We start from the raw sequence: 72,089 nt of genomic DNA on the forward strand, positions 1-72,089 counted from the left end.
TAATTTCAGAGATGATGTGGAGAGGAGAGGCCAGCCCTTCCTCAAAGAATGGTTGTAATTAGTGTGTTCATTCTATGTATGGCAGGTGTTGTTAGATTGGGGAAACATAAATATAGAGCAAACTCAGTTAAGGGATGGGTGCACTGACCCTGGAGACCTGATTTCTGGTCATGGCTTGACAGAAACTAGCCATGTGGCTTCTGGCAAGTCCCTCAAAGGTGTTAACCTCTAAACCTCAGCTTTCTGAGAGTGAGATAAGGGAATTGGAAAGGTGGCTTCTAAGGTTTTTTTTCATTTTGTTTGTTGCTGTTTTTTTTTTTTTCCAGATTATACCTCTCCTCTGAAATTCATGTATCCCCTGGAAGTCTCCATCTGGATGAACCATAACCACTTCAACTGAACATATCCTGAGCAAACAGAGTAATTCATGCTCTTGATCCAAATTTTGTCCAAAAGTTATTTCCACCTCCTATATTTCCTATCTCAGAGAATGACATTGTTCTATATGCTTAGAAACTACACCATAAGTCTAAAGGCCACTTTAGAGGCCCTTCTCCTTTACACCCCACATCCTATCAGTTGCCAAACCCTACCAAATCCAGCTTTAAAATAATTCTCCAATGGACCTCCTTCTCCCCTACCTCATTGCCACTTCTTAGTGGAGACCATTATTTCTTCTAATCATCTCCCAGCCTCTAGTTTTACCTAAATTTCTCCCACACTATGGCCAAAGTAATCTTTCTAAACAGTAATATGACCTGGTCACTCACCAACTTAAAATTTTTGGTGCTTCCCACCAAGAGGATGAAAGACTTTCCAAGCATGTATTTACCAGGCTCCTCAGTCCATGGAATTTTCCAGGCAAGAGTACTGGAGTGGATTGCCATTTCCTTCTCCAATGTGAAAAGGAGTTTTGATCAGGTTGGAAAGCCTAGGTTCCCTAGATCAAGTATCACTAGGAATAAATGAAAGAACAGAAAAATAAGAAGAGGAGGGAAGTAGCAAACACTGAGTATCCATGCTATATCAAATACTGTGCTTTATATACCCTATGTTGTTTCAACATTCAAAAAATATATGAGATATCTTAGGTCAGGTCTTCCCAGCATAGACTGAGATGGAGATGTGTGTGCAGGAAGTTTACTGGGGGTACTTGTGGAATCTACACCTGTGGAAAGCAAGGAATGCAGAACTGAGCAGACAGAGAAGTTGAACTCTCGATGCACTTATTGCATAAAGCCTCAGCTGACTCTGTGAGGAGCTCTGGAGCTGGGATGCTCCTCAAGGGCTGCTCTACATTGAGGCAAAGAGATGGGACTTCTATATTCATTGACCAACTGACCAGTTAGATGTGGGTGGCCCTCAGGGAAGGAACTTGCTAAAGGTAGTGCCTAGAGAGGGACTCATCTGAGCGCTGTCAACAACTAATGCTTCCAGCAATTGGGGACTGACTGCTTTGATTCTGAGGAGATCTGAGCAGCATATCACGGTATCCACTGGGTAAGTTGTGGTGCATTATTTTATAGGTAGAAAATCTACATTCCATCAATAATGTGACTTATCCTAGAGGTTATACAAGTTGTAAGTGAAACTTCTGTGGCTCAAGTTTGTATTTTTCTGATTCCATCCTCCTTTGACTACCTATACTTTTCTAATTTGGAAAAAAATTTCGTTAGTGTAAAGTCAAACTTGAACCCTCAGATACCTGAATGGTAGTATAAGCTGTCACACACATTAATCCTTTGAGGAAAAATTAGAGAAATAGTGAAGTCAGGTATTGAAAGTCTTAGATACAAATATCATTTGACATCATTTATATGTGGAACCTAAAAAAAAAAAATGATACAAATGAACTTATTTACAAAACAGAAACAGACTCACAGACTTTGAAAACAAGTGTATGGTTACCAAAGGGGAAACTTGGGGTGACAGGATAAATTAGGAGTTCAGGACTGCTATACACACACTAGTATACATAGGATAGAAAATCAACAAGGGACTATTGTATAGCACAGGGAACTCTACTCAATATTCTGCACTAACCTATATGGGAAAGAATCTGAAAAATAATAGATATATGTGTATGTGTAACTGAATTGCTTCGCTGTATACTTGAAACTAGCACATTGTAAATCAACTATAGTAAGTTCCCTACATACCAAAGAGTTCCATCCCAAGAGTGCATTCATAAGTTCAACTCATTATTAAGGCCAACAAAGTTAGCCTAGGTATCCAACTAACACAATCAGCTATATAGAACTGTACAGTAATAGGTTTATATCACTTTCCACACAAATATTACATTTTAAAAAAACACAAAAAATTAGCATTTTTAATCTTACAGTAAAATACCTTGAAAAGTACAGTACACAGTACAACAGCCGGCATACAGGGACATTTTCACATCTTTGAAAGTTTACAACTTGAAGGTTTGTATGTAGAGGGACTTATTGTATACCCCAATATAAAGTAAAAATTAAACTGAAAAAAAAAAGGAAGTCCTAGAGATTACTGAGAAAAGACAGAGTAAGACTCAGGACCTATGGAGCCTCAATGTGAAATTGAGGACAAGGCAAGCAGGATCATGCTTATGGCAGGACCAGAATGGGTCTGTAGAAAACTGGCAGCTGAAAAATCCAGCAAAGCAGCAATCACAAACCTGGACCAGTGGCCAGAAACGTCCTGAGAGCTAGAGAGCTCAGAGCGCTAATAGGAGAGGGACAGAGGGAGGGGGAGAAAGAGGGAGCCTAGGGTCAAAAAGGGGGCAGTTCTGAAGAAGAGGACAGGAAATGCTAAGGAAGTCAAGAGTCATAGATACTTGCAGATATATACATAGAATACAGGGTGCAGAGCCCAGAAAGAATGCGATAGAATGAGGGCACCGGGGTCATAGCTGTTCTCCCCTGATCTCTCATTACATGGCCTTCTTGTCCCTAGACATTAACGGGATTTGATAATGGCTTTGATAGGAAGCATGTATTCCAGGCCAGTAGGAGCAGGAGGTAGGAGAACTTATCATTCAAGTGCTGTGCTTGCTACTTATTTACTGTGTGACCTCGGGCAAATTATTTAACTCTCTAAGCTTCATTTCTTCATGTGTAAACTGGGGATAATAACTGTCATGTCCAGGCCTGGTGCAGAGTTCATGAGAGAAATAAGCTGTTTCTATTTTAGAATTCTCATATTCTTCCACGCCCATGACCTAACACACCTGTGTGGACAAACCAAATTTAGAACCCAGGCTCTTAAGGTAGATTCTTATATTTTAGAGAGTTTAGTAAATAACACGGGAAGCAACATGATTGCCTGCCTTTCTCCCAGCTTTCTGCCCTCGTGTGGAAGTCTCCCAGGAGGAAGAGTGGACACTCTGAGATTTAGGGGGAAGATCTGCAGACACCCTTGCTGGAGGCTCTAGCTGGTGGGAGATTTGAGGACAGCTGGGGCTCAGGTTGCCTGAGCAAGTAGGACTTAATATTCCAGCCACTTGGGGCCCAATGAGACCAAGATTCAGCATTTAATGTCCTGCTTCTGTCATCAGAGCTATGAAGCATCCTTCTTAAAGATGAACAGTGAATAGTGAAGTCACTCAGTCATGTCCGACTCTTTGCGACCCCCTGGACTGTAACCCACCAGGCTCCTCCATCCATGGAATTCTCCAGGCAAGAATACTGGAGTGGGTAGCCATTCCATTCTCCAGGGGATCTTCCTGACCCAGGGGTCGAACCCTGGTCTCCCGCATTGCAGGCAGACGCTTTAACCTCTGAGCCACCAGGGAAGCCCCTAGGACAACGTAAATAGAGGCTTCCTCTTTGCAAGAGATGTAAGAGACGCAAGTTTGATCCCTGGATCAGAAAGAGTTCCTGAAGGAGGAAATGGTAACTCACTCCAGTATTCTTGCCTAGAGATTCCCATGAACAGAGGAGCCTGGTGGGCTACAGTCCGTAGGATCGCAAGGAGCTGGACATGACTGAAGTCACTTAGCACACTTTTTTTAGAGGCCTCCTCTCAGTTGATTTATTTATGCCCAGGAAAATGTCATACGATGGGAACTGCTCCTTATTGTTTTAATTCTGTTGTCTTGCTAAACAACACAAAGTTTAGAAACAGCAAAACTAAACAAGGAAATCTCTTTCTCTGGTTACAGTCTATAATTCTTTTACCTCATAGAATACCTTCTAAAACTTAGCAATTTAAACAGTCTCATGATCTTCCTTTGCTCTCTTTTCAAGGCAAGATGATTAACATAATATTCTTTTTTTTTCATCCTAATATTTCTTTTCTATGCATGTGGGACCTCAGTTCCCTGACCAGGGATGGAACCCATGCTCCCTGTAGTGGAGCTCTGTGACAACCTAGACGGGTGGGATGGGGATGGGTGGGAGGGAGGCTTAAGAGGGATGGGATATATAGACACAGCTGATTCTCACTGTTGTATAGCAGAAACCAGCACAACTTTACCAAGCAATTATCCACCAATTATTTTTAAAAAAAGAATACATTATCTTCACACAGAGGAAATAAAGAAGCCTGTGTTCATAAACTAAGCAACAGATAGAGCAATACATTTTTATGTATTATGTTAAATTTTAAAAAGCAAAAGTGTGTGCATACCTGTCATTTTAGTTACATGTGTGCTTATAGAATGAGCAGCCCACTGCAGCAAGACAATACTTCACTTAAGCCACTGCACAGTAAGGAGTATTGCTTCCATTGTCTGCATACTGTGCATCTGCATCCTGATTGAATTTATTTGGAAGTAGCCCAACTATCAGAGCTTCCCAAGAGGAGCTAGTGGTAACGAACCCACCTGCCAATGCAGGATACATAAGAGATGTGGGTTCGATCCCTGGGTCTGAAAGATCCCCTGGAAGAAGGCATGGCAACCCAGTCCAGTAGCCTTGCCTAGACAATCCCATGGACAGAGGAGCCTGGAGGGCTACAGCCCATAGGGTCACAAAGTGTTGGGCATGACTGAAGTGACTTAGCACACATGCACACAGCCCAACTATCAGATGTTTACTTACGATGATACCCAAAGGCATTTTTAATTGAAATCTCATAATACAGCAAAAGAATGAGTTGAGGTGACCAAACCCACACTACAGGATGAGAATAAGACCCCTATAGGTATTTTATACAGTTACAGTAAATAATAAATGCAGTTATTATACTGTGTGATTTTGATATTGGCTTCAAATCCTCTCACACTCGAGTTTTGCAAAACTGTATCAGGTGTAGCTAAGGGTTCAGTTCATATTTTCATCCTGTAAATTTTCCGTTCTGATTCATATTTTATTTTATTGTTCCTGTTCTGTTTTATACACTGATATTTTTCTTGATCAAATGTGATAGTCTGTTCTGAGAATTTTTGATTGCCTTATAACAGGGCTTTTAAATATTGATTGCAGAAGATTTATCTTTCTGTCTTCAATTGCTAAACGTTCTTAATGGTTCATCACGTGCTTTGTCTCTAACTTATGCTGGAAATTTACCATCGGTCTTATAAAGAAGCCCAGGAATGATGTTCCTTTCCCGAGGGCGTGAAGCAGTCTGTCCCAGGTCTCTGAGGATGGTCCCTGGTCTTGACCACAGGTCATACTCACTGTGCCTCACCTGCTGCAGCTATTTGAGGTTCATCATTTAATCACTTACACCTACTTTCAAGAAATAATGAAAATGACAGACGCCAAATGCAAAACGCCCACCAAATACTGAGCTGGACACCTTACTTGAATTAGGTCTTTTTCTCCCAACAACCCCATGAGATGGTGGCTCATCTTAACACTGCTACTGATGAAGAAAGAAAGGCTTAGAGAGATTAAATAACTTGCCAAAGTCACATGATTTATAAATAACAGACTAGGGACTTAACCTCAGGTTTGTCTGACTACAGAACTGAGCTTTTTCTTTTAACTTTCTAAAACTTTTTATTTTGTATTGGGGTTTAGCCTACAAATGTGATAATTTCCGGTGACTAGCAAAGGGACTCAGCTATACAAATACATGTATCCATTCTTCCCCAAACTCCCCTCCTATCCAGGTTGCCAAATAACATTGAGCAGAGTTCCATGTGCTATACAGTTGGTCCTCACTGCTTATCCATTTTAAATATAGTAGTGTGTACATGTTCATCCCAAAGTGAAAGTGTGAAAGTGCAAGTCTCTCAGTCATGTCAGACTCTTCACAACCCCATGGACTATATAGTCCATGGAATTCTCTAGCTCAGAATATTGGAGTGGGTAGCCTTTCCCTTCTCTAGGGGATCTTCCCAACCCAGGGATCAAACCCAGGTCTCCTGCATTGCAGGCAGATTTTTTACCAGCAGAGTCACAATCGAACTCCCTAGTTATTCCTTCCCCCCAACCTTCCCCAACTCCTTGGCAACCATAAGTTCATTCTCGAAGTCTGTGAGTCTGTTTCTGTTTTGTGAGTAAACTCATTTGTTTCATTTCTTTTTAGATTCCACATATAAGGATATCATACAAAATTTCTCCTTCTCTGACTTATTTCACTCAGTATGACAACTATGTTACTGCAAATGCCAAGCCAAAATTCTGAACCAGTCACTCTAGCACCTTATAAACAAAGATTTAGAGGAGATTTGCAAACTTGAAAAGTTGTGACAAGGCTAGAAAACTATAGAAGATTTTATTTTCTTTCTTTAAAAATTTTCTTCAATATTGTGCTATATTTGCAATTTTTAAAAGAGGAGACGGAATCCTAATATTTAAAAACTCCACTTCCTAAATATTCTGCTTTTAACTAGTAGTGATATCTGATAAAATAATTCAAGCAAGTAGTTGATAATTAAATGTGTTAGTCCTCATACAATCACGTGAAAAAAGAACGTTTGGCATCATTATATTTTAACCCAGTGGAATGGTTTTCTCAGGGTTAGGATTGGAGCAAGCAAGTGGATGGAGAAGAGGAAGCTACTAAACTTCCTCTACCATCCTTCATCTGGGGCCGTCCACATAATTCATTGCGCTCTCCAGTGGCCCCAGCTAGAGTCTTCACCGAAGCTTTCTAGTCTATAGCTCATTGTTGGTTTTTTGTTTTGTTTGCTGCCTCTAAGAGCCCTTCTTTTATTGGGAAATAAATACAGTCAAACAGGTGGGTCAGCCAACATATGTAGTTCTAGGGGCTACATATGTAAGAGGAAAGAAACTGACTTTCTCAGAACTCAGCTAGTATCCTAACTTCTCCCTTCTCCCTGGACTCGCTTCAAGTCAGTCCATTTCACTGGCGTGACGACACAGGATTCCCTGTTCTGGGCTGCATACATGGCCCATTAGCATCTCAGACAATCATTAAATGACCTCACAGAAGGTGCAGTGCTCCTTCCCCAGCTCTGTCTCTCAGGGAAGCCACGGTGGTTGGAGACTGGATCTATTCAGAGAGAAAGGAGCATTTTGCTCCTTGCCAACCTTTGCAGGAGAAGTGCTCAGTAAATGTACCAAAGAGCCTTCCAGAATGACTGAAATGAGGCCTTGGATTGAGCTTTGTATAGAGGGAAGAATAAGGCTGACAGTGATTATTCAGGGTTTCTAGAGTACTTCACAAATTATAGTCATATTTATCTCTCTTGTCTAAGAAGGTAGATCAGGGACTTCCCTGGTGGTCCAGTGGTTAAGAATTCACCTTCCAATGAAGGGGATGTGGGTTCAACCCCTGATCAGGGAGCCAAGATCCCACATGCTGCAGGGCAACTAAGCCTGCATGCCATAACTACTGAGCTGTGTGCTTGCCCATGAGCTGCAACGAAGAGCAGAGTGTCACAAGGAAGGCCCAGTGCAGCAAAAGATAGAGAGAGAAGGTGGATCAGAGTTATGGGAGGCAGTTTTTGGTGCACAAGAAAAGGTTTGAGGTTGGTGCCTCAACAGCCACTGTTACTGGTTCCTGAGGCTTGTTCCTTCCTAGAAGGTGTGGGCTGATAAGGGCATTTCCCTCTTTTTGGTGGCTTATGCCTGTAGAAAGCAAGCTAGCAAACTACATGGCTGCCATGTAGGGCAATTTGGGGGACATTAAAGAGTACACCCACCCTACCAAGAATGCTTCTCAAAGAGCTGCGGAGACTTCAGGGACATGAGAAGTTCAGGGTCAAGTTCCAAAAAGGTCTCAGAAAAGGAGAGATCTCCACGCATTGGCTCTGAGGTCTGGAAGGATGGCTAAAGCATCAGGGAAGTGAGAAGAGTTCGGAGAGAAAATCTTCAGGTTACATATGCTCATAGATCTCTCTTCTCAACATCCAGGCTCCAGTGATCTGAACCAGATCTGAACTCTACAGAAGGCAGTGATGTGGGAAATCTGGTAAAAACCCTTGAAGTGGGCAATCTGAGTAGCACAGATCAGGTAAGGGTCAGAAGGCGCTGCTAGTGGGCATCATCACAGGCTGTTCTGGGCTACGTACCCAGCTTCCCCTCCTTGAGCCTGGGCACATCAATCTGCTCAGGAAGGTAACTTCCTGAGTTCTCAGGGGAAAGATGCTGGATAAAACCTAGGTCTAGATCTGAGTGACAGCCACCTCATAGTCTCGTTTTCGCCCCCGTCTCCCCTCAACCCTACACCCCCAGGCTGTGGCAGGGCTGTTTGGTACACTGGTCTGCTCAGCCTCCATATCAGACACCTGTCCCCATTGAGCTTCCTCATCTCACCCCACAGGGCGGACCCCAGGGTGTTTTTCCCAGTGCTTTCCCCAGGCCAGTTTTAGACTCTGCAATCAGGTCTCCTAGGAGATGTTTCAGAGTTTGGGGGAATTTCATACTTTCATTTTGCTTTTGTGGGGTTTTTGTTTATTTGTTTTTTTTTTTTTTTTTACTTATCCAGATAAATTAACTCATCATGGGCTCCGAGTGGCCAGGTGGTCTGGACTGCTTCGCAGTGACCCTTCCTGCGGGGCTGGCTTATATTATAGGGACCTCTGATCAGAGACCAGAGAATGGTCATTGGCTGGGAAGTTGGAATGCTCAGGGGCAGTCCAGAGCCAGGAACCTTCAGGCAGGTCACTTTGCCGTCTCTCACCTTAAAGTGTCAGAAGAGAGAGTAGCAAGTCTCAGGGGGATATTTACACTGTCCTGATTAAGAGCAGGAGATGACCTCATGTGCAGCCCACCTGAGATTGTTTGCAGAGGGTTTTTTTTTTTTCCACAGACACATGGTCCCCCTTGCTCTCAGGGAGGGGCTCCACTTAGGCAAAGGGAAGGAAGTAGTGCTTTGTGACAAGAGATGAATGTGTGGGGCAGAAATTGTACTCATCCAGATGCTCCTGTTGCCTATGCTTGTCTCTGGGCCAAATGGAATGTTCCATGGATAATGGGCTATTGATCAACACAAGCATGGAGATTGATTAGGATCCTTGTCCAGTGCAATGTGAAGGCTTTTGAATATGACTCTGTAAATACAAGGCATTATCACCGGTCTATCTTTTGTTGTTGATCTGTCAGAGTCTGTTCTTTATAGCTGACGAAGCAGCTTGGTGTACCAAGTTAATAACTGCAAACCTCAGGTTAGTCACCTTGCCCCTTAGGTTTTAAAATAGTTTCCTGTGACAGCTGTAACAAAGCAGCTATAACAAATTACCACAAACTTGATGGCTTAACTATAGGATTTTGTGGATATTCTTTATCAAATTGGGAAATTCCCCTTCCCCCATTTCTAGCTGGTCGAGAATTTTTATCATGAAAACCTGTTCAATTTTGTCAAATGTTTTTCCATTAATGTGATCATGTGAGTCTTTTCCTTTAGCCTGTTGATGTGATGGATTAATTGATTTTCACATGTTAAACCAGTCTTGCATACCTGGGATAAATCCTATTTTGTTGGAAGTATATAGGTTTTTTTTTTTCCTCCTTGTAGTTCTAACAGTTTTTGCTCATTATTTGAGCTCTGTTGTTAGGTGCATACATGTTAAGGATTGTTATGCCTTTGTGGAGACTTCTTTGTCATTATGTAATGCTCCTCTATTCCTCATAGCTTTCCTTACTTTGATGGCTTGCCTGTCAGAAATTAATGTAGTCACATGTGCTTTCTTTTGATTAGTATTAACTTGTTTTCTTTTTCCATTCATTTACTTTTAATTTTTTTATGTGTTTGTATTTAAAGTAGGTTTCTTGAAGACATATAGTTAAGTCTTACTTTGGGATGCACTCTGACAATCTCTGCCTCTTAATTGGTTCATTTAGACTATTAACATTCAAAGTGTTTACTGATATTGTTGGGGTAATATCTACCATGTTTGTTACTATTTTCTATTTGTTAACCTCATTCTTTGTTGCGCTTTTTGTCTTCAACTCTTTTTCTGCCTTTTATGGCTTTGATTGAGCTTTTGTAAGATTTCATTTTTTCTCCTTTCTTAGTATGTCAGTTATACTTCTTTTTTTAACTTCTTTTAGTGATTGCCCTAGATTTTGCAATATACATTTATAACTAATCCAAGCACAGTTTTAAATAATGCTATACTGCTTCATGGGTAGTATGAGTATTTAATAGTAGCAAAATAATCCCAATTCCTCCCTCCCGTGACTTGTGCATCATTGCTGTCTTTCATTTCAGTTATATATAAGCATATATGCACAAGACATATGCAGAAGCATACACAATTTGGTATATTGTTTATATATTGTTGCTATTATTATTTTTAACAATGTGTTATCTGTTAGATCAATTAAGAATAAAAGGAATAAAAGCTTCTATTTTTACCTTCACTTATCCCATCTCTGATTCTCTTCCTCAGGAGATTTGAGTTTCTGACCTTTATTATTTTCCTTCTCTCTAAAGAAATTCTTGTAACATTCCTTACAAGTCAGAACTATGGCAACAAATTCCCTCCATCTTTGTTCGTCTGAACATATCTTTATTTCTTCTTCACTTTTGAAGAATAATTTCACAGGATACAGAAAATTATAAGTTGGTGGTTATAATTATATAATTATAATTATATTTATATAATTATAAGTTTTTCCCTCAACACTTTTAAGTGTTTTATTCCATTCTCAATTGTTGCTTGCAGTTAATTCTTTTTAAGTTAAAGAAATGTGAAGATATATAGAAGATATATATTGTGACACTAGTGACTTTATGCCGAATAAAATAAAAGTTTTTAAATACTAGAAAATATTTCCTCAACTTTTTATGCATTTCACAATTAAAACTACAGTCATGACACACTTTTAAGTTTAATCTTTTTCTCACTGTCTTACATCTAGATAATTAACAAAACAATAAATCAAGGGACTTCCCTCATGGTCTGGTGGTTAAGAATGCACCTTGCAATTCAGGAGATGTGGGCTGGATCTCTGGTCAGAATGCTAAGACCCTGCTTGCCACAGAGCGACTAACTCCAAGCAACGCAACTACTGCGAGTCCCTACACCACAAGAAAGACCCCGAATGGCGCAACTAAGACCTGATGCAGCCAAATAAATAAATATTCTAAAAACCCAGTGAATCAAAACTCTGATTTATATAGTTTTCCTCTTTTCATGGTATATATGATGTCATTGAATGCAAAGCTGGGAAAAGCCGTGTAGCAGCACCCATGATCAGATATTTTGTTCCCATGACAGAGGTACAATAGATGTAATGTTCTCAAGAGCATAGAGAATAGTAAAATGTAAAATAAAGAAGAAGTAATGAGTTTTGAGTTTTCAATTCCCTCAGTTTTGGATGTAATTTATTTAATTGTAAATTTATATAATTCCATTTTTAATAATATAATGTTTATCAATAACCAGCTCACAAGATTTCTGAAACTTTAACAACCGGCTCTCGGAGAGTTGATATGTGCTGACTTCAGCATATCGCTGGGTAGTGTGGGCAGGATAGCTGGGTGTCAGGCGTTTATGTATGTGGAGAGGGGAATGATGAGAATAAAGAGCACTTTCACTATGTCACCAGCTCTTATTACCCTTATCCTCTTAGGGAGGCCCATTGGAAAGCGACTTTGACCTGTTATGTGGACTTTAAAAATACCTGTTACAGGGGCTTCCCTGGTGGTCCAGGAAGAACCCACCGTGTGGTGCGGGGAACGAGTATGGGGCGATCTCACACGCCAGGGGGCAACTCAGCCCGTGCCCCACAGTGGCCGCGCCCACACACTTAGAGCACGCCAGCCGCAGCTGCTGAAGCCGGTGCTGCGCGACCAGAGAGGCCGGCACAGCGAGAAGCCGGAGCACCAAGGTTCAGAAGCCCCAGCTCCCGCAGCCAGAGAAAGCGGGAGCCCAGCAATGAAGACCCAGCACAGCCCAAAACATACCTGTTGCAATTGCATTTCAAAGTTTCCTTGTGAGCCAATAACAGTGTGTTTCATATTTATTGCTTAACTTATGGAAAAGCACAAGACTTTCTGTCAGCTTTAGTCCCCTCTCCTCAACAAAAAGATTAGTTGCAAAAAAAAAAATAAAAAGATTAGTTGCAAGATCTAAAATAAGGTAGCCCCTCCAAACACAGCATACGGCTCATTAAATTCTACCTCAATGTACCCAGCAGGGAAATTGGGTTTCTGCCAGCTGACCCACCCTTGCCCACCTCCATCTCTCTGTGATTTTGGCACCAGGACCTGACTGCATGGAGAGATGTTCTCTGAAATTATGGAACAAATCAGAAGTAAAATGTCCATCATCCTTGCACAGGGGTCACGCTAATCTTCTCTGTATCATTCCAATTTTATTTACAGGGGAACAGTGGGGAAACAGATGCAGAGAATAGACATATGGACATGAGGAGAGGGGAGGAGAGGATGAGATATATGGAAAGAGAAACATGGAAACTTCCATTACCATATGTAAAATAGATAGCCAGTGGGAATTTGCTGTGTGGCTCAGGAAACTCAAACAGGGGCTCTGTACCAACCTAGAGGGGTGGGGTGGGGAGGGAGACGGGAGGGAGGTTCAAAAGGGAGCGGGTATATGTATACCTATGGCTGATTCATGTTGAGGTTTGATAGAAAACAACACAATTCTGTAAAGCAATTATCTTTCAACAAAAATAAATTAATTTTTTTAAAAAGTCAATCATCCAAGTACAACTTGAACGAACCCATCCAAATTTGGGGTAGCCCGACACAACTACATCTTTTCTTTGCACTGTAATAAGAGTTACCAGACAGAACCACTCAGAGAGGCTTGACATCCCTTTCCCGGAGACAGCTGAGAAAGGGAGGGGGTGGGGGGTGGGGGCGGGGGGACATCTCTGCCAAGGCTAGGGGTTTGACCGAGGTGATTACACAGATCCCTTCCCGGCTCTTGCAGTGTAAGCACCTGACTCTGACTTCTTGGGAAGAGCAGAGTGACTTCAGGCTTGAGAGAGATGACCAATCCTCGAGGCACAGGCAGAAAAAGCCCCAGTGAGACAGGAAGCCTGCTGGTTTCTGATGCATAAACTAGACAGTAGAGGCAGCACTTGGCTGACGCGGAGCTCTCTCTGCTCCGGCTGGTGTCTGAGAGCAGCGGCCCGGCTCTCACCACACTCCCTTCCTTATCCTCACTGGCTGATGGATCCCAAAGGGCGCCTCTCCTTGAATGTCCTGCTGTTTTTCTCTCTGATTTTTGAGCTGAGCTGCAGAACAGGTAAGTGTTCATCTGTTTGAGGGCCTGGGTCCTAGGATTACCTACCAGGAATCAGCTATAGCCACCTAGACAAAGAGAGAACTCAGCGGCCAGGGGTTGTTATTTGGCTGTGGGTAGGAGGCAGGGGGGTAGGGGGAGGGCTGTGATCTGCTGCCTCTTCCTCAGAGACTGAGTTCCTCCTGCCTCTGTCGAAGAGGAAGGAAGATTTTGAGTTACTGGGCTCCTGGGTCCGAGGCTCAGCCCCGCCAATCCTAGTTTCCAAGGAAACCAGGAGTTCCAGTCCAAGACACCGGTCACATTCTAGACCGGCCTCTCTGGGCGAGAGGCTGCAGTCAAAGTCCTGGCTGAGTGGTTGGTTTTGTGTGAGTATCCTTCTGGCAAAGACCCAGGCTAAGGGAATGAGCTGGAGGGAGGGAGCTCTGGGAGAACATTACTCCTACAACCCTGTCCTGGATGGGGATCTTATCCTTCTGGCAAAGACCCAGGCTAAGGGAATGAGCTGAAGGGAGGGAGCTCTGGGGGAAAATTACTCCTACAACTCTGTCCTGGATGGGATCTTCACACACACAAGCAGACAAACCAAAAACATAGTCCACCTACAAGAAAGGGCTGTAGCGGGAAGACAGGGTCAAAGTGAAAACCCCAGGCAATGGTTGGGAACCGATAGTGGCCAGTGTGGTTGTGCTGCTGGCTACTTTCCTGGAAGTAGCGTTCCAAGGCAGCAAGAGGGGAAGAGGCCAGGATTTTTGGAGCCCAGGGCTGGTTACAGTTAGTGAGAAATGCAAAGCGGGAATGCTCAGAGTCAGGGTAGCTCCAGTGTAGAGCCGAAGTGTTTGGAAACGGACTCTGCTACTATCTGTCTGGTTTGCTGGCATTCTCTGTTTAGTAGTTTTGTGAACTACTCTGTTTAGAGATTTGAGAAAAGGTGTTTGGGAAAGAAAAAGCCAAGCAAGGAGCAAACTTTGGGCTCACTAAGGAGTGGATGAGCATCTCCTTTCTGCTTAAATGCCTTCAGACTTTGTTTAGACTGTGGGAGGCAGCCTAAAGTGGAAGCGGCATTAGGGAAAGAGGGAAAATCCTGAGGCTCTGGATGTTTTGTTCTTGGGGTTTTCAAGACCGCAAATCCATTGTGGACTTCTCCAGGAGAAGCCCAGAGATACGCTGAGGTTATCTGAGGGGCTGCACTTGAAATTGGTCTTGTGACAGATTCCCAGATGAATAGCTCTTCCTTGGCCCTGCATTTCCTCAGAATCAGACAGACTGATGGCTCTTGCTGCCCAGGGTCTCAGAGAGCAGTGATTGAACTCAGAGCTCAGAAAGCCATATGGAACTACTTTAAGCCGTAATAAGGAGATGTCTCAGATGATAAAGAACCTGCCTGCAATGCAGGAGACCCAGCTTTGATCCCTGGGTCAGGAAGATCTCCTGGAGAAGAAAATGGCGACACACTCTAGTATTCTTGCCTGGAGAATTCTATGGACAGTGGAGCCTGGCAAGCTACAGTCCACAGGTTCGCAAAGAGTTAGACATGACTGAGCGACTAACACTTCATTTCAGGAAGAGTCAAACCTTCCTGGGGGCACTCCATTCACAACTCCACCATTTTTGGAATACTTTCTGGTGACTGTCAGGAGTGATGGGTTTGAACAGTGAGCTGAACTTTTCTATCCCTGTGCTGACTGGCTTTCTGGTCAGCCTGGCCCTGGCATCTCAGGTTCTGCTGACAACTGCTGCAGGCAAAGTTTTGGAGGTCACTGGTTAGTAAGAAACAGCCCAGCCCTTTAAAGGCGTGTCTATCCAATCAGCAGTGTTCATCTTTCTTACGACTGTCTTCTCTGAAATATGTACAAAAATTTTACTGTTTTTATTTTTAAACATGCACTGTCTTGTGAAACCCCAATAAAACCCAGACAGAAATGCTTTGCAAATGGGACAGGTCAACCATGACAGATTTACCCAACCAAGAAGCCCAATTCTTGTAAAATTAGTACCCACTCCCCTTCCCATCTCTACTCAGCTCACCTTCCAATTCCCAGTCAAAACTGTAAAAATCAAAAAGTCCATATGTCCCCTCCCCCAATGAACTGAATTCTCCATTTCCCCCAGTGATACATTTTTTAATAGGCTTCACTTTTTCAGAGCAGTTTTGGATTCACAGCAAAATGATTGAAAAGTACAGAAATTTCCCAGGGCCCCCACATACACATAGCCTCTCCCATTATCAATATCTCCCACCAGAGTGGTACATCTGTTACAACTGATGAATCTATCCCAGTAGGATTGTTTATTCCTTCATTCAGGTCCTCCCCACTTCCTTCACACACATAAGGGGAGAAGTGAGGGGCAAGTTGGGGGAGGGGTTCTAGACTTTGCCCAATCTTGTGTATTCACTGTCCCATTCTACCCCAATATTTAGATCTAGACATTTTTATTTCTCAAAAGTTTTAATACTGTGACATAACGCCACTGACTTCCCTATCTCTGGTGTTAGACTGGAAATCAGAACTTCAGGGCTATTTGGTTTTATCCATAGATTGGCTTTGGACAATCCCATTCAGCCACTATCTGTTAAAGACGCATGGTATGACTGGCACTAGGTGACATGTGGGGTAAAATGAACAACCACAGCCTCTGCCCAGAACTTGGCACAGAATCTGGCACATGAGAGCCCTTCTACAAGTGTTTGTTGAATGATTAATAACAGTATGTACAGAATTTTCTTGCTATATATCAAACACTGTTGTAAGTGCTTTATGTGTATTATTCATTTAATTATACCAACTCTATTAGTTGGTATTGCTACATTATGATTTTATAAAAGAAGAAAAAGAGGCATAGAGTAGTTAGTAATTTCTCCTTAATCACACAGCTTGACTCCAGAGGCCTCAAGGAATGAAACTGGATAAGCTTATGTTTTAGGGAGGAGAATCCTAAAATTTGTATCTAGGTCCCATGGTAAAAATTAGATTGTGCTGTCTATAATTGAAGCATATGAGTTGATTTTAATTGAATTGAAATTAAATATAGGAATTCACAAAAGGTGAGAGAAGTTGGATAGATCAGAGAAGGAAGTAGAAGGCATATGGAAGTATTTGATCTAGGATTTGGAAAGCAGATAGAAACATCTTTCATCATGTGGTTCTTTTTATTTAATTTTTTGTTAACTAGTTTGTTCATGGAGGAGTATCCTATGTAGGTCTATAAAATTTCAACAGTATGAAAGGGTATTGAAGAGAGATTTGTTTCCCTGTTACAGTGGTGAACAAAACAGATGCAGACCCTACTCTTAGAAGCTTGTAATTGCATAAGGATAAAAGGCATTGAACGAGAGTTAAAAGTGTGATGGATGATATGAAAGGAGTGACCCAAAGTGCACTGGTAGCACACGGCAGAGAAACCATATCACAGCCAGGGGCCAGATGTAGAGGCCTGGAGGGCGAGAGTTAGCCAGGCAAATATAGGGCAGTGACAGGCTTTCAGGCTGGGGAATGGTAAGTGCAAATATTCTAAGATGGAAAGACCCAGCAGCATCAGAGAATGAGACTAGAAGGACACCTGGTAGGACTTCAATTTAAGAAGGAGACTAAGACACATTATCTTTTCTTCGTGAGCCCAGATTTCCCATAAGAACTATGAGGGCTCTGAATCCTCCCTGAAAGAAATGGTGTAGCAAGATGCCCAGTGTCAGGGCTGCCCCCCCACCCCCGCCAAAAAGGTTATCATTAGGTAGAGTCCCACCTTATGAAAGGGTTGGCTAAATGCTACTAATTTCAGGAAAATATCCATGGGCTCATGTGAATCACTCTACTTTCTAAGTAGAATTGCCCTGGAAGGAAAGTGAGTTGGTGTTAACAGCTGCAAATATTTCCTCCAGACTCTTTTAGTAAACAGGGTCTGACTGAATCACAAACCCACTGGAAAACACTCATCAGGCAGTAGGATGTTTCAGGAGCTGGTACTCTACTTGAAGGGTTTTATGAACCACTTTAAAGTCCCCACTTGTTTTTCCACTCTTGCTCAGGTGTCAGTGAGGTCACACACACCCCCCTACAGACCCAGCCACTCACACACTCAGTTGTTACATCATCATTCTTTATGTGGGTTGTGGCATGTGAGGGTCTGTTCTTAATGAAGTTTTGATTCCACTCCCCATGACCAAGTCCGCTTAAACCACTCATCCTGTCATTCTCATCTGCCCTCTCTTTCTTTCCCTCTTCTTTTCTTTAAAAAGAAATTTTTAAAATTTTTTTCTTTTTTTGGCTACTTTGCCCCATCCTCTGTCTCCTCTTCCCCTGACTCCCTTCCATTTCTAAATTCCAAAAACAACCATGGTGAAAACAGTCTGTTGGATTAGGTGGGTGGAAAGGACACACAGGCCACAAGGGAGGGTGGAGGCTTATGGTCTATAAGTGGGTATCATTTGCATTTTTTTCTTCTCCATATCAAAACTGATCTAAAAAAATCAACAGTGTGATAGTAGTTCTCAACCTTGATTTGAAGCTCAGACTCCTTTGAGAAGTGACATTCATGGCTATGCTCCTAGAAAAAATGTACATATGCTTACCTATATGACTTCTAAATTCAATTTAGGGGGCCTGTATACCATGTGATATTTCTACTTGCATGGATGGTTCTAGTTTTCTGCCATCCCTTTATGGGTAGAAGTTTAGGTTCAGGATTCAAGAGGTACTCTCTTGGGTATTATATGTACCACATTATCTGGACAGCCAGGCATCCATAAGTGCGACTAGAAGGAATTTCAACATGTTCTCTTATATATCTTTGTAAAAATAACAATACCAGCACCAAGAATAGCATTCTTTGTCTAATAAATTAAGCAACTGTTTAATTAGGCACTCTGTTTCAAGAGTTGATTTAATAGCAATATGCAAAAGAACAAATGCTAATTGTCTTTCCACCATTCCTTAATAGTTATGTGCTAGGAATTCCCTAGCAATCCAGCGGTTAAGACTCAGCGTTTTCACTGCTGGGGCTGGGGTTCAATCCCTGGTTGGGGAACTAACATCCCACAAATCACATAGCATAGGAAAAAAACTTACAAGAGCCAACCATTCAAATCCTAATTTTTCTTTTTCCCAACCTTTAAATCTCTAGTCTGATATCAGCAGGGCCCTTTGCAGGATATCAAAGCATTTTGCTATCAAGAACATCTGAATCTGTTTGCCCAAATTTCCAACAACACATCTTAACCACAAGTTAATTGTGCCTTTTCTAGGTGTCTGCATTATTTAAGCAGACAGTTTTATTGTACTCTTTTGACTTTCTTATCAACTAGAACAATCTGTGCTCTCTTTGAGTCATGGGCTCCTTCTTTTATGAACATTAGCTTATGATTAAGTTCAGTTACTAAGTTCAGCCACATATGGGTCAAAGCTAAATAAGAAAGATTTTAGTCAGGTAACATGGCTTTCAGCATTCTTAAGTTGAACAGATATTTATTTTAAATCTATTGTATGCCAACCACTGCTGTAGGTCCTAGGGAAAAAATAATGAACAACATGAACTTCTTCCTCTTGAGAAGCTGGCATTATAGTAGGGGGGGAGGCAAAAATAAAAATGACCAAATATACAGTATAACATCAGACAGTGGTAAGTGCAGCAAGAAAGGAGAAGGTAGGATAGATAGGATCATCAGAGCAGGTTTTTCAGAAAAGATGACTTTTTTGAAATCTTGAATTGAAATTGAAATTGAAATCTTGAATTGAAATCTAAGAGAAAATGAGAGTATGAGCTCTTTAGATACGTAAGAGAAGAGATTTCCAGAAAGAGAGACAACAATAAATGCAAAAGCTATGAGATGAGAATGCTCCGGATGAGTTATGGACCAGCTGGAGCTGGTGTGGCCATAGTGTAGTGAGTGAAGAGTGGACAGGAGATGGAGTCAGAGAGGAACAAGAGACTGGATTATTCAGAATCTTTGAAGCTGTAACAAGGACTACGGGTTTTGTCTCTCTTTGAAGAGAGGCAAAATCTGACATAGTTTTGAAAGATTTCTCTGTCCATTGTAGAGATTTGTTGGAAGACAAAAGAAGAGCCAGGCCTGTGATGATGGTGGTAGAAATGAAGAGGGTTGGAAGTTCTCAGATGCCGGATATATTTTGAAGGCAGAGCCAACAGGATTTGCTGATAGATTGAATATGGAATATGAAAGGAAGAAAGGAGGCAAGGGTGATTCCAGTGTTTTGGCCTGGGAATTGTAATGTTGTTTGCAGAAGAGGCTATAGAATCAAGAGTTCATTTGCTAAGTCTAAGATGCCCTTTAGACCTCCAAACACACACTAATAGTAATTGGTGTAGGCAGTTTGGAGTACAGTGAAGGATTTGGATGGGCGATACCTCTCTGGAGGCATTCCAGAAACCTGTCAAACTATGCAACTATTAATAGATAAGTATGGCTGGGAAAGAAAAGAAGTCTGAGTACTGATCCCTGGAATGCTCCAATTTTAGAGGTCTTTAAGAGCAGAAGGTTTCAGTCAAGGAGACTGAGAAAGGGCAGCCAATGAAATAGGAAGAAAACCAAGAGAGTGTATTGTTCTCTGGGCCAAATGAAGACAGTGTTTCAACGGGGGGATGTGAACTTTCTCAGCACTCTTGAGAAAACAAGATGAAGATGGAGAATTGACTTAGTATCATTGGATATACAGTGACCTTGACAAGAGTGGTTCCAGTGAGGGGTAAAGGAGAAAGCCTCTCTGAAGTGAGTACAAGGAAAAATAAGACAGGAGATGAGAACAGAAGGGATAAATACACATTAAAGAACTTTAGGACAAAGGAAAACAGAGAAATGGGGAATTGGCTGGGGATGGACCTGGGATCAGGGTTTTTAAGATAAGGGAAATTACATCTTGGTATGTTGGGTATTAATAGAAATAACCCACAGTGTACCATAACAATAACAAAATTGAAGATGCAAGGGGTGGCAGAAGTTGCGGGAGCAAAGCCTTAAAGTGAGTGAGTGCTCCACGAAGAGGCTAGCCTTACCCAAGAGCATAGACCATCCATCCAAGTATGTAGGTTGACTTGGTAGTGGGAACAAATGGAAGTTCTCTTTTGTTTCTTTTCCTTTTTCAGTGAAATGAGAGGCAGGTTCATCAACTGAGGTTGTGGGTTTGAGGAGAGAGGAGGTGTTAAAAAGTGAGCAGTAGGATCCCTTACAGTGGTTTGAAAGGTTTGGGTTTTTTTTTTTTTTTTTTTTTGGTTCGGCATTTTTGAAAAAGAGAAATAAAATAATTTCTCTCCCTCAACATTATTAAATATCTCAATGGCTTTTTGGAGAGATAAGATTCCGCAGGCTCACCTTCCCCTTGACTCCACATCCCTTAGACTTTTCTCTTTCCTTCTCACTTGAAATGATGCTTCTGTAACCTTGGTCTCTTGGGCTCACAAGCTCAGAATTAGTTTCAGTTACCCTCCTTCCTTCATACTATTTATGAGTAAGTCCCCTATGTATGAACGAGTTAAGTCCCCTATGTGTGATTGAGTTACATTCTGAGAGGGAGCTTGTAAGTCCAATTTGCTCATAAATCCTATTTCTTTGTAGGTCCAACAAAGTTAGCCTAGGTACTCAACTAACACGATCGGCTATATAGTACTGGACTGTACTAGGTTGATGATATTTTTCACACAAATAATGCTTTAAAAACAAACACATAAAAAGCATTTTGAGAAGGTCATGTACACACTGCTATATTTAAAATGGATAACCAACAAAGTACCTATTGTATAGCACATGGAACTCTGCTCAGTGTTATGTGCCAGCCTGGATGGGAGGGGTTTTGAGGGAGAATGGATACATGTATACGTAAGGCTGAGTCCCTTAACTGTTCATCTGAAACTATCACAACATTGTTAACTGGCTACACCCCAATATGAAAGTTTTTGGTGTTAAAAATAAAAAGAAAATTAAAAGAAAACATTTTTAATCTTACAGTATAGTACCTTGGAAAGTACAATAGCACAATACAGTAAACAGTTGGCATATAAGGGCACATTCACATCTTTGAAAGTTTGCAACTTGAATGCTCATATGTAGGGGACTTACGGTATCCAGTGGTGGTGAGAAGTCTGGCTGAGGAATTAATCTAGTTACTAGTTATATGACTTTAGGCATGTCATTTAACTTCTCTATGCCTTAGATGCCTTAACTGTAAATCTGAGTTGATAGAATTCCCTCCTAGATCATAGAGACCAAGTATTCTAGTTAACCTATACAGTTCTATTACAAGACTTCCATTGGGATTTTTTTAATATTGAGAATGTAGTGAGATCCTCATGACAGTCCTTATAAACAACTAAGGATCTGGCAACCCCAGGGATTGGCCAAGAGGAAGAGAGAGATCCTTCAGTCTGTTTTTCCTGATGCATGGACATAAGTCTCAAAGGCTTCTATGATAAGATACTTTCCTCTCCTTCTTTCCACAGGTGAGGGCTTGACCAGTTCCACAAAGACAATTCTCGGGCAGCTGGGAAGCAGCGTGCTGTTGCCCCTGGCATCTAAGGAGATAAGCAGGAGCATGAATAAGAGCATCCACATCCTTGTCACAATGGCAGAATCACCCAAAGACACAGTCAAGAAGAAAATAGTGTCCCTAGATCTGCGGAAAGGTGACTCTCCACGTCCTCTGGAGGATGGCTATGAGTTTCATCTGGAAAACCTGAGCCTGAGGATCCTGAAGAGCAAAAAGGAGGATGAAGGCTGGTACTTTATGAGCCTGGAGGAAAATGTTTCAGTCCAGCAGTTTAGCCTTCAGCTGAAGCTCTATGGTAATGACGGTGGCTTCCGTGGCCCACAAGGAACGACATAGTGCCTTGCCTAAGAATTCAAGCTTCTCTCAGAAGCAAAGGGTATTCAGAACTGGAAGCAACTTGAAAGACATCTCAGTCTAGGGTTAACCAGTGTTTCAGGGAAAAGTTTTAGAGGTTCACAAATCTTTTGGAGGGGGTCCAAATTGCACCTTAGTAATAGCTGATTAGCACTAGCTACCTTTACCCCCATTTTCTAAAGGAAGGAGCCCAGCTGCCTGTATGCTAGAGGGCCTGGAGCCCCAAGAGTCTCAGTCTTACAAATAAGATTTTGTTTGAAAAAAGTGGGTTTTTCTTCTGATTTTTAAAAGTTTGAATACCACTGATCAAGCAAAACCTCTCTTTCATAGGCAAGGACACTGAAATCAAGAGATAAGTGGTTTGCATGTGCCTACTCACATCTGCGTAGGTGGTTCACTACACTAGGGGTCCTGGGAGAAGGAGAGCTGAAACTCAGCCCACACACCACTTACCAAGCCCTGCACCCTGGCAGAGGATTGCATCTACCCGGTGGAAGAAGCATAGTTTTCTCACTTAAACAAAGGCCCTGGTTACAAAAAAATCGCCTAGTTGCAGAACTTAAACTAAAACCTAGGTCCGTCTGAATCCAAGGCCAGTGTTTTTTGTTTGTTTTGTTTTTGTTTTTGAGCCTCTTTAACTGCCAGCCCCTCTTGAATGCATCCAGGGTTTATCTCTTCAGTCCCAAAGCTCCTTTGAATTCCCAGGGATCCTGGCAGCCATGTGTGGTGTCCTGCTTCTTCACAGTGATTTTCTTATCTCTGAAGATGGGTCAGGAAGCCCCATACACACATTTCTTTAAAATCCTCAGGTACCACAAGACAGCAGTTCCCTCCCCGGCCTTCCCTTGGTATCTTTCCTTCCAATGTCTGCAGAATTCCCACAGCCCTTCACCAACTAACAGGGCTCTCTGATCATTCCAGTAGTGTCCCCAGGGCAAGGCTGCCGTAAGCACAAAGGTTACACATAGGTTTTCTAGAACAGTTCACTGTCTTTGTCACATCTTATCATATTTTATGATCAAATTCTCACCTTAGAAAATATGTTCTCTGCAACCATGGTTTTGTCTCAAGTCAAAGAAAGAGGCTGGATTTTGGAATCAGACAGACATACTTTCAGATCTCAGCTTGGCTGTTAAAAGTTGAGTGGCATTATGTAAGACACGTTACCTCTCTGGGACTCAGCTTCCTCATCTATAAAATGAGAATAATTAGAACTAGGATAATAATTGTTGAGAAAGTTGTTGAAAAGATTAAAGAACATGATGAGTATGAAATTCTAGTATTCTGCCTGTCCTATAGTAGTTACTAAATAAATAGGACTTTCCCTTTTACCTTGCCAATTTTACATCATTAGAGTGAAAAAGTTTGGTGAGGCCTGTGGCTATCCCAAGTTCAGGCATCCTAAAGCACTTGCCTTACACACACACTCACACACACAGAGTACAGATGAAATCCCACCACTGAAAAGTCATTCTTTTAGATATAGAAGGTAATACTTTAACCAAGGACATTAAAACCCATGGGGAAATTAACTGAGCGCAAACTCCCCAGATGGAATACAGGAGAGCAACCTAAATTAGAAACAAGAGGAATGCAAGGGGAGCCCTAACAGTCTTGGTGGGAGGGAACTAAAAGACAATATTTCTTTTCTCTGTTTTATCCCTGGTCCTGGAAAGGAGTATAGAGGGGTAAAAGGGGGAGGGAAGGTGTGAAGTAGTAGGTTCCTACTAGAAATATATTACACCGCAGATCCATAGGGAGGGAACGATGCTGTTAGTTTGCATTATTTCTAACAAAAAGGTTAAATCACCATTCCAGAGGATTCATTTCAGTGATGGCTCCCTTCCTCCCCCTCTTGACAGAGCAGGTCTCCATTCCTCAAATTAAGGTGTTGAACTCCACCCAGGAAGATGGGAACTGCAGTCTCAAGCTGGCCTGCATGGTGGAAAAAGGGGACCATGTGACTTACAACTGGAGTGAGGAAGCAGGCACCCCCCTGCTGAGTCCCACCAACAGCTCCCACCTCCTGTATCTCACTCTTGGCCCTCAGCATGCCAACAACGTCTACATTTGCACTGTGAGCAACCCCATCAGCAACAGCTCTCAGACCTTCATCCCTTGGTCCAGTTGCAGCTCCAGTCCCCCAGGTAAGTGTCTGAGAGGCAGCTTTTATGCCACATTAATGATATGGACGCAGTCCCCACCTGGACCAATGCTCTGCTTCCATAGCCATGGCCTTCACCTTGGGAACAACACTTTGTATTTTCTCTATGGTTTGTAAAAAGCCACCCATGTGCATTCAGTGAGTGGCTACTCTTCATAATGAGCAAGATGTTGTTATGCTCCATTCATAGTTGAGAAAACTGGTGAGAAATGATGGAACTAGACCTAGAGTGCTGGGTGAACCCTCCCCTCCCCTCCTGCCTTGGCGCCAACCTACAAGGCTGGCGGGGTAAGGGAGTTAGGCGGCAGGTCCTGACTTCCAAGTTCATGTTCCACTAACAGTGGGACAGTTCTACACCATCAATAAGTATTTATCAGTCACGTGTGCTGTAGGAAATTGGGAACAGATATGACATACATCCTCTGCTGTCCAGATAATACATGAAACATGTGCTCAGTAATGAGAAGCAAGATGTAACAAAGGGAAATATTTTATGAAATGGACTGTGACTCCCACAGCAGGTCAGAGGGCCAGGGGAGTCAGGTCTCTGACTAAGACCTAGACTGTGAAGCTTGGGAAGGTGGTAAGTCATATAGCATTTATTGTTGACAAAGCATTTCAACTGTATGATCTCTTTTGTTCCTCACAATGGCCTTATCAGATAAGTGTTGTCATCATCCTCATTTTATTACAAATTAGGAACTTGAAGCTCACAGCCTGTAAGAACCCTTCTCAAGTTTTTTCAGGTTACAAATGGTTCAGTTCAGTTCAGTCGCTCAGTCGTGTCTGACTCTTTGCGACCCCATGAATCGCAGCACACCAGGCCTCCCTGTCCATCACAAACCCCCGGAGTCTACTCAAACTCATGCCCATCGAGTCGGTGATGCCATCCAGCCATCTCATCCTCTGTCGTCTCCTTCTCCTCATGACCCCAATCCCTCCCAGTATCAGGGTCTTTTCCAATGAGTCAACTCTTCACATGAGGTGGCCAAAGTATTGGAGTTTCAGCTTCAGCATCAGTCCTTCTAATGAACACCCAGGACTTATCTCCTTCAGGGTGGACTGGTTGGATCTCCTTGCAGTCCAAGGGACTCTCAAGAGTCTTCTCCAACACCACAGTTCAAAAGCATCAATTTTTCAGTGCTCAGCTTTCTTCACAGTCTAACTCTCACATCCATACATGACCACTGGAAAAACCATAGTCTTGACCAGACAGACCTTTGTTGGCAAAGTAATGTCTCTGCTTTTTAATATGCTATCTAGGTTGGTCATAACTTTCCTTCCAAGGAGTAGGCGTCTTTTAATTTCACGGCTGTAGTCACCATCTGCAGTGATTTTGGAACCCCAAAAAATAAAGTCTGACACTGTTTCCACTGTCTCCCCATCTATTTCCCATGAGGTGATGGGACCAGATGCCATGATCTTAGTTTTCTGAATGTCAAGCTTTAAGCCAACTTTTTCACTCTCCTCTTTCACTTTCATCAAGAGGCTTTTTAGTTTCAGAACCTAAACCTAGATCTTCTGACTAATCTTTCCCTGGAAAGATAAAGTGTCATTATTCTGTTATCAAAAGGAGGGAAGGGCTGATTAAGTAAGCCCATCTCTCCACTTGAGACTGGAAACAGCCTGGAATCAGACCACTGAGGCTTTTCACTAAGATCTTGTGTCCATGCCACAGGTAGGTTCAGGGACAGAAGAACCAGTGTGTTGGACCTGCCAGTCATTACCTGTGCCCTGACATTCTTCCTTCTGCACCCACTGAGGGTAAACAGGAATCATTCTAAGGAGACTCTTGCCCACAGTAGACTTGATGTATATTTGGAAGGCTTTTCTAGATAACCAAGGATCTAGGGACAGGGGAATCCAGCCAGGTCATGCCCTTCAGCATAGCATGTCCAGTCAGCAACTTCCCTGAGGTATTCTAGATGGACTGCTGGGGAAATCCACCTGTCTTCTGCATCTAAGAGCTCCTTGGTGAGAGTCACCCACTGAAAGTTGCCTCCCCCAGCCACTCATGGCAGAGTTGGCCACCTGTCCACTCACATGAGGTGTCTGGCTGCTTGCCTACCTTGCACATGAACCACATTCAGAGTTTCTCCCCCAGCTATTCAGAACATGCTGGTGGGATCAAGAAAGCAGTCTTGAGTTTAGAGTCATGAGTGTAGAGTTTACAGAATGTAAATTCTAGAGGATCACAGATCCTTCATCCCTGCCTGACCCTGATCTCGGGTACCTGCACCCTGCAACTCCACTCAGAGTCCCCACAGACATTGTGCCCATGCTGAGGGGGTTACCAAAGTGCACCATCACAGAGCTACCACCCTGATTCCAACTACTGTCCTCTTTTGCCTGGTTTTCTACAATAGCCTTCTTCCTTGTCTCCCCACTGCCGCCCTTGGCCCCCTGCAGTCGATTCTCTACAAGCAGTCAGAACTAACCTTTGAAAACAATACCATGGGGAACATCGTTTTCTGTTTGGATTACTATTGGATCTCAAGTGTCACAGACCAAGCCTGATATATAGCAGAGATCAAACCCTGAGCCGTTGGAGTGGGAGCACTGTCTCCAAGACCCTAGACCAGAGAGTTAACCCTAGGGAATATCAAATAGTGAGAACTCACAAAAGGAAACCACTTGAATACAAGATCCGGCATCACCCAACCACCAGTAGCACCCTGTGCAGGTGCTACTAACAACATCTAAACAACAAACAAAACAAAAATACAAACCCAGTCATCAGCAAACAAGATTACTGCCTCACTCAGCCTTGCCCATCAGAGGAAAAACAAACAAACAAACAAAAACTCAGCACAAATCTCACCCTATATGAAGCTTACACAAACCACTGGACCAAGCTTAGGGAAAGGGAAGTCACTCAGTCGTGTCCGACTCTTTGCGAACCCATGGACTGTAGCCTACCAAGCTCCTCCATCCATGGGGTTTTCCAGGCAAGAGTACTGGAGTGGGTTGCCGTTTCCTTCTCCAGAGGATCTTCCCAACCCAGGGATCGAACCCAGGTCTCCCCCATTGTAGGCAGACGCTTTTACCATCTGAACCACCAGGGGAGACCAAACTCAGGAGGGCAAAAATCAAAAGGAAGAAAGAATTCAACCTTCTTCAAGGAAAGAATTCAACTGTCCTTGAAACCTAGGAAAAGGAAACCTCAAACACAGTAAGTTAAAAGAAAATAATGAAAAGGCAGAGAAATACTACACAAATGAAGGGACACACTAGAAACACACAAGTCCAAATAAATGAAGAGGAAACAGGCAACTCCCTGAAAAAGAATTCAGAATAATGATAGTAAAGATGATCAAAAACCTTGAAAACAAAATGGATAAAATGCAAGAATCAATTAACAAAAACCTAGAAGAATTAAAGAATAAACCTACAGAGACAAACAACACAATTACTGAAATTAAAAATACTCTAGAAGGAATCAATAGCAGAATATCTGAAGCAGAAGAACGAATCAGTGAGCTGGAAGATAAAATGGTAGAAATAACTTCTGAAGAGCAGAATAAAGTAAAAAGAATGAAAAGAACTGAGGACAATCTCAGAGACCTCTGGGACGATATCAAATGCACCAACATTCTAATTATAGGGGTCCCAGAAGAAGAAGAGAAAAAGAAAGGGATGAGAAAATTTTTGAAGAGATTAGAATTGAAAATTTCCCCAACATGGAAAAGGAAATAGTCAATCAAGTCTAAGAGTCACAAAGAGTCCCATACAGGATAAACCCAAGGAGAAACAATGCCAAGACACATACTAATCAAACTAACAAAGACTAAACACAAAGAAAGAATATTAAAAGCAGCGAGGGAGAAGCAACAGGTATCATTACAAGGGAAACCCCATGCACTTAACAGCTGATCTTTCTGCAGAAACTCTGCAGGCCAGAAGGAAATGGCAGGATATATTTAAAGTGCTGAAAGGGAAAAATTTACAACCAAGATTACTGTACCTGACAAGGATCTTATTCAAAATTGACAGAGAAATAAAAAGCTTTTCAGACAAGCAAAAGTTAAGAGAATTCAGTACCACCAAACCAGCTGTACAACAAATGTTAAAGGGACTTATATAGTCAAGAAATACAAGGGAAGAAAAAAGATCTACAAAGTCAACCCCAAACAATTAAGAAAACAGCAATAGGAACATAAATGTCAATAATTACTTTAAATGTAAATGGATTAAATGCTCCAACAAAAACACACAGAAAGTAACCTCTAGATCCAGTGTTACCCTTCTTACTCACAGAGGTAAGCCACTTAACCTAAGATTCAGATTCTTTATCTAAAATAATACCTGAAAGTTTTTCTTGACTATGTGTCAATTATGTGGACTCTCATTTAATCCTCACAGCAACCAAATAGTATTAATATCCCCACCTTACAGATGAGGAAACAAAGATATGCAAAAGTCACACACCGAGCAAGTGGCAGAGTTGAGTTGTCTGATCCTGAAATCCTCATGGGTACTATCGGAATAGATAATACACTTTTAAAATGCCTTATAAATCATAATAAATATGGGTGTTTTTCCTTTGTGGCTGAGAAAGTGGTAGCCCTCACCTCAGCACAACCTTCTCTGGTCATAGCAACCCCCTTAGAGCACCAAATATTTTACCCTGACCCATCTCAGAAAAGAAGAATAATTCTCTTCAAGTTCCTCAGTATGGTTTAACAAGAATTTAATTAACGCATCTCAAAGTCTTGGCCATAAAGCTTCTGCTAGAGGCACTTAGCTCAGGACATTCTTAAAAAAACATATAAAGGGACTTCCCTGGTGGTGCAGTGGTTAAGACTGCACTTCCACTGAAGGGGGCATGTAGCTCAGAGGATAAAGCATCTGCCTACAGTGCAGGAGACCCAGGTTGGATCCCCTGGAGAAGGAGATGGCAACCCACTCCAGTACCCTTGCCCGGAAAATCCCATGGACAGAGGAGCCTGGTAGGGGGCTTCTCCATGGGGTAGTCCACAGGGTCACAAAGAGATGAACACGACCGACCGACTTCACTTTCTTTCTTTCTAGGGAACTAAGATCACACATGCCACATGACATGGCCAAAAAATAAAATAAAAATTGAATATAAAATTTTAAAAAAGGAAGAAAAAAGAAACATGTAAAGATGTTTGAGTGGTCCATCTAAACCACTTTGAGGACTGAGTATGCACTAGTGTGACCAGATTTACTGGATGTGGAGCAGGCTTTCATGAGATGGGAGGGACAAGAAGTGGCAGAAACATGGAACCACGGGAAAACCCTGTCAGGACCTCAACTCAGGTGATAAGGCAGCTACTCAGCAGCTATTGCACTTTCTTGGACCTCTGTTTCATTACATGTAAACTGAAAAGGGCGAACTCCTGAAGTTCTTTCCAGAGTAAGTAGTCTATAAGTCCATTTATATGTACATTAATAAGAAATGCTAATGAAGGATTACCAAGGTATATTCATTTGCTAGGGGTGTTGTAAAAAGGTGCTGTAAACTGAGTGACTTACATGACCAAAATTTATTGTCTCACAGTTCTGGAGGCTAGAAGTTCAAAATCAAAGTGTCAGTAGTGTTAAGTTTCTTCTGAGGGCCATGAGGGAAGGATCTGTTCTAGGCTTCTCTCCCTGGCTTGGAAATAGCTGTCTTCTCCTTTTGTCTCTTCACATTGTCTTCCCTCTCTGCGTATATCTGTCCAAACTTCCCCTTATTAAAATGACATCAGTCATGTTGGATTAGGACCCACCTGTAATTACTTTGCTAGGGTTGCCATAACAAAAACACCACAGATGAGGTGGCTTAAATAACAGAAATTTACATTCTCACAGGAGAAAGGAGGCTAGAAGTCCAAGATCAAAGGTTGGAAGGGTTGATTTTTCCCTGAGGCCTCTCTCCTTGGCTTGTAGATGACTGTCTTCTTGCTGTGTCTTCATGTGGTCTGTGTTCACAGTTCATCCCTAGCGACTCTTTGTATGCCCAGATTTCCTCTTACAAGGACACTAGTAAGATTAGATTTGGATCCACCCTAATGACCTCATGTTAACTTGATTACCTCTGTAAAGACCCAGTCTCCAAATAAGGTCACATTCTAAGGACTTAACATGTGAATTTTTGGGGAAACACAGTCAACCCATAACACAAACAGAGATCCCCTCCCCTGCCTCCAGGGATGGGGAACCACAGCAGTCGAGAACCAAATCATGCAGCTACTCTGTGGCATGCCATTTCCAGTACACCAGATTGCCTAAATATGGAAAACAGAATTTTATTATTTCATTGACTTGGGTTTGCAAAGGAATATCACTAATTTTTAAAACACCATGCTTAGTTCAACAAACAAAACATTACTGAGATTCTACTATGTTCCAACGTTGAGTTAGGTGTTGAGAGCACAAAGACAAAAAAAAAAAAAAAAAGACACAGTTTTTGCTCTTAAGAAAGGGAATAGTTCTATAAGTAACTATTATTCCAGGTTAAGTAGTACTATAGGGGATGTGCAAGTTAACCCAGAGGAGGGAATGCTTGACACTGTTTAAGGGAATCAGAAAGAGCATCACAGAGAATGTGACACAAACTAGGTTTTAAAGAATAAATAGAAATTATCCAAGCAGATAAGAGAAAGACACTCCAGGCAGAGAGAAAAGCAGATATAACTGGGCCTTGTTCTGTATTGTCCTATGGTATTCTGAAGGGAAATAATAGATAGTTTTAGATAGAAGAGTAATGTGATCAGCTTTGCATTTCAGAGAGAATTTTCAGTGGTGTGGACAGTAGACTGTGGTGGGGAAGAAGCAGAAGAAAAAGAAACTAGTTGTGGGGAGGGCCCATTATTGCAGTCACCCGTCAAAAGATGATGAGTCCTGAGCCAGAGCACTGGCTGTTCCTGTAACAAAGATCCCATTCAAGGGAGGGAAATCCCAGCCTTGGGATGATGTGGTGGGGTATGAGGATTTATTAGAAGTCTCTTTGCCATCTATAATAAGAACAGTGATTTTAAGACATTTTTCACTTTCGTTTATGAAAAATTCAAACGGTAAAGATGTGATGAAAGCAAATGTGACATGATGTCAGCACAGGTTCTCATCAGGACTCAGGCTAAACCATACAAGAACATATTTGTTTCTCAAGATCTTTTTTTCTTAACAATTTTCCAGGCTCTCCATCATATATTCATCTTTATTCCAATTGTTATCTGAGTGTTTTACAGCAAGAAATACCTTCATATCTATTGTTATGAAGCCTTTTTACTATAAAGTACTTTCTTAGTGGCTCAGTGGCGGGAAAAAAAAAAAAATCCACCTGCCAATACAGGAGACGTGGGTTCAATCTCTGGGTCAAGAAGATTCCCTGGAGAAGAAAATGACAACCCACTCCAGTATTCTCCTGGGATCCATGGAAAAATCTGGGAAATTCATGGACAGAAGAGCCTGGCAGGCTACAGTAGACAGGGTCCCAAAGAGCTGGACATGATTTAGTGACTAAACAACAACAAAAAACCAAATCCAGGGATGCTGCCAAGCCTTCTCTGAGGTCATGTCAATGTGGGTCAGCACTGGACAGTGAGTGACTTGCTGCCATCCTTCATGACTGTGTTCTGAAATAGTTCTGTCTGTGCAGTAATGAGTAATACTAAACCTTAAACAGTTGAACTCAGAGGGAATGCCCCTGGGAGCTCATTTTGAAAAGAGGACCCCTTTCAGTAGATTAGCAAAAAGGTTGGCTCAGCAAGTCTAGGTTAGCTCAGTGGAAGGAAAATCTGACTCCTGCCAGTGAGCTCCGGGGGCTCCCCCTTTCTAACAAGGCCATTTCATCAAAAGGGAGCTCCCATTGTTACTGAGTCATCTAGCTGTCTGTGTACAGGCAAGTCCCTCTCCCCGGTACTCCCAACCCAGGAAGCATGGCAACAATCTTGGAAGGATGAAACCTGTCCCCTCTCGCGGACCAGAGCCCTGTCACATGGCCACACCTGCTGCACAGGAAGCTGAGAAATGTAGTCCTTAGCTGGGCAGTCATGTGACTGGACAAGACTTGCTTTGTCGGGGAAGAATGAAAATGGCCCCAGGGGTTACACCCAGCAGTCCCTACAACACAATGCTGGGTGGGATAGGCAAGTGTAAGGGATTTTTCTGGAAGCTGAGAACTCTGTAATAATTTTTACTTGGGTGGTCCCAGGTCTTAAATTAGTGTATGGTTTGGGACCACCCTTCCCCCACTCCCAATTCTGAGAGGAAACTGCCACCAACAAAAATGTGTCTCTTGAAGATGATTGACTTCTTCAAGTTGATGTGCTCCAGGCAGACGGCCTTACTGACAGAACCACATGAAAGGCAGGAAAGAGATATGGTACTCTCAGACCGTTACATTAGCATCTCAGTGTCTCCTGGGGTGAGCTACATTTGTTTCTCAGATTCTTTTTATTTTCTTCTTTATCTCCCTTAAACAATTAGAGTTTGGGGACTTGAAAGAGACTTTTGTGTTTCTGTGGCAGTAGACTTTCAGAGATAAATAAAAAAGGCCCTTCAGCCTTTTCCTTAGAGGCGTGGCTACCTGCCAAGTTGTCAGGTTTAAACCATAGCCAATCAAAAAGAAGACTAAAGGTTGGAAACTCACGCAAAGAACTCTTCATAAATGGCTCTGGAGTTCTCAACCAGCCTGCTCAGCTATCTCTAAGAGGTTCCACGGAGGGGGAAAGTCCTAACTCTCCTCTTTAAGAATGTTCAGGGACTTCTGGCAGTGGTTGAGACTGTGCCTTCCAACACAGGGGCTGTAGGTTTGATCCCTGGCTGGGGAGCTAAGATCCCATGTGCCTTCGGCCAAAAAACCAAAACATAAAGCAGAAACAATGTTGTAACAAATTCAATAGAGATTTTTGTAATGAATTTTTTTTTTAAAAGAAGACTGTTCAGATAAGGATTCTTTTTAGATGAAGAATGGGACCTGAGGACCCCAGAACAACACTGGTCTGATTTCTGAGCATTGTCATCCCAAGGGGCCTCACTATATGACTGAGCAAAAAAGAGGGAGAGCAAAAAGAGCCACAGTCTCTGCCGCAGGAAGTGGTGGTTTGAAAATGGGAACACAGATGGTGCTGAGAGCACAGATGCACACCTTCTTTCTGGTTCCATTTGGCTATAAAAAAGCACTGCCAAGTAGGTCATTGATTGTTCCCTTCTACTCCTGCCTTGGGCCATTCAGAAGGTGACCCTGAGTTCCTTCTGAGACCTTCTTATACTTTTGTGTATGTGCATGCATGCTCAGTCATGTCTGACTCTTTGCCACCCCACAGACTGTGGCCCTCCAGGCTCCTCTGTCCATGGAATTTCCCAGCAAGAATACTAGAGTGGGTTGTCATTTCCTCCCTCAGGGGATCTTCCCAACCCAGGGATCAAACCTGCATCTCCTGTGTCTCCTGCACTGGAAGGTGGATTCTTTACCACTGAATTATCAGAACCTAGAGTTCTGATAATTCTTAGCCAAAGGTATATGACAGTCTTCTCCCAACTTCATGCTATGGCTCCTAATTTAATTTAACTTAAATCACTTGCCCATCATGTGTATATTGAGTGCCCCCTGCCCTCTACTGTGTCATGTGGAAAGGGGAATGCATGTGAAGCATAAGGTACAGGATCTACCTTCAAGGAGTTTACCATCTAGATAGGATTCCTACACCTGACTGGGTTAGAAAAACATGATCATATTAAAGAAACCACTACTAGAATTCCTTTTCGGGAGGGAACAGAGTTTCTTTAGGATAAAGAGCTTCATAAATGCTTTATGAAGAGTGTAAGGTGCTCTTTATGGAAAGCAGAAGATAAGACCTCCCTCCTGCAAAGAATCCAGCTGTAGGTTAAATACTTCTGTGTTATAACGGGGGAAGGTGTTGCTTGTGCAGATATAGGAAGAGAAAGATAGGGTCTGAACCTCTCATGTGTTAGAAAGCTTCCCTTTTCACGATGGAATCTGCTCCTTGTGAACTTTCAAGTCTACATACAGTAGAGGATTTGAACCCACAACATTCTTTTTGTTTGTTTGTTTTTGCTACACCACACAGCATACAGGATCTTAATTCCCAGACCAGCTACTGAGCTCATGCCCCTTGCAGTGGAAGCATAGAGTCTTAACCACTGAATCACCAGGGAAGTCCCCCAACAGAATTCTTAGTATAGGTTTTTTGGTTTTGTTTTATTTTTTGTGTGTGTGGAAACTGGTGACGGCACTGAAGCTTGCCCTCAGGACAGCTCAGACTAAAGGGCTGCAGGAGAGAAAACTCACGGGATTATAGGAAGTTATTGATGGAAGTTAAAGAGATCATGGTCAGCCTGACCCCCACAAGCTGTAAAAGTAGTTTTTTGTCCATATTTATTTAAATTCCCAAAGGCATAGCGTCCATGACATTTAGTTTCCATATGCATATGATAATTGAAAAAGAGCACCAAAAAGATGAGCACCAAGTGTAGAAGTTACACCTGGGAAGAATGTGGTGAATAAACATCAATTCCACTTGCCTCGGGATTCCCAGGTGGTGCTAATGGTAAAGAACCCATCTGCCAATGCAGGAGATGCAGGCTTGATCCCTGGGTTCGGAAGATCCCTTGGAGTGAGGGCATGGCAACCCACTCCAGTATTCTTACCTGGAGAATATCCATGGGATGGAGAATCTCATGGACAGAGGAGCCTGGTGGGCTACAGTTCTTAGGGTTGCAAAGAGTCAGACACAACTCTTTGTTATGATAAATCAGAAGCGATTTATCATGCATGTACCACATGCTAGATTCTAGGCATTGCTCTAAGCACTTTCCATGTTATTTCATTGGTTCATCAGAACGACTCTGCGAACTGAATATTTTTATGTTTGTTTTGCCATTGAGGAAACAGGGACCCCAGAGGGTATGAGGCCTCTGGAGGTCACAGAACTATCAAGTGGTAGACCCAGAATTTGAATCCATCTGTCTGGCTCCAGGTGCCCTCCCTGAAGACAGTGTCCACAGCAAAGATAATTTTAAGATGTAGGACGTAAATCAAGGGGCTTCAGAGTCCAAAGGAGAGGGGAGAATGGGAGCTGGAGTGGAAGGAAAAGTTACACAGAGGAATTAAGCTTGGCCTGGGGTCAGCGCTGGGCAGGCAATGGGACTGGTGAAGGTGCAGTGGGAGGAAGTAGAGAATAGAGCATACCCGCAGATGTTGGATGAAGGTTGGTGAAGGGGTGAGCTGGGACCTCAGGGAGCTTTTGACTCATAATGTCTGCCAGGCATCCTACCCTTCTGCTGCTCTCATTGTAAGAGGCCTCACCTCCATAGAATAAAACAAACTGTAAAGCCTATAGGTCTCTTCTCACCTGTTTTGGCCATTGCCGCCTTCTGTGACTCTAGATATGCTTGCCTGAGTCTCAGTTTTCTCAACATAAAACTAGTGAGCTGGGCCAGATAAGGTCTGTAATTCCTTTAAAGTTAAAAAAAGTCTGTGGTCCTATAACTTAAATCCTCCAATAGATTCATATCAATTTGTATCTAAAGATTAGGGGGGAAATTAGGGCTTAAGAAATATCTTTCAGGACTGTGACCAGGTTGCCTTTCAGATATGGCTGACCTGGCAGAAGTTGGTCATGGATAGGACCTTGGAGGAGGACAAGAGGAGCAGATAGCTTTCATCCTCCTGAGACCCTGAAAAGAAAGAGACAGCTGTTGCTATTATGTCCTCTGGGCCAGTAATATGCCCCAGTTATGCCAGCTTTGCCCCAGTCCCAATAATATGCCCCAGTTTCGTTTATGTGAGTAGGTAGGTGGCTGGGCTGTCACAACAGAAGCAACTCTCATTTGGCAGGTGTTACTTATGCACTTATGTCATCTTCTATTTTCTAGTTTTACTTTAATTAATTTCTTTAGCTATCTTGCTATTTTCTAGTTTTAGGTACACCACCTTATTGGTTTTACTTTTATATAAAAGAAATTTGAAAGAAATGCTATTTTTTAAATTCACTTATGTACTTGCAGTGCTTGTTCTTAAATTAACTGTTGTTTTAGAAGGTCTCAAAATACGTGAGGAAAGAAAAAAGAGGAAATAGTCTTGAAATACTAAGTGCTGCTACAACTGTTTGCTGGGTCCATCGCATGGGTTGAAGAATCCTGGTGGTACTTAGGCTGCTGGCCCTGCTGATTTATCTTAGGATTTGAAAGGTTTCTCCATGAGTTTTCTGGTGTTGGCAACATAAGCACAAAATAATCAATCTGTCACTGTTCCTCAGATACACATACACACACAGGCGTGAAGTGGGCTCTCAGCGACCCTCAGCCATTCAGGTGAGAGTTGTTCACAAGGCAAGTCCAGCTCCCACACGACTTTGTCCTCACATCTCAGACTCTATGTAAATTTAGAAGCCTTATTACAACTCTGCTTGCACCCTTGCTTTTTGATTGGGGGTCATGTGACTGCTAAAATTGTTATCTGGCAGGGTTAAAATATGTTTCGTTCTGAGAAGAAACTATAATTAAGATGCTTACAAAACCCCAGTTCAGTGGGATTCCCTGGGATGTCTTGATGTGTTAAAGACCTAGAAAGAAAAAAATCTTTTCAAATCCTGGAGGCAACTTCTGCTCATCTATCAGGCTGAAGGCCCAGTTGGATCTTGGCAGGATGCATTTTATCAGTTTGTTGCGACTTCAGGCTATATCTCTGGCCAACTTTGTAAATGTCTGAATTGTGTCTGTAAGTACCCTGCCCTTCTGTCCCCTACTTATTCCTTTCTATCAGTTACTTCCCAACAAATCCATCACAGATTTAACAACAAACAGCCTGATTCCACAATCATCTTTACAAATTACTTGTCTTTCTATTTAGAATGTGAATGCTATTACTTCACTTGGAACCCTAGTGTTTTGGGTTGTCTGCCACTGTTCATTACCCTGATGTAACTTAACCCCAAGCCCATACATCTCCCTGACTCTCCAAGAAGTCTGTCTTCAATATTCAGCCATGTTTCTACTCTTAGACCAACCTATAGTTCTCAAGGATCTCTGCGCCCTCTTCCTTATCCACAAAATGGGAGTAATGAGTATCTACCTCATAGGATTGCTTTGAGGATTAAATGCATTAATAGACAAGATGCACTAAAAATGCTTGGTCCATTGTAAATGCTCAGTAATTATCTATTATTATCTTATTGAGCTAAATGTCTTATTTACTAAGACGCTGCTCCTGGTTCAGAAGGATTTGGTAAAGGAGGGAGAGGAGAGAAAGCAATGAACACTGGCTCTCTGATTTTTAACTTAGTGACTGGTACTCCAGTGATTCAGAGGAAAACTACATGCTTTTCTTTCAGTTCAGGTCTAGTTGGTTCAATTCAATTATTTGCATGGAAGGACAATAATAGCACTACTGTGTTTATTTTAAAAACAAGGTAGATCCTCCTTCCTCCTGGTGTCTCATGAGAACTATGTGGGAGTATGGGGACAGCATGTGGAGCCATCATGTTCTTTTTACCAAAATGGATACAGGACACATTAGAAATTTAAAAACAGAGAGACCTAGCAGAGAAATTGACTCAGGAAAAAACAAAGATAAGTTTAGCTTTCAGTTCAGTTCAGTTCAGTCGCTCAGTCGTGTCTGACTCTTTGTGACCCCATGAATTGCAGCACGCCAGGCCTCCCTGTCCATCACCAACTCCCGGAGTTGACTCAAACTCAAGTCCATCGAGTCGGTGATGCCATCCAGCCATCTCATCCTCTGTCGTCCCCTTCTCCTCCTGCCCCCAATCCCTCCCAGCATCAGGTAGTCACGTGGTAAAATAGGTAAAGTGAAATGAAAAATAAAACATCTGAATAGAAGAGTCTTTACAAAAACTAGGAGCCTGGAAGTCAAGCATAGTGACAGAAATCAGGATAAGGAAACAGATCTGGAACTCTTCAGTGGGCTAAATTTGATCTCTAAAGCCATGAGAATTAATGTCTCCCTTGAGAAGGAACATAGGCAGAAAACATGAGGCTAGGTCTCCCCACTTCTGCGTGGGATGTTTTTAAACTCACAGCGCTTTTGAGTTTGCCCTTTAACTTTTTTTTTTTGTTTTCAGAATCAAGACAATGGGGACTATATGCCGGGCTCTTCTTAGGGGGCATCGTTGGCATTATCATGATTCTCCAAGTGGTGATACTACTGTTGAGAAGAAGAGGTAGGTGTCTGACAACAGAGATTCTTATCAGACTCCCTGTGGTAAGCAGGAGAGCTCTCCCCACAAGCAGTTGCTCTCACCAGCTTGGCTTTCTGCAGGAAACAAGCGCCTTTGCAAAAACACTAAATAAACATATCCTGAGACCTTGCTTAATTCAGCCTCATTCAACATGTCTTGCTTGATCCCCCCACGCTAGTCTATAGGGATGAAAGGAAAGATGAACCACAGGTATATAACATAGGAGACATTACACAGATAATTTAAATTCAGTATGACAAGCACTGCAGCTGAAGTGTGTATAGGATGCTGAAGGGCTCCAGATAAGAGGCTGAAACTAGGAGCAGAATTCAGAGGAGTCTTGGATCTTGTTCAAGTGAAGCTATATCTGATCAAAAGAACCTTATAGTAAGATGTTTTTACCCAAGGGTTGAAACCTTTCTATAATTTCTTTTTATGCTTAAGATGTGTCTCTGAGAAAAGGAGGGGATAGTTGTTTCCAGGTGACTTAGCAATGGGGTAACCAAGGCACAGAGAGGCTAAGTGACTCCTGCAAGCTCACCCAGGTGGTTGGTGAGGGAATCAGAACTGCAACTGTGTGTTCCAACTCCCAGGGTATGTTCCTCTGGGAAGGCCCACAGGTCATCAGAAGACAGCAGAGGGAACACACTTTACTATGATTTAGCACATATTCTGACTCACCTTGGTCAAGTGTGCAATCCATGAGGTCATTTAAAGCCAAACTAAATAGTTAATGGAAAGCCACCCAGGGTAGACTGAAACAATTACGGTCCAATGACTCCCTTGAAGTTTCAATGTCTAGCGTTAGTATCTCCTGGCTTCTCCTCCAAGTTGTCCTGTGATTCAATATCTCAAGGCCATGTGCTCTCCTCTGCCACACTACCCCCCACCCGCCCACACTAGCCGCAGAAGCTCCTGCTCCACAATCAGGACAGGTCCCCGGGCTGGTCTGCCCATGAGGAAGATAGAACCTGATCTTCACACCACTGATCTGATGGCCAATGTCATCTCAAGCAGATTCATGTTCTCCACATATAACCTTCTTGGAAAAGCCCTACCTCAGCACTCTGATGTTGGTTTTGCTTATATAAAATAATCTAGGTCATAGCAGGCCACCTACCTTGTCTCATTTCCTCCATCTAAGAGGTAGCTGGGGAGGAACTGGGAGGGGGTGGGGCGATTCAGACAGACATCATGATGAAAGCTTATGGGGAGGAGGCCGGGTAACCGCTTTTGGCTAAAATGATAAAGAAGCACTGAAATACTAGCAATGAGAAAACTGAGATTCGTGCCTGCATTAACCCTGCTGGCGAAGGTCCTGGGATCCTAACCCACACTCTTTCCTCAACTACATCCTGCTATCACATGGTTACCTCTGAAAGGAATAGTGCTCCTCACCCCACAGTAATTCTCTATCACTTTTCCCAACACATGTACCCATCCTTGTTTCTAATCACTGTGTATTCTTTGTAAGCCAGGAACACACAAAAATCTTGCCTTAAATCTGTGGTTAAAACCTATACTTAATTACTATAACCCCATAAGACTTTGTTCAAGAGATTTTATTGGCCACGTCTACCGGTGTCATTTCCAGAATGCAGTCCATGTGAAGGTTTTCAAATGGACTCTCTGGAAATTCTGGGCCCAGGAGGTACATTGGGTAAGAACAGAGATTTTAGCCTTCAAATGCAGACTTTGCCACTTATGAGTTCTGTGATCAAACAGATAATCTAACTTCTCCTCTGCAAAATGGGGATAATAATACATACTTCATGGCACTTTTGTGGGGATTCAAGAGTCAATACCAGAAAGCACTGATACATGATGAATTATAGATGGATAAACAGATGGATGGATACATACTTACATACAGAAATAAAATTTTTAACGTAGGCATTACTATTTAAATCCTATTGCCAGCAGAGGGCAGCACTGGAAGGCTCTGGGAAGAACACATAGAGCGGATTTAAAGTATCAATACTTAAGGTTAGGGTGACATAAGACAACTTATTGCCGCAAGTAAGAGTTGAAAAAGAATAGTAGACAGTCCACTCCTTTATCTTACAGTGATGGTAAGAGAAGAGATCCATTGAGATGACATGTGTTAACTAATGTCACACAACTAACGAGGACTAGAAGGTAGATGCCCCAATTCTAAGGCCAAGAACTTTTTCATTAGATCCTAAGGTCTCAGTGACTAGAGTTGAGCTGGCTCATGAAAACTTGTCCCTGCATTGAGGAAAAAAGCACGAAACTGAATTATCTTGATCCAGCAGTCTTTTTGAGAAGCAAAGTTCAGCCTTTTGCATCTCTCTGACTGTTTAAGACTGTCCCCTCTACTGTAATTTTCAGCGTGAGCTGACCTGAAAGACTGAAAGTCCTTAAGGTTACTCTGTACCCTCTCTGTTCCCCTCCAACACCAAGGACAGTGCTGAGTGAGGGTTCTAACTGTACAGACACCCCGGATTTGAACTGAAAGGATGTATTTCACAGAACTAACTTGCAAGCCCTCTGTTATCTCCTCCGATCATCCCAATCTCTATTCTCCATTCCCATATCCAAACACGTGCACACTCCTCAGCCAGTTATCCACTCAGACCAAAAAAGGGAAGTTGCAACCACCAGGTAAGTAAGCACTCCATGCCCACACCCACACAGGAAAACCATATTTTGGTTTCTTTGCATTCTCTGAGCTTCTCCTGGGGCTGCCCATCATTTCCTCCCCAAGAGTCACACCCTCAAGCAGCACGTTCTGCCACCTTTATCACGAACATACACACAAGGCCTTTTCCTTCCAAATAAAGATATACCTCTCCTAAGTGCTATTTCCTCAGAGACAGGTCTAGATTTTTAAGAGAATAAATTAACTGGTGTTAAAATAAGTCTTCCCTAAAGACTGTGATTTCCTCTGCATTAAGCCCCATTGCTTTTGCTTGGACTTTGCCATAGTCCCCAAAACAGGCATCCTTGCTTCTGTTTTTTTCCTCCATCATTCTCACTACTACATGATGCATGCAAAGCATACCATGAAACATCAGAAAGAATGAGATCGATCTACTGCTTTAGCAAGGAAAATGTCCTCAATATATGATAAGGGAGAAGGTCTTGTGTGTATGGAATGACCATATTTGCATTGAAAAAAAATCTATACAAGTGTCCAGAACCACATTGTCTAATTTGGTGGTCACCAGCCACATGTGGCTGTTTAAATTTAAATTAGTTAGAATTAAATGCAATTGTTGTAAAATTTTTATTGAAGCATAGTTGATTTACAATGTTGCGTTAAGTTCTGCTGTACTGCACAGTGATTCAGTTATACATTTTATGTACATTCTTTTTCATAGCATTGAAAGCAATTTAAAATTGAAGAGTTGAACTGAAGGTTCAGTTCCTCAGTTGCATTAGCCTCCATTCAAGTGCTCAGTAGCCACTTGAGAACTGTGGCTACCATATTAGATTGCTGGTAGGGAACATTTCCATCATCAAAGATGAAGTTCTGTTGTACAGAGTTCATCTGGAAGGAGGTACATCAAGCTGTCAAAAGCCATTACTTCTGAGAATGAAATCATACTGGTTACTGGGTGAAGGAGGAAGGAGGAAGTACTTTTTGCTCTCCACTATTTACGTTTTTTTAACAATGAATTATTTCTACAGATTTAAAAAGAAAAAAGTTTAAAACTATTTAAAAATTTAAATGTTCTGCAACATATTAATTTTCAGAGGTCCTGGGCTTTAAGGGAAAAAAAAAAAGATTTTAGGCATTAGAATGACATGGCAGCTTTATTCCAAATAGTCCCTGGCTGATCATCCCTCTTATACCCCTCCCACTACACATCTACCAGGTTCCCCAGAAACAAAGAGGTGAGAAAACTGTGAATGAACCTCTATGAACAAAAGAATACAAAAGAGGTATAAATAACTTTCCATACCCTTAAAAAACTTGGAATTCTAATGGGAGACTAGATATGCACAGCAAACAATAGAGATCAAAATAATCAAATGGCATATCAATTACACCTGACAATTACACATAACACTATGTGCCAGGCACCATCCTATACACTTTACAGGCAATATCTCATGTAATCATCACAACAGCCCTGAGAGGCAGGTATTTCGATCTCATTTCACAGATGGGGACATCAGGCCCAGAGAGATCAAGTGACTAGCCTAATGTCATAGGACAAATGTGCATGGGATCTGGGGCTCAGTGCTTTTTTCTGTGGTACTCCTGGGGTAGGTGGGTATGCACCGAGGTGCAAAGACCAGAGAAGTCTGAGCAGAGAGTTCATGCTGGAAACCAGAGCGAGAGATAACCACTATGGTTTCTTTTCCCCAGGTAAAACAGACAATTACCAGCCAACAATGGAAGCAAAAAGCCTTACTATCTATGCCCAAGTCCAGAAATCAGGTGTAAGTTCTATACTTTCTTTGTCTGGGGCTAACCTGTCATGTTTCCCATGGACTCCCTGGCCAAGCAGTTCATATTGCATGTCTGACATTCATTGTTCTACATGAGTTATGAAGCAGAAGAAATTTGGAAAGCAGAAGGCAAGAACAAGAGCTCTCTAAAAGGGCACTAAACTTCAGTGTCAGATGGGATGATTTATTATTTGAAATGATGGGAAACACTGGTTTCTTTTCTAGCTATCTGTTTCTTCATAGGAAAAAAATGAGGACACTAGAAACATGTAATGTATGACTCCTTCCCCCTCTGGCATTTTAGGAGTTTGCCAGTTCCATGTTATCAAACTCTTTCCTTCTCTAAGGAAAAGGATGCAGCTTGAAGAGAGAAGGAATGGTTGAGAAAGGCTATTGTGTGACATGTTGGTCTGAGCCGAGTTTAAGAGTTTGCAAACATCAAAGAGATAAAGAAGGAGGATCTTGAGGATTCTGCCTAGAGAGTGGTTGGCAGATGGAAGAGGGTATGTAGGCAGGAGATGAAAGCACAACTGTGATGGAGTGATGGTTAGATTGAAATGGAAGAGATGGGTTTTATTTTATTTAATAAAAAGTTTTATTGGAGGAAAATAGAACCACCACGTACACAGGGAAAAGAGCACAAAAATTCAACTGATACAGAACTGAAAGTCACAACTACCCAATGTTGTTTGCGATTACTTTTCAATTTCTTAAATGGCTTCCCTCAATTTTTTAAATAGCTTTGCCAATTTTTTTTCAGCTGAAATAGCATCAAGTTTTCAAAAAATTAAGAGCCTCAGTGAAGGGACCAGCTTTTAAGATAACAAAGGTGACACCAAGAGTCACCTAATAGGACCAATTCTACCGAAAAATTCCTGAAGCACATAACTGCTGAGTCTGGTAGAACAGTAGCTCAGAGACCATCAGGGATGAGTTAGAACACTGACTCAGGTGGTCCAGTATGCAGAGAGGGCGAACAAAAAGGCTGCATTTCCCTGTCAGATGAGTTCATGTAAGAAAACTAAGGAGGTGCTAAGAAAATACAGGCAATGGCTGCTCAAAATAATTAAGAAGGCATTCTAAATGCCACATATTATTAGACAACAGTGTGTAAAGTGATGCAATTAGAAAACAGGCAACTTAAAAAAAATATGGTCACAGGTCTTTAAGAACTCAAGAAAACAATCAATAGCAAACACAAGAGCTGAAAGTCTTCTCAGCTGAGGGTTGAAAGTGAAAGTGAAGTCGCTCAGTCGTATCCAACTCTTTGCGACCCCGTGGACTGTAGCCCACCAGGCTCCTCCATCCATGGGATTCTTCAGGCAAGAATACTGGAGTGTGTTGCCATTTCCTTCTCCAGGAAGAGATGGATTTTAAAAAAGAGTCAAGATAAAGTTGAGGAGCAGATATGTTAGAAGTAAGAGGGTGGCTGAAGGATAATGGTTAGATATGAAGATATTATGTCTCTGGGAGTTGGTGATGGACAGGGAAGCCTGGCATGATGCAGTGCATGGGATCGCAAAAAGAAGGACACAACTGAGTGACTGAATTTAACTGATGAAGATATTATAGTTTTTCAGAACTGAAAGCAATTCTAAGTGATGTATAGGCCAGAATCTGGCCTTTAGGCTATAGGGGAAGGCAAATTCTTGAGTAAAAGATGTGAAGGTAAATGCAGTTTCGATTAACACCTTGGGAAATTGCATCAGATGACTGTAAATGCATTTCTGTAAACCAGAGGTTAACTCTTGGACAAAAATCTTCTTTCTGCTGTCCCCTAGAGGCCTGGAGGATTTATTACACAGGCCATGACCACCATTGAGAACCAAACTCCCTTTAAATATATGAGTCCCAAGAGCCATCTCTTGCATTTACACTTTTAGGTAATCAGGTTCAAGTTTACCATGGTGCCTTCCCTATCTATTCTATCCCATTTTGTTAGCATCTCTCTTTTTACTTCCTGGTGGCTCAAATGGTAAAGAATCTGCCTGCAATGCAGGACACCTGGGTTCAATCCCTGGGTTCAGAAGATCTCCTGGAGGAGGAAATGGCAACCCACTCCAGTATTCTTGCCTGGAGAATTTCATGGACAGAGGAGCCTGGTGGGCTACAGTCCATGGGGTTGCAAAGAGTCGGACATGACTGAGTGATTAACAGCATGACACACATACTAAACAATACACAATCTATAAAGTGTCACCTCAATGAATTATCCCATCTACATATCTAATAAAGTCTTCTCATCTTGTTTTCCTTCAAGAGTTTTGACTATCCTTGTCCCTTTGTACTTTCATATATATTTTAGAATCAGCTTCTCAAGCATCACAAAAAGAGGAAAAACCCTATTAGGATTGCACTGAATCTGCACATCTATTATATTTGAGGAGAAATTATCTCTCTCAGTATTGAGTCTTTTAGGACCATAAAACTAACCCCTAGATCAAGGAACAGAACATCATCCGGACCCCTAGAAGATCCCCTTGTATGTCTCCTAATCACTCTCTTCTCTCTCCTCCTCAAAGATTCCATATCCTGACTTCCTAAAAATAAAGTTTACTCTTTTTTTGGACTTTATAAAAATGGAATCCTACAGTATTTCCCCCCCTATGTCTGGTTTCTTTTGCTTTGTATTACCTTTATAAGATACATCCATGTCTTTGAGCTTAGATACAATGCATTCATATTCATTGCTTTATGGAATATCGATGTATGCATATACTAGAGTTTATTATTCCAATTAACTATTGATGGACATTTACTTCATTTCTAGTCTGAGGGATTATGAAAACTACAGCTATTCGTATTTATATATGTGCTTCTTGTTAGATATGTGCACATATTTTTGTTGGGGATATGTCTAGGGGTAGAATTGCTAAGTCATACAGTATACATGTCTTCATATTGACTAGACAAGGCTAAGCTGTATTTCAAAACATGTATATCAATTTACTTTTTTATACCTGTATACCAGAGTTTCCGCTGTTACACATTCTAATCAAAACTTAGTGGTGGTGTTTTTCAATCACTAAATTGTGTCTGACACTTTGCAATACCGTGCATGCCAGGCTTCCTTGTCCTTTGCTATATCCTGGTGTTTGTTGAAATTCATGTCCATTGAGTAAGTGATGCTATCTAACCATCTTATCCTCTGCTACCCACTTCTCCTTTTGCCTTCAATTTTTCCCAGCATCAGGGTCTTTTTCAATGAGTTGGCTCTTTGCATTAGCTGGCCAAAGTATTGGAGCTTCAGCTTCAGCATCAGTCCTTCCAATGAATATTCAGGATTGATTTCCTTTAGGATTGATTGGTTTGATTCTTTGCAGCCTAAGGAACTCTCAAGAGTCTTCTCTAGCACCACAGTTTAAAAGCATGAATTCTTTAGCACTCAGCTTTCTTTATGGTCCAACTCTCACACACATGCATGGAAAAACCATAGGTTTTTTTTTTTTTTTTTTTTTTTTTAGTTGGAGGCTAATTACTTCACAACATTTCAATGGGTTTTGTCATACATTGATATGAATCAGCCATAGATTTACACATATTCCCCATCCTGATCCCCCCTCCCACCTCCCTCTCCACCCGATTCCTCTGGGTCTTCCCAGTGCACCAGGCCCGAGCACTTGTCTCATGCATCCCACCTGGGCTGGTGATCTGTTTCACCATAGATAGTATACATGCTGTTCTTTTGAAATATCCCACCCTCACCTTCTCCCACAGAGTTCAAAAGTCTGTTCTGTATTTCTGTGTCTCTTTTTCTGTTTTGCATATAGGGTTATCGTTACCATCTTTCTAAATTCCATATATATGTGTTAGTATGCCGTAATGTTCTTTATCTTTCTGGCTTACTTCACTCTGTATAATGGGCTCCAGCTTCATCCATCTCATTAGGACTGGTTCAAATGAATTCTTTTTAATGGCTGAGTAATATTCCATGGTGTATATGTACCACCGCTTCCTTATCCATTCATCTGCTGATGGGCATCTAGGTTGCTTCCATGTCCTGGCTATTATAAACAGTGCTGCAATGAACATTGGGGTGCACGTGTCTCTTTCAGATCTGGTTTCCTCAGTGTGTATGCCCAGAAGTGGGATTGCTGGGTCATATGGCAGTTCTAGTTCCAGTTTTTTAAGAAATCTCCACACTGTTTTCCATAGTGGCTGTACTAGTTTGCATTCCCACCAACAGTGTAAGAGGGTTCCCTTTTCTCCACACCCTCTCCAGCATTTATTGCTTGTAGACTTTTGGATAGCAGCCATCCTGACTGGCGTGTAATGGTACCTCATTGTGGTTTTGATTTGCATTTCTCTAATAATGAGTGATGTTGAGCATCTTTTCATGTGGGAAAAACCATAGTTTTGACTATATAGACCTTTGTCGGCAAAGTGATATCTCTGCTTTTTAATACATTATCTAGGTTTGTCATAGCTTTCCTTCCAAGGAGCATGTGTCTTTTAATTTTATGGCTGCAATCACCACCTGCAGCGATTTTGGAGCCTAAGAAAATAAAATCTGTCACTGCTTCCACTTTTCCCTACTATTTGCCATGAAGTGATGGGACTGGATGCCATGATCTTAGCATTTTGAATGTTGAGTTTTAAGCCAGCTTTTTTCACTCTTCTCTTTCACCTTCATCAAGAGGCTCTTTAGTTCCTCTTCTCTTTCTGCCACTAGAGTGTTATCATCTGCATATCTGAGGTTGTTCATATTTCTCCTGGCAATCTTGATTCCAGCTTGTAATTCCATCTAGCTCAGCATTTCTCATGATGTACTCTGCATATAAGTTAAATAAGTAGGGTGACAATATATAGCTTTGATGTACTCCTTTCCCAATTTGGAGCCAGTCCATTGTTCCATGTCCAGTTCTAACTGTTGCTTCTTGATCTGCATACAGGTTTCTCAGCAGACAGGTAAAGTAGTCTGGTATTCCCATCTCTTTAAGAATTTTCCATGGTTTGTCATGATCCACATTGTCAAAGGCTCTAGCATCATCAGTGAAGCAGAAGTAGATGCTTTTCTGGAATCTCCTTGCTTTCTCTAATGTCTGATGAATGTGGCAATTTGATCTCTAGTTCCTCTGCCTTTCTAAACCCAGCTTGTACATCTGGACATTCTCTAGCAAGTTTCACCTTGCTAGCATGTGAAATGAGTGCAATTGTGTGGTAGTGTGAACATTCTTTGGCATTGCCTTTCTTTGGGATTGGAATGAAAACTGACCTTTTGCTGACGTATTGAGTGCAGCACTTTAACAGCATCATCTTTTAGGATTTGAAAGAGCTCATCTGGAATTCATCACCTACACTAACTTTGTTCATAGTAGTGTTTCCTAAGGCCCACTTGATTTCACACTCCAGGATGCCTGGCTCTGGGTGAGTGACCACACCATCATGGTTATCCAGGTCATTAAGACTTCTTTTGTATAATTCTGTGGATTCTTGCCACCTCTTCTTAATCTCTTTTGTTTCTGTTAAGTCCTTGGCATTTCTGCCCTCTCTTGTGCCCATCCTTGTATGAAATGTCCCCTTGATATCTCCAGTTTTCTTAAAGAGATTTCTAGTCTTTCCCAGTTTACTGCTTTCCTCTATTTCTTTGCATTGTTCACTTATTTATTAGTCTTTTGAATGTTAGTCATTCTGTTGGATACCTTTTTATAGTTTTCTTTTGCATCCTTTAATTATTAAGCAAGTTGAACAATTTTTCATATTGTTTATTGCCATATTAACATCCTCTTTCTTAAAGCAGCTGTTAAATCTCTTACCCACTTTCCCTTTGAGTCTCAGTCTATTGGGGGTGGGATTATCATAAGATACTTAAATATTTTTAGCTTTTTGGCAGTTATATGTTAGCAGATACCTTCACCCATCTTATGGCTTGCCTCTGAAATTTCTCAGAGATATATTTCGATAAAAGAACATTCTCAATTTTAGCATAGAACAATTTAGTAATCTCTTCCTTTGTAGATAAAACTTTTTGTATTCTGGTTAAGAAATTTTGAAGATATTCCAGTTAGGAATATTAGAAGATATTCTTCTATAGTCTTCTAAAAACAGTGTGGTTTAACTTTTAAACTTATGTCTGTTATGTACCTGAAAATGATGTTTTGAGTATGGTATGAGATGGGTTGTTTTATATTTCTCCATATGGATATCCTATTGACTATATTTAAAAGACTGTTCTTGACCTACTTCAGTGCCACATCATTATAAATCAAGGGTCCATATATGTGTGGATCTATTTTGAAGTTCTCTATTCTGCTCCATTGTTCTATTTCTTTACACTTGCACCAGTACCATACTGTCTTTACAAACCTGTGCTTTCAGATTTATTATAAATCTGTGGTTCACATAGTAAAGAATCTACCTGCAATGCAGGAGACCCAGGTACGATCCCTGGGTCAGGAAGATCCCTTGGAGAAGGGAATGGCAACCCACTCCACTTTTCTTGCCTAGAGAATCCTATGGACAGAGGAGCCTGGCGAGCTACAGTTCATGGGGTTGCAGAGTCAGACATAACTGAGTGACTAACACCTTCTTTCTTTTCACTTGTTCTTGTTCTTCTCCAAGTTCTTGGCCATTTTTAGTCCTTTGCATTTTCATCTATATATTTTAGATTCAATTTTCAAGATCCTCCTAAAAAATTTTGTTGGAATTTTAATTAGAACTGCATTGATCGATTTGAGAAGACCATGTATGTTTTAACATTGAACTTTAAATTCACAAAATGTTATGTCCTTTCCTTTATTTAGATCTTCTTTAATTTCACCCAGTTACTGCTTGAATTATCTTCTACAGCATTACTTCCAAAGTGCTGGCTAGCTCCTTTTTACTAAAACGATCTTTTACTAAAAGCATTACCTGGGACTTAATTAGAAATGCAGAAAGTTCCCACCTCAGATCTTCTGAAATGGAACCAAACTTCTAACAAGATCCCTAGGAAATTCTTATGCACATTAAAGTGTGAGAATTCCTGCTCTACCCCAACCACTTCCCGTAGTGGGGAATTCACTGCCTCTCAAGACAATTCATCCCACATTTGAGCACCTCTTACTTCCCTGGTGGCTCAGATGGTAAAGAATCTGCCTGCAATGCAGGAGACCTGGGTTCAATCTCTGGGTCAGGAAGCTCCTCTGGAGAAGAGAATGGCAACCCACTCCAGTACTCTTGCCTGGAGAATATCATGGACAGAGGAGCTTGGAGGGCTACAGCCCACGGGGTTGCAGAGAGTCAGACACAACTGAGCGACTAACATTTTCTTTCTTTTCTTTTACTATTAGAAAGATCTTCATTATACTGAATCAAAATCTTAACCCTAAAGCTTCCAACCTTGGTTTAAAGCTAAAGTACTCTATAGAACAATGTAATTCCTCTTCTACATGGCAATTCATCAGATATATGAAAAGAAAGATCATGTCACACCTTGAATCTTCTTTCCTCTAGTAAACTTTTCCGATTTCTTATCTCTTCCATCAGATGACAAGATTCCAAGTTCTCTCCCAATAAAACATATGAGCTTCAGCGTTAAGTCTTTCTCTATGATCAGGAAAGGGAGAGTATAACATTATCCTACACCAGTGCCCCTATGCATGTTGAAAGGATGACTTTCCAGGCATCAGATATGTCATCTCCATCTAAGAGAAATGTGGTCTCAGTTAACACCTACACTGATTTTGTCCTGGTATTGTAGATTTTAATTCATTCTAAGTAACATTAACAAACATCGACTGAAGGTTTTTGTATGCCCAGCACTGCTTTGTAGGGAATGCAAAAAAATATCTAGGCTATTTGTCAAGGAACTGATGGCTTGTTTGGAGAAGCAACATATAAATATAACAGAGTGTCTTGTATACAGTGTACAGTTAAGTACCATAATGTGAGAATTAGACTTTAAGTACCTAAGGAATTTAAGTAAAGGAGAGGTCATTATAAGTTGGGGCAACCAAAGAAGAACAGCATGATGGAAAGTACATGTGCTTTAAGTTAAAATCCTGGCTTTAATACTTCTGGTATGTGCCATTAAGAAAGCACTCAATCTTTCTAGACTTTAGCATCTTCATCTATGAAATGTGAGTAACAATAGTATTTAACATATAGAGTGGTTGTGAGACAAATGGGAAGATACATGTGAAGAACTTTGTGAACTTAAAACACTTGCATATGTATGGTTATTATTAAGCTCGATATTTAGATAGGAAAGAGAATTGCTGAGAAGCCATGAGAGTGAGGAACAGCAGGACCTCTGCATGTTGTGAGTGATGTATGTGTGTGTGTGTGTGTGTGTGTTAGTCACTCAGTCGTGTCCGACTCTTTGCAACCAGATGGACTGTAGCCCGCCAGGCTGCTCTGTTCATGGGATTTCCCAGGCAAGAATACTGGAGTGTGTTGCCATTACCTTCTCCACGGGATCTTCCCAGGGATCCAAACCTGGGTCTCCTACACTGCAGGCAGATTTTTTATAGTCTGAGTATCAGAGAAGTCCTATGTAGGTGATACAAGTGAGACTAAAATACTGTATAAATCTCATTCTCATCAGCTATCCATGTAAGAGCCACACCAATTTCAGTTCACTATTAGGAAGACTTTAACACAGCTGAGAAGTGGTAATGGGAAATCAGGCTGCCTCACAAGGCTGTAAGCTCCAAGATGTCACTCAAGGAGTCTTAAGCAAAACCCAGGGAATTGGGTTCCAGGGAATCCGGGGGAGAATTTTCACCTGAAAAGGACCAAATGACTCCAAAGAACTTTTCAGCTCATCACTTCTTGATTCTGTGCTTCTCCATGAGGAGAATTAGATGGGAAATAACTCGCTGCTCAACTAACGTCTTGTCTACTTTGTTTCCCTTGTAGTCTGTTCAGAAGAAACCTGACCCCCTGCCAGCACAGGACCCCTGTACCACCATTTACGTCGCTGCCACAGAGCCTGTCCCAGAGCCCGTCCAGGTGAGGCATTGCTCTGTAAGGAGGGGATAGGTGGAGGCAGGAAAAGGGTGGAAGCTGTGTAGAGCTGAAATGGAGAACGCACGTCCTAGCAAGCAGGTAGCAAGGATCATCTGCAGCCTCGACTGCAGGGCTTCTGGGGAAACCCTCATGGCTTCTCACGCGCAGTTCCTGCTAGCTTTCTCTTCACCAGTGTTTCTCTGGGAGCTGTCTAAGGACCACATCAGAATCAGCTGGCATATTTCTTAAAAATAAAGATTCTGAGAACTTCTCTCTAGGATCTGTTCAATCAGAATGTCTCTAGCAGGTCACCAGGCATCTGCACATTAAAAAAAACAACATCTTCCAAGTGATCCTGATGCATGCTTAAGTTCAGGAATTGCATCTTGAGTCCAGGAGTTCTCAAGTCCAGCTGCACATAGCCAGGGGAGCGTTGTAAAAATGCCCATGCCTAGTTTCCATTCAGCCCTATTTATCAGAATATTTAGGAGTAGAGCTCTGTAAACATGTAAAGAATATGACGCCTAGCCCACCAGTTTTATTCTGTTGCAGTATCAGAATGGAGTAAGTTTACTTGACAAAAATCTTCCTTTTACTATATGAACAGGAGTAAATTCTGGGCTGAAGTCTTGGCTCCAATTTGGCTTTATTAAATAAAGCATTTTAGGAGATAATGGAGGATCAAAAGACCACAGAAATATCTACTTTTACCTATTTTCCTCAAGCCTACTGTACACATACCCAGCAATGCCTGGAAGGATGCCTTGTCTCCATTTTGAGGTTTAGTTACAGAACACTCCTATCCAAAGGGAAGGAAAAACATAAAGCTGACTTTAAAAGCTTTAAAAAATCATATAGATTTTTAATGATGTTTTCTTGGGGAAGAAATGCCGCACTTGGTATATATTCACATTTTACAGCAAAACCACCTGAATTCCCCACTCCTGTCTCTTTGTGTCTCTGACTCTTGAATCTCCTCTCCTTTGAGAATTCTTTGCTCACAGTCTTCATCTCCTCCCCATCTCTCTTCCACCAGAACCACTTCTTCCTTCTCCCTTTAGGTCTCACCGATCTTCCCTTTTTTGAAACTTGGTACTTTAGAACTCTCTTGGCTTCTCTAAAGTGAGTGCCAGTCCTCAGATGACTGGGTGACTTCTCCTAGTCTCCCTGCTGGCTTGCATATGCTTGAAGGAAATTGTAGCCCACCTGTGGGCAGGCAGACAACCTGGGCACCTGAGTGCTGCCTCTAGCTCTATGGTTCCCCAGAGGTCTTGTGGTTAGTACTTTGCCATCCAATGCAGGGGATGTGGACTCGATCGATCCCTGATTGGGGAGCTAAGATCCCACAAGCCTCAGGGCCCAAAAACCAAAACATAGATCGGAAGCGATGTATTAACAAACTCAACAGAGACTTTAAAAATGATTCATATCAAAACGATCTTGACAAACCCAGCTGTGACAGACGCTGAGCAAGTTGCAATGCTACCTGATTCTCGAGAACCTTTCCTTTTCCTGAGCATCACACTTTCCATTTACAGCCTGTAAACCTAATGCTGGACCCTCCACTCACAGCCCTCTTCTGTTTTCCCCCAGGAATCAGGCTCCTTCACAGTCTATGCCAGTGTGACGCTTCCAGAGAGCTGACATCACAGACTCAGTGAAAGGACTTTCTGAAGGAATATAGAAGAGGCAAAATAAACACTGAACTTGGTCCCAGATCCCAAGTATTCTGTGACATCTGCACATGTGCCTTCTTCTTGGCCCGGCTCCCCGGTGACGCTTCTTCCACATCTACCTGTGACATGGATACGGAAGTGAGGCTTCCCAAGCGCTTAGCCTGCTCTGCGAGTGGCACAGGCTCAGAGCAGAGAGCTGGTTGATCTAACTTTACATCTCTGGGGTGTGGCAGATGAAATGGATAATGCTGGTCCAGTCAGCCTGGACTTTCAGGTGTCTTGCCTTCTGCCGCAGCTTGATGACAGCTAAAGGCAGAAAGCCAGCACAGGACATCTAGGACCTATCTCAGACAGCTGACCACCAGCCAGAGAGTCTGGAACCGCTTCCACCTTGGCTGCCTGTACTCAGTCTGGGAGCTGCTTGTGATCACCAAGTAGACTTCATCAAGGCTCTGTACCTCAGTTTCTCTCTCTGAATAGACAGTGAAGGGTGAATTCCTCATTGTATGTAAAACACTCTGACATTATTCTATCAAAGAAGCTATTAAAGTATTTTATTTGTAAAACCTGGAAGCTAAAGAGTCAATAAACTAAAAACATGATTTTGAGGTCTCTGAACTTTGAATAACAGAATGAAAAAAATCTAAGATTCTTAAGAGTACTGTTCTGTGGAAATGGCAGTTGGATTTAAAGAAAATCAGCCAGTGTTTGGTGATGCTATTACAAAGGAACTTTATTTTCACTTCCCAAAATGATTTTTAAGTCCTACTTCTCTATTTACTCCATTGAGCAACAAACCTGGAGCCTTAACTAAGGCTGCAAACTGACTCTGAGACCATTTTACCTCCATGGCCTCATGTCTTCAGGGTCTCTATCAAACAAGTCTTAATCTTTGCATACGTCTCCTCGCCACTAAACATATTCTGAAGTAGAAATTTAACATATTTTGGCCTAAGAGTTTCAACTAATTGAATACTTAATAGTTTAAACTATAGGCTGCAGACAGCAAGAGCCTCTTCCAGTGAAGTCCTATTTCCCTTCTATTCTCTGGTTTCAGACAGGCCTTCTTGAATTTAAGCACTTCTTCTTTCTGATAGGGTCTTGTATGACCTCAGCGAACACTTTAAGAAACTGTCCACAGTCTTACAACCACATGACAAGGGTCACCAACTTTCCGGCCCAAAACTCTGAGGTCCTCAAAACCTTATACTTTACCCTCTCTAGTCAATCAATTCACGTTTTGGCTCTGCTGGTCAGTGCATCTCATTTCTTAGAACCAATTCCAGTAGTATTCCAATTTGTGATGAACAGGAACTGACACTGAATTTTTTATATAGAAAAGGAATCTACTGAAAAGATGCTGGTTAGTTCATAACTACTGGGAGGTTCTGTAAAATGATGGTTTGAAAAGAAGAGGGGAGCAAGAAGAGGGGAGACTTTGGCTGTGGCTAGGAGTACAGCCCAAATAACAAAACCAGCCCAGAGATGACAGTGCTGGCTGTACTCCTATTGTCCTCCCAGCACTAGACCCAGACTCCACCACTCCCTCCCTGCCTCAGCTAGACTTGGAAACTCCAAATTGCTGTTGTACTGTCTATACCAAAGTGACTTCTCCAGGGTCCATTCTTCATCTTTTCTTCTCTAGTTTCTAAATCAGAAGCTAAGATCAAGTGACCAATCCCAGGTCATATGTCCATGTTCTACTTCCAAGGGAGGTTGGGAATTGAACCTCTGGCATTTTCCACTTTCATCGTGGTGGTTGGGTCTTCCACAAACACAATGAGTGGGATTCAATGCTGGGCAGGCGCACGCACACACACACACACACACACACACACACACAAACACACTTACCACTATACCACCTGTGTATAGTCTTAAGCTCATTAGCTGCCTATACTCAAAAACTGAGGAACTGCTAATCAGGATTTGCAAACCCCAGGGCGATGAGCAATCACTCGTTTACTATAACTCAGACTTTTTAGCAGTCAGTTCCCAGCAGTTGGGTTTTTCCTGTGGCTGAATTCCACCTGATGGACAGGCAGAAACAAATGGGGGAAAGAAGAGACTATCCCTTCAAAATTCCCTTACCAAGGCTTGTGAATTCACTGGGAGAATGGCTACATCTTGGAGTCTTTTTGGCTATCCTTAAAATAACATCCAGTGTATGTCCTACATCATCAGGTCCAGATTCAAGTCGAAAATCAGAGAACCCCTCAGATTATTATTTTACTGCTCCCCAGATTTCCCCTAAGGCATTGTGGGTAAGCTGGAGCTTTCTTTTTCCTCAGTCTTAAAAAAAAATAAAAAATTAAACTGATACTTTAGAATCTGGTTTCCCCATGTTTCTCCGATGTTTTCTTTTGACTGAGCATATCTGAATTCTGGAGAACTCAGGAGGAACAGACCCATTCTCAGTTTTAAGGGGCTGGGGTTCTGAAATAAACTGGGCGTAACCTTAAGCTTCCTTAGGACACTTACTGTAGTCACACAACCAGGATCTGATGGATAAAGAGTCCATATGCTGACTGTGAAACCACTGACTACAGTAAGTTACTTCTCTTCCTCAAGATTCTGTTTCTACCTCCTGGAAAGAGTAAAATACAGACAGTCCACCCAAGAAATTGTACTTTCGTCTTTGTTACCCAGAGAATATGTAACATAGCAATGTGGCAAAACAGGTTCCACGACCTTGTGTCTCTATCGCTATAGTTGTAAAGCCCTGAAGGTGGCTGATTTGATTTGATGAACTGCGAGGTTGTCCTTTTCCTAGGGGCAAAGTCAGTAGTCACACTCCACACAGAGAATAAATAATTTTTAAAGGATTAATTTGTCACTGCCAAAGTTATTGCCTTCCCTGAATTTCTTCAACTTCCCCTTGTGGAGCAAATCTAGATTGGGTTTCTCAACTGCAGCACTATTGACATTTTGGTTCAGATAACTGCTTGATATGGGGTTCTGCACATCGTATGATATTTAGCAGCATCCCTGGCCTCTGCCCATTAGATGCCAGTAGCACATCCCCTGTCCCTGGTCATGACAATCGAAGATGCTCCCTGACATTACCAGATATTTTTGCAGGGAAAAATCTTCCTACTGACTGAGAACCCCCAAATTGAGAACAACTGATCTAGAAACATACTGGCCATCTAGTCATCTTTGCTTAGACTAAATATACATGAATATACCAAGAAGTGGATCTATCAAAAATCATATTTTCTATATACATTAAAGATTAACTACAAGGGGAAAAGAACAGTAGGAAAGGCAAATGAAGGATAGTCAACGGGAATTTGCTGTATGGCTCAGGAAACTCAAACAGGGCACATCCTAGAGGGGTAGAATGGGGAGGGAGATGGGAGGGAGCTTCAAAAGGGAGGGGATATATGTGTACCTATGGCTGATTCATGTTGAGGTTTGACAGAAAACAGCAAAACTCTGTAAAGCAATTATCCTTCAATAAGAAAATAAATTTTAAAAAAAATCATATTTTGAAAGTGGCCACCTAGTCACTTAAGAATGACCCACATCTGCCGATATTATGATGGTTATCTACATCGAGCTCCTTGCCCAAACCCTACCTCAAATCTGAATGATGTCTGGGTGAAGATCTGTAGAAGCACCAACTTACAGGCTATGATTATAGCCAGAAAGGATTTTGTGAAGAGTTCCACAGAGCAGCCACTAGAGGGAGATATAGCCATTCAATCCACCTTACAGCTGCATCCCCAACACCACTTAGCCAGTATTTGAAGGATGCGATCATGGACTGGCTCAAATTGTGGCTGAATTCTCACCAGTTCACAACATTTACATGCTGGAGGGAGAGTTGATCCGTTCCCTTAGAGATAATGAGATACAATGTGGATTTGTGACAGACTTTAATCAAAGTTGACTGCCAAAAGTTTATCTCACAGAACTCCTAATTCTCAGTGCCGGACTCATTCAGCAAATAGTTTCTGGGCTTCCCTGGTGGCTCAGTGGCAAAGAATCTACCAGCCTGCCAATTCTGGAGACGCGGGTTCGATCCCTGGTCTGGGAAGATTCCACAACTTCTGAGCCTGTGTTCTAGAGCCTGGGAGCCACAGCTACTAAGTCAAGTGCTGCAACTGCTGAAGCCTGCATCCTCTGGAACCGGTGCTCCTGCAAAAAGAGAAGCCTCCACAACGAGAAGCCCATGCACTGCAATAGAGAGTTGCCCCTGCTCACCACAGCTAGAGGAAAAGCCTGCACAGCAACAAAGACCCAGCACAGCCAAAAATAAAGTAATTTTTTTAAAACACACACAAAATTAAGCTTCTACTAAGTGTTAGGGATTGTCATCCAGTGCATGTGTGCTCAGCCACTCCGACTCTTTGCAATGTTATGGACTGTAGCCCACCAAGTTCCTCTGACCACAAGATTTTCCAGGCAAGAATACTAGAGGGAATTGTCATTTCCTTCTCCAGAGGGTCTTCCTGACCCAGGGATCGAACCCGCATCTCCTGCATTGCATGTGTGTTCTTTACCTCTGAGCCACTGGAGAAGCCTCTGTGGTACATACATATAGTGGAATATTACTCAGCCATAAAAAAGATTGAAATAATGCCATTTGTTGCAATGTGGACCTAAAGGTTTTCATACTAAGTAAGTCAGACAGAGAAAGACAGATGTCATTTTAAAAAGATACAAATAATTTATTTACAAAATAGACTTACAAATATTGAAAACAATGGTTACCAAAAGGGAAACACTGTGAGGAGGAGGGATAAACTGGAAGCTTGATATGACCTCTACCTATAAGATTGATAATCAACAAGGACCTACTGTATAGCACAGGGAACTCTACTCAATATTCTGTGATAACCTATGTGAGAAAATAATCTAAAAGAGAATAAATATATGCATACCTGAGTCACTTTGCCGTACACCTGAAACCAACAATCCAAACCAACTATACTCCAATAAAATTAAAACAAATGAATAAAATACTGCCATAGGTAGGCAACCACCTGATCTCCTGGGACCACTTGAAAGTAAAAGGAAGTGCTATTAATAATTATACTGTGGCAATGGCTAGGCAAATTAGAGTCTGTAGTCACCCTGATGACAGAGAGGGTAAGGGATGTACAGTGAGCACAGAGGAGAGGCCCAAATCTCAGACTTCAGCAGCGAGGAGAGTAAGCTTATTTTAGTTTAGAAGTTTTAACTAACAATGAAGATTAAAGGTCTCCTTCTTCTAAAATTCTATTGTCTTAAGTCTCCATTTCTTCAGTTATCTGTTGCATGACACAAGCCCCTGACATGCCCTTCTCACTGTTCTGACTGGTCTCCTGAACACAGTCAGGTTTCTCAATGCTCTTAAAATTTGCAGCTCAAAATTGAACTCTGCTTCAGACGTAAATATACCAATGTAGACTAAGAACTGTTCTCCTCCATGATAGGAGCAATATACAATCTTTTGGTTTTTAAGTCAGATTCAAGTCTACAGAAATGGATGAACATAATTAAGCATATTCCTCAGTTTATGGTGGATAATCATCAATGGTCCATGTATCACATCTCTTGTATCTTGTTTTAATTTTTTTCTTATTTTCCCCCTTCTACCACAACCCTGTTCTCTTTCCCACCTTCATGTCCCTGAATGAGTTCAGTTCAGTCGCTCAGTCGTGTCCGACTCTTTGCGACCCCATGAATCGCAGCATGCCAGGCCTCCCTGTCCATCACCAACTCCCGGAGTTTACTCAGACTCATGCCCATCGAGTTGGTGATGCCATCCAGCCATCTCATCCTCTGTCGTCCTCTTCTCCTTCTACCCCCAATCCCTCCCAGCATCAGGGTCTTTTCCTATGAGTCAGCTCTTTGCATGAGATGGCCAAAGTATTGGAGTTTCAGGTTCAACATCAGTCCTTCCAATGAACACCCAGCCTGATCTCCGTTAGGATGGACTGGCTGGATCTCCTTGCGGTCCAAGGGACTCTCAAGAGTCTTCTCCAACACCATAGTTCAAAAGCATCAATTTTTCGGCGCTCAGCTTTCTTCACAGTCCAACTCTCACATCCATACATGACCACTGGAAAAACCATAGCCTTGACTAGATGGACCTTTGTTGGCAAAGTAATGTCTCTGCTTTTTAACAGGCTGTCTAGGTTGGTCATAACTTTCCTTTCAAGGAGTAAGTGTCTTTTAATTTCATGGCTGCAATCACCATCCACAGTGATTTTGGAGCCCCCAAAAATAAAGTCTGACACCGTTTCCACTGTCTCCCCATCTATTTCCCATGAAGTGATGGGACCAGATGCCATGATCTTAGTTTTCTGAATGTTGAGCTTTAAGCCAACTTTTTCACTCTCCTCTTTCACTTTCATCAAGAGGCTTTCTAGTTCCTCTTCACTTTCTGCCATAAGGGTGGTGTCATATGCATATCTGAGGTTATTGGTATTTCTCCTGGCAATCTTGATTCCAGCTTGTGCGTTTCTTATGATGTACTCTGCATAGAAGTTAAACAAGCAGGGTGACAATATACAGCTTTGACGTACTCCTTTTCCTATTGGGAACCAGTCTGTTGGTCCATGTCCAGTTCTAACTGTTGCTTCCTGACCTGCATATAGGTTTCTCAAGAGGCAGGTCAGGTGGTCTGGTATTCCCATCTCTTTCAGAATTTTCCAGTTTATTGTGATCCACACAGTCAAACGCTTTGGCATAGTTAAAAAAGCAGAAATAGATTTACTTCTGGAAATCTCTTGCTTTTTTGATGATCCAATGGGTGTTGACAATTTGATCTCTGGTTCCTCTGCCTTTTCTAAAACCAGTTTGAACATCTGGAAGTTCTTGGTTCACGTATTGCTGAAGACTTTGAGAATTTTGAGCATTACTTTACTAGCGTGTGAGATGAGTGCAACTGTGCAGTAGTTTAAACATTCTTCGGCATTGCCTTTCTTTGGAATTGTAATGAAAATTGACATTTTCCAGTCCTGTGGCCACTGCTGAGTTTTCCAAATTTGCTGGCATATTGAGTGCAGCACCTTCACAGCATCATCTTTTAGGATTTGAAATAGCTCAACTGGAATTCCATCACCTTCACTAGCTTTGTTCGTAGTGATGCTTTCTAAGGCCCACTTGACTTCACATTCCAAGATGTCTGGCTCCAGGTGAGTGATTATCTGGGTCACACCAGATAATCACACCATCGTGATTATCTGGGTCATGAAGATGTTTTTTGTAAAGTTCTTCTGTGTATTCTTGCCCCCTCTTCTTAATGTCTTCTGCTTCTGTTAGATCCCTACCATTTCTGTCCTTTATTGAGCCCATCTTTGCATGAAATGTTCCCTTTGTATCTCTAATATTCTGGAAGAGATCTCTAGTCTTTCCCATTCTGTTGTTTTCCTCTATTTCTTTGCATTGATTGCTGAGGAAGGCTTTCTTATCTCTCCTTGCTATTCTTTGGAACTCTGCATTCAAATGGGAATATCTTTCCTTTTCTTCTTTGCTTTTCGCTTCTCTTCTTTTCACAGCTATTTGTAAGGCCTCCTCAGACAACCATTTTGCCTTTTTGCATTTCTTTTCCATGGGGATGGGCTTGATCCCTGTCTCCTGTACAGTGTCATGAACCTCCGTCCATAGTTCATCAGGCTCTCTGTCTGTCAGATCTAGTCCCTTAAATCTATTTCTCACTTCCACTGTATAGTCATAAAGGATTTGATTTAGGTCATACCTGAATGGTCTGGTTGTTTTCCCTACTTTCTTCAATTTAAGTCTGAATTTGGCAATAAGGAGTTCATGATCTGAGCCACAGTCAGTCCCAGTCTTGTTTTTACTGACTGTATAGAGCTTCTCCATCTTTGGCTGGAAAGAACATAATAAATCTGATTTTGGTGTTGACCATCTGGTGATGTCCATGTGTAGAGTTTTCTCTTGTGTTGTTGGAAGAGGGTGTTTGCTATGACCAGTGCATTCTCTTGGCAGAACTCTATTAGCCTTTGCCCTGCTTTATTCTGTACTCCAAGGCCAAATTTGCCTGTTACTCAAGGTGTTTCTTGACTTCCTACTTTTGCATTCCAGTCGCCTATAAGGACATCTTTTTTGGGTGTTAGTTCTAAAAGGCCTTGTAGGTCTTCATAGAACCGTTCTACTTCAGCTTCTTCAGCGTTACTGGTTGGGGCATAGGCTTGGACTACTGTGATATTGAATGGTTTACCTTGGAAACGAACAGAGATCATTCTATCATTTTTGAGATTGCATCCAAGTACTGCACTTCAGACTCTTTTGTTGAGCATGATGGCTACTCCACTTCTTTTAAGGGATTCCTGCCCACAGTAGTAAATATAATGGTCATCTGAGTTAAATTCACCCATTCCTGAATAGAAATCTATCTAATGTCCCTGAATTAAATCTATCTAATGTGGGCCCTTTTAGACCATTATCTATATGTTTATTTATGTGTGTTTGCAAGTGTATGTGGATATCTAGAATGGTTTTCGAGTTACATATATACAGACATCACATTCTGTTTTTCAGTTTCATTTTCATTTTGTCGCTCAATGTTGTGATTTTTAGATCTTTCCAGGTTGAAATAGGATGATGTAGTTCAAGCTTTTTGAATAATGTCTAGCATTACATCCTCCAGACATGCTACATTTCATCTATTTCCCTTTTGATAGACGTTGAAGTTTTTCTAACTCTCTGTTATTACAAATAATGCCATGATGAACAACCTTATTCCCATCCTTTTATATCTCTTTTGCCACCCATGTAAGTGATTCTCTGGGTAGTCCAAGGGGTGCAATTTCTGGGTAATAAATTATGTAAATACTCACCTCTCTAGATATGTACAATTGTTCTACAAAAATTATAATCCCACTGAGTGTATACAAAGTTTCTCCTACCCCGCTTCCTCAACAGCACTTGATAGTATCTGGATTTTGTTTTGCTTTTGGCCAGTCAAGTATGTAATATAACATAGTTGTTTTAACTTTGACTCCTCTGATCCCTATTAAAGGATTCTGCTTCTCTCCATATGTTTGCTTGCTGTTTCTAGTTTCCACTTCAAAGAATTTCATATGCATATTATTGACTCATTTTCCCATGAGATATTCTGTTCTTGATAATATTCAGGTTATTCCTATTTATTTGGGATTTTCAGTCTCAGCTGGTTACATTCATGCACCTCTCTTTATACACTGTGCATAGTGTTTTTCAAAAAGTGTAAAACAATTTTGATGTAGTTATACATTTTCACTTTTTGATTAGAATACAGTTGATTTACAATGTTGTTTTATTTCAGATGTATAACAAAGTGAAGCAGTTAAACATACACATATATCCACTCTTTTTTAGATTCCTTCCCCATATAGGCCATTGCAGAGTTGTTTTTTTGTTTTTTTTTTCTTTTTAAATTTATTTATAGTAGTTGGAGGCTAATTACTTTACAATATTGTAGTGGTTTTTGACATACATTCACATGAATCAGCCATGGGTATACATGTGTTCCCCATCCTGAACCCCCCTCCCACCTCCCTCCCCATCCCATCCCTCTGGGTCATCTCAGTGCACCAGCCCTGAGCAACCAGTCTCATGCATTGAACCTGAACTGGTGATCTATTCCACATATGGTAATATACATGTTTCAGTGCTATTCTGTCAGATCATCCCACCCTCGCCTTCTCCTACAGAGTCCAAAAGACTGTTCTATATATCTGTGTCTCTTTTGCTGTCTCGCATATAGGATTATTGTTACCACCTTTCTAAATTCCGTATATTTGTGTTAGTATACAGTATTGGTGTTTTTCTTTCTGGCTTACTTCACTCTGTATAATAGGCTCCAGTTTCATCCACCTCATTAGAACTGATTCAAATGTATTCTTTTTAATGGCTGGGTGATATTCCATTGTGTATATGTACCACACCTCTCTTATCCATTCATCTCCTGATGGACATCTAGGTTGCTTCCTTGTCCTGGCTATTATAAACACTGCTGTGATGAACATTGGGGTGCACGTGTCTCCTTCAATTCTGGTTTCCTCGGTGTGTATGACCAGGAGTGGGATTGCTGGGTCATATGGCAGTTCTATTTCCAGTTTTTAAAGGATCTCCACACTCTTCTCCATAGTGGTTGTACAAGTTTGCATTCCCACCAGAGTGTAAGAGGGTTCCCTTTTCTCCACACCCTCTCCAGCATTTATTGTTTGTAGACTTTTGGATAGCAGCCATTCTGATCGGCGTGAGATAGTACCGTCATTGTGGTTTTGATGTGTATTTTCCTAATAATGAGTGATGTTGAGCATCTTTCCATGTATTTGTTAGCCATCTATATGTCTTCTTTGGAGAAATGTCTGTTTAGTTCTTTGGCCCATTTTTTTATTGGGTCATTTATTTTTCTGGAATTGAGCTGCAGGCGTTGCTTGTATATTTTTGAGATTAATCCTTTGTCTGTTGCTTCATTTGCTATTATTTTCTCCCATTCTGAAGGCTGTCTTTTCACCTTTCTTATAGTTTCCTTTGTTGTGCAAAAGCTTTTAAGTTTCATTAGGTCCCATTTGTTTGTTTTTGCTTTTATTTCCAATATTCTGGGAGGTGGGTCATAGAGGATCTTGCTGTGATTTATGTCGGAGAGTGTTTTGCCTATGTTCTCCTCTAGGAGTTTTATAGTTTCTGGTCTTACATTTAGATCTTTAATCCATTTTGAGTTTATTTTTGTGTATGGTGTTAGAAAGTGTTCTAGTTTCATTCTTTGACAAGTGGTTGACCAGTTTTCCCAGCACCACTTGTTAAAGAGGTTGTCTTTTTTCCATTGTATATCCTTGCCTCCTTTGTCAAAGATAAAGTATCCATAGGTACATGGATTTATCTCTGGGCTTTCTATTTTGTTCCATTGATCTGTATTTCTGTCTTTGTGCCAGTACCATACTGTCTTGATGACTGTGGCTTTGTAGTAGAGCCTGAAGTCAGGCAGGTTGATTCCTCCAGTTTCATTCTTCTTTCTCAAGATTGCTTTGTCTTCTCTATTCGAAGTTTTTTGTAATTCCATACAAATTGTGAAATTATTTGTTCTAATTCTCTGAAGAATACCATTGGTAGCTTGATAGGGGTTGCATTGAATCTATAGATTGCTTTGGGTAGTATACTCATTTTCACAATATTGATTCTTTCAACCCATGAACACAGTATATTTCTCCATCTATTTGTGTCCTCTTTGATTTCTCTCATCAGTGTTTTATAGTTTTCTATATATAGGTCTTTTGTTTCTTTAGGTAGATATATTCCTAAGTATTTTATTCTTTACGTTGTGATGATGAATGGTATTGTTTCCTTAATTTCTCTTTCTGTTTTCTCATTGTTAGCATATAGGAATGCAAGGGATTTCTGTGTGTTAATTTTATATCCTGCAACTTTACTACATTCCTTGATTAGCTCTAGTAATTTTCTGGTAGAGTCTTTAGGGTTTTCTATGTAGAGGATCATGTCACCTGCAAACAGTGAGAGTTTTACTTTTTCTTTTCCTATCTGGATTCCTTTTACTTCTTTTTCTGCTCTGATTGCTGTGGCCAAAACTTCCAAAACTATGTTGAATAGTAGTGGTGAGAGTGGGCACCCTTGTCTTGTTCCTGACTTTAGGGAGAATGCTTTCAAGTTTTCACCATTGAGGATAATGTTTGCTGTGGGTTTGATATATATAGCTTTTATTATGTTAAGGTATGTTCCTTCTATGCCTGCTTTCTGGAGAGTTTTTATCATAAATGGATGCTGAATTTTGTCAAAGACTTTTTCTGCATCTATTGAAATAATCATATGGTTTTTATCTTTCAATTTGTTAATGTGGTGTATTACATTGATTGATTTGCAGATACTAAAGAATCCTTGCATTGCTGGGATAAAGCCCACTTGATCATGATGTATAATCTTTTTAATATGTTGTTGGATTCTGTTTGCTAGAATTTTGTTAAGGATTTTTGCATCTATGTCCATCAGTGATATTGGCCTGTAGTTTTCTTTTTTTGTGGCATCTTTGTCTGGTTTTGGAATTAGGGTGATGGTGGCCTCATAGAATGAGTTTGGAAGTTTACCTTCTTCTGAAATTTTCTGGAAGAGTTTGAGTAAGACAGGTATTAGCTCTTCTCTAAATTTTTGGTAGAATTCAGCTGTGAAGTCATCTGGTCCTGGGCTTTTGTTTGCTGGAAGATTTCTGATTACAGTTTCGATTTCCATGCTTGTGATGGGTCTGTTAAATCTTCTATTTCTTCCTGGTTCAGTTTTGGAAAGTTATACTTTTCTAAGAATTTGTCCATTTCTTCCAAGTTGTCCATTTTATTTGCATATAGCTGCTGGTAGTAGTCTCATGATCCTTTGAATTTCTGTGTTTTCTATTGATATCTCTCCATTTTCATTTCCAATTTTGTTGATTTGATTCTTCTCTGTTTCTGGATGAGTCTGGCTAATGGTTTGGCAATTTTATTTATCCTTTCAAAAAACCAGCTTTTAGCTGTGTTGATTTTTTGCTATGGTCTCTTTTGTTTCTTTTGTATTTATTTCTGCCCTAATTTTTAATATTTCTTTCCTTCTACTAACCCTGGGGTTCTTCATTTCTTCCTTCTCTAATTGCTTTAGGTGTAGAGTTAGGTTATTTATTTCACTTTTTTTTTGTTTCTTGAGGTAAGCCTGTATTGCTATGAAGCTTCCCTTTAGCACTGCTTTTATGGTGTCCCATAGGTTTTGGGTTGTTGTGTTTTCATCTTCATTCGTTTCTATGCATATTTTGATTCTTTTTTGATTTCTTCTATGGTTTGTTGGTTATTCAGAAGCGTGTTGTTCAGTCTCCATATGTTTGAAATTTTAACAGTTTTTTTTTTTCCTGTAATTGAGATCTAATCTTACTGCATTGTGGTCAGAAAAGATGACTGGAATTATTTCAACTTTTTTGAATTTACGAAGGCTAGATTTATGGCCCAGGATGTGATTTATTCTGGAGAAAAAGGTGAAGTTGATTGTTTTGGAGTGAAATGTCCTATAGATATCAATTAGGTCTAGCTGGTCCATTGTGTCATTTAAAATTTGTGTTTCCTTATTAATTTTCTGTTTAGTTGATCTATCCATAGTTGTGAGTGGGGTATTAAAGTCTCCCACTATTATTGTGTTATTGTTAATTTCCCCTTTCATACTTGTTAGCATTTGCCTTACATATTGCAGTGCTCCTATTTTGGGTGCATATATATCTATGATTGTTACATCTTCTTCTTGGGTTGATCCTTTGATCATTATGTAATGTCCTTCTTTGTCTCTTTTCACAGTCTTCATTTTGAAGTCTATTTTATCTGATATGAGTATTGCAACTCCTGCTTTCTTTTGGTCTCCATTTGCATGAAATATTTTTTTCCAACCCTTCACTTTCAATCTGTATGGGTCCCTTGTTTTGAGATGGGTCTCTTGTAGACAACATATATAGGTGTCTTGTTTTTGTATCCATTCAGCCAGTCTTTGTCTTTTGGTTGGGGCATTCAACCCATTTACATTTAAGGTAATTATTGATAAGTATGATCCCGTTGCCATTTACTTTATTGTTTTGTTTTCTAGTTTATACACCCTTTCTGTGTTTCCTGTCTAGAGAAGATCCTTTAGCATTTGTTGAAGAGCTGGTTTGCTGGTGCTGAATTCTCTGGGCTTTTCCTTGTCTGTAAAGCTTTTGATTTCTCCTTCATATCTGAATGAGATCCTTGCTGGGTCCAGTAATCTGGGTTGTAGGTTTTTTTCTTTCATCACTTTAAGTATGTCCTGCCATTCCCTTCTGGCCTGAAGAGTTTCTATTGAAAAATCAGTTGTTATCCTTATGGGAATCCCCTTGTGTGTTATTTGTTGTTTTTCCCTTGCTGCTTTTTATATTTGTTCTTTGTGTTTGATCTTTGTTAATTTGATTAATATGTGTCTTGGGGTGTTTTGCCTTGGGTTTATCCTGTTTGGGACTCTCTGGGTTTCTTGGACTTGTGTGACTATTTCCTTCCCCATTTTAGGGAAGTTTTCAACTATTATCTTCTCCAGTATTTTCTCATGGCCTTTCTTTTTGTCTTCTTCTGGGACTCCTATGATTCGAATGTTGGGGTGTTTCACATTGTCCCAGAGGTCCCTGAGGTTGTCCTCATTTCTTTTGATTCTTTTTTCCTCCCTGCTTCATTTATTTCCACCATTCTATCTTCTACCTCACTTATCCTATCTTCTGCCTCCGTTATTCTACTGTTGGTTCCCTCCAGAGCGTTTTTTATCTCATTTATTGCATTATTCATTATTAATTGAGTCTTTTTTATTTCTTCTAGGTCTTTGTTAAACATTTCTTGCATCTTCTCAATCTTTGTCTCCAGGCTATTTATCTGTAACTCCCTTTTGTTTTCAAGATTTTGGATCATTTTTACTATCATTATTCTAAATTCTTTTTCAGGTAGATTCCCTATCTCCTCCTCTTTTGTTTGACTTGCATTTTTCATGTTCCTTTACCTGCTGAGTATTTCTCTGCCTTTTCATCTTGTTTAGATTGCTGTGTTTGGGGTGGTCTTTCTGTATTCTGGCAGTTGGCGGTTCCTCGTTATTATGGAGGTTCCTCGCTGTGGGTGGGGTTGGATGAGTGGCTTGCCAAGTTTCCTGGTTAGGGAAGCTTGTGTCGGTGTTCTGGTGGGTAGAGCTGGATTTCTTCTCTTGGAGTACAATAAAGTGTCCAGTAGTGAGTTTTGAGATATCTGTGGGTTTGGTGTGACTTTGGGCAGCCTATATATTGAGGCTCAGGGCTATGTTCCTGCATTGCTGGAGAATTTGTGTGGTATGTCTTACTCTGGAACTTATTGGCTCTTGGGTGGTGGTTGGTTTCAGTGTAGGTATGAAGACTTTTGGGTGATCTCTTATCAATTAATGTTCCCTGGAGTCAGGAGTTCTCTGGTTTTCTCAGGTTTTGGGCTTAAGCCTCCTGCCTCTGGTTTTCAGTCTTATTCTTACAGCAGCCTCAAGACTTCTCCATCCATACAGCACTGATGATAAAAACATCTAGGTTAATGGTGAAAAGATTCTCCACAGTGAGGGACATCCAGAGAGGTTGATTGAGTTACATGAAGAAGAGAAGAGGGAGGTGGGAGATAGAAGTGACCAGGAGGAGAAGAGGGGGAATCAAAAGGGGAGAGAGCAATCTAGCCAGTAAACAGTTCCCTATGTGCTCTCCACAGTCTGGAACCCTCAGAGAGGTTCACGGAGTTACATAGAGAAGAGAAGAGGGAGGAAGGAGATAGAGTTGAGCAGGAGGAGAAAAAGGGGTATCAAAAGTAGAGAGATTGATCTAGACAGTGCTCTGTTCCCTAAGTGTTCTCCACAGCTCGGAATACACAAAGAGATTCACAGAGTTGGGTTTAGAAGAGAAGGGGGAGGGAGGAGATAGAGGTGACCTGGGGGAGAAAAAGGAGTATCAAAAGAGGGAGAAAGTAATCAAGCCAGTAATCACACTTCTAAGTAAAAACTGGTACTGAAGATTGGATTCTTAAAAGTACAAAATTGATGACAAATACTATAAAGCAAAGATGAAAAATCTAGAGTAGAGGTTAGACTCTCAAAAATACAATATTTTTAAAAATCACAAAATTTATAAAAAATATATATGAAGTTTGCTTTAAAAATAGGGTCTTTTTTTGGGGGGGGGGGGCAAGGTAACGAAAGTGAAAGTGAAAATGAAGTCGTGTCTGACTCTTTGCGATCGCGTGGACTGTAGCCTACCAGGCTCCTCTGTCCATGGGATTCTCCAGGCAAGAATACTGGAGTGAGTTGCCATTTCCTTCTCCAGGGGATCTTCCTGACCCAGGGATTGAACCTGGGTCTCCCACGTTGCAGGCAGTCGCTTTAACCTCTGAGCCACCAGGGAAAATAGTAGGTTATAAAAATGAAAATTAAAGGGGTAATACAGGACTTAAAGAAAGAAAAAAATGTTTTTAATAATAGTAAAAATATATCTAGGAATTTCTCTGGTGCTGTTGCGGGCAGTGTGGGGTGAGTTCAGTTTCAGATAGTTCCTTGTTTCTGCTTATACTTCTCAAGATCTATAGGCTCCTTCCAATGTAGTTGGGGTTAATGACAAGGATTTTAATCTGTTCACCTGTCACTTCCAAAGCGGTTCCCTCTGTTTTTGGCTTCTTCTATTTGCAGGTGTCTTCAGTGTCTAATTTCTGCCCTGACACGAGGGGGGGCGAAGGCGGTCTCTTGTTTCGGCTCACTTGTTCAGTCGTGCTGTGGGGAGGGAGGGGCACTGCAAACACACACTGGCGTGTGTGGGGGAGTACTGGCAGTGTCTGCGCCACACTGGGCTTGCACCCGCTCACGGCGTGTGTGCTTTCCCGGTCTACACTGCTCAGGCTCCAGGTTGCTCTGCAGGCAGCCGGCCCTGGGTTGCGTGCACTTCCCAGGTCTAAGCCATTCAAGTTCAGGTTCTCAGGTACTCCACAGAGGCGCAGACTCGGTTGGGCCTGCGTTTTGTGGCTTCCCAGGTCCAAGCAGCTCAGGCGACCAGGTGTGTGGGGAGCTCACTCTCCTCCGGTGCGGTGCGTCTTATCACCTCCCCAGTCCCAGCTGCTCCGTTTCCGGGCGCGCCCGGCTCCGGTGTGCCATGTATCTCCCTTGGGGAACTGATCTCTGGCTGCGACCCTCCTGGCGGATGTCAACCATCCAGAATCTCAGGAAGTCTTTGGTTAGAAACCGGAAGCCTGTTCGCAGTTTGGTAGGGGATGCCACCTCTGGGGTCAAGTTTGCCCCTTCTGGCTCTGGCTGGCGCCCTCCTGGCCCCTGTCTCTGGCGGGGGATGGGCAGGTCCACAGCCTGTGAGCTCTTCTCTGGTATTGGCTCAGTCCTTTGTTCTGTGAGTGGCCCAGCAGCTCCTTAGGTTAGGGCTTTTCGCGGGATAGTTCTCTGTCTCTCTCTCTCTCTCTTTTTTTTTTCTCTCTCTCTCTCTGGCTCTCCCACAGTTTGGGTTGCTATCTCACATTAGCTCCCTCAGATTGCCCTCAGGGCATTCAGGCCCGGTCCTTACTCTAAGCAATGCCGCCTGCTCTTTGTTCAGCCCCCGCTTGCTGGTGGAGGATGCTAGCATCTGGGGTACTTCTCTGCTGGGAGTTGCCTTTAGGCACGTAATCTGTGGCTTTTATTTATTTATTTTTCCTCCCGGTTATGTTGCCCTCCGAGATTGGAAACTTCCCCCAGATGCCCTGGTGGGAGGGTTTCCTGGTGTTTGGAAACTTCTCCTCTATTAAGACTCCCTTCCCAGGGCGGATTTCCATCCCTAACTCTTTTGTCTCTCTTTTTATCTTTTATATTTTGTTCTACCTCCTTTTGAAGACAATGGGCTGCTTTTCTGGTTGCCTGATGTCCTCTGCCAGCGTTCAGAAGTTGTTTTTTGTGGAGTTTGCTCAGTGTTCAAATGCTCTTTCAATGAATTTGTGGGGGAGAAAGTGGTCTCCCCATCCTATTCCTCCGCCATCTTAGGACCGCCCCCATTACAGAGAATTGAGTAGTTTCCTGTGCTACGCAGTAGGTTCTTATTAGTTATGCATTTTATATAGAGTAGTGTGGCTATGTCAGTCACAATCTTCCAATTTATCACTCCCTTCTCCTAATCTCCTGGTAACTGTAAGTTTACTATCTACAACTATACCACTTCTGTTTTGTAGATAAGTTCATTTGTGCTCTTTTTTTTTTACAATCCACATATAAGTGATACCATCTGATATTTGTCTTTTTGTGTCTGACTTACTCCACTCAGTTTAGCAATCTCTAGGTCCATCCACATTGCTGCGAATGGTATTATTTTGTTCTTTTTATGGCTGAGTAATATTCCATTGTATATATGTACCATATCTTCTTTATCTATTTCTCTGTTGAATGAGGTCAGTGGAACAGGTTAGAAAGCACAGAGATAAACCCAAGCATCTATGGTCACCTAACCTGTGACAAAAGAGGTAAGAATATATAATGGAGAAAAGACAGTCTCTTTAACAAGTGGTGCTGGGAAAACTGGACAGTTACAAGTAAAAGAATGAAGTTAGAACACCTCCTAAATTCAAAATGGATTAAGGGCCTAAATGTAAGTCTAGATACTAGAAAACTCTTAAAGGAAAACATAGAACACTCTTCTTTAAAAAATAATTTTTATTTATTTATTTTTATTTTTGGTTGCACTGAGGGTTGCGGTGCAGGCTTCTTTCTAGCTGCAGAGAGTGGGGGCCACACTCTAGTTGCAGTTTGCGGGCTTCTCACTGCAGTGGCTTCTCTTGTGTCAGAGCCTGGACTCTAGGGTGCACAAGCTTCAGTAGTTGTGGCACATAGGCTCAGGAGTTT

The 72,089-nt window shown here is 41.6% G+C and overlaps 1 protein-coding gene and 1 non-coding gene across 2 annotated transcripts; one reads left to right on the top strand and one right to left on the bottom strand.

Moving 5' to 3' along the window:
• Positions 1-12,580: 12,580 nt before the first annotated feature.
• Positions 12,581-12,682, bottom strand: LOC122437478. The gene has a single exon (XR_006268301.1). It is a non-coding gene; the product is annotated as a U6 spliceosomal RNA (small nuclear RNA).
• Positions 12,683-13,334: 652 nt separating this feature from the next.
• SLAMF1 (signaling lymphocytic activation molecule family member 1) lies at positions 13,335-54,370 on the top strand. Its single transcript, XM_043451661.1, has 7 exons — positions 13,335-13,564; positions 22,007-22,348; positions 24,270-24,554; positions 38,623-38,721; positions 43,079-43,152; positions 52,003-52,095; positions 53,686-54,370. The coding sequence occupies exons 1-7, from the start codon at positions 13,369-13,371 to the stop codon at positions 53,734-53,736; spliced, it is 1,140 nt and encodes a 379-aa protein (XP_043307596.1). The 5' UTR covers positions 13,335-13,368; the 3' UTR covers positions 53,737-54,370.
• The last annotated feature ends 17,719 nt before the right edge of the window (positions 54,371-72,089 follow it).

The sequence above is a fragment of the Cervus canadensis genome, chromosome 2 (genome assembly GCF_019320065.1).
Source record: "Cervus canadensis isolate Bull #8, Minnesota chromosome 2, ASM1932006v1, whole genome shotgun sequence".
In the NCBI taxonomy this organism is placed as follows: domain Eukaryota; kingdom Metazoa; phylum Chordata; class Mammalia; order Artiodactyla; family Cervidae; genus Cervus; species Cervus canadensis.

What these genes read in the sequence shown, in the direction of transcription:
- SLAMF1 (XM_043451661.1), top strand. Translation starts at nt 13,369, where the DNA reads ATGCATAAACTAGACAGTAGAGGCAGCACTTGGCTGACGCGGAGCTCT. An exon ending in TGAGCTGAGCTGCAGAACAG is followed by an intron (nt 13,565 to 22,006) that starts GTAAGTGTTCAT and finishes TTCTTTCCACAG; the next exon opens with GTGAGGGCTTGACCAGTTCC. An exon ending in TTGCAGCTCCAGTCCCCCAG is followed by an intron (nt 24,555 to 38,622) that starts GTAAGTGTCTGA and finishes TTTTGTTTTCAG; the next exon opens with AATCAAGACAATGGGGACTA.